This window comes from Astatotilapia calliptera, chromosome 23 (genome assembly GCF_900246225.1).
Source record: "Astatotilapia calliptera chromosome 23, fAstCal1.2, whole genome shotgun sequence".
NCBI classification, from domain to species: Eukaryota; Metazoa; Chordata; class Actinopteri; order Cichliformes; family Cichlidae; genus Astatotilapia; species Astatotilapia calliptera.
Window position 1 is genome coordinate 43,273,224 of NC_039323.1, and position 71,460 is coordinate 43,344,683.

Here is a 71,460-nt window from a genome sequence, read left to right on the forward strand (position 1 = left end):
TCATTACTGCTAAAGGAGGCCGAGGAGTAACTAAACATCTGACACAATCAGCAGGAAAGTGCAGGAGGGACAGGTGAAGTAGCCATGGTGCTAACGAGTCGGCTACGAGCTAAGCTAAGCTAGCGAAACAGTACAGAGACAGAGAGTGAATACTTTGGCTATAAGTTAGGTAGTGAGTACACAGAAAGTGTGCTTCGGATGACGCACGTGAAGATTATACTATGAAAAAAGAAGTTATCTAAAAGTTTTTAATTAAATTGCTAAGCAGATAAGCTACTCAGAAACACCACTGTGTTTGAGCAGGAACAGGAAGTGATACTCTACCGCAGAGAGAGCGAACACCAAGTGACAGTCAACTTAATGCTTTATTGTTCAGGAAAAAAACCTCATACATCAGCTTGAAAACTATAATTCTTATTCAGTAAGTGTGGTGTGTATTAACAACATATAGAAAGTACTGTATAAAGATTTAAAATATCATGTCACATTTGACCTCTTCTCTGGAGTTGAAAGATCTAGGGTCAACGTGATAAAAGTCCTATATAAAGCTATTTAAAGCTGTTTGTCTTTGTTTGTATTGACAACATATAGGCATATAAGGTAGTTTATACATGGAGATTTTGAAGATCAACTTACTTTCTACCACAGCATGCAGAGGTTACCTGCACTGGATCTCCATCTCAGGAGAAGTGCTTTTGTTTTAAATAAATGTAATTTCATACACAGACAAAAAATATCTTATTTATTTATAAACAGAAAGGGTCTCCCAAGGCAAATTGATCCTGGGTGAGGGGCCAGACAAAGAGCAGTTCAGTTGACCCCTAAGGAAAGAATAAAATCAAGGGACCAGTGTATCCTGCCTTGCAAAGCGTTACCAGGGCCCTACCCTGGAGCCAGGCCTTGGGATGGAGCTCAAGGGAGAGGGTCTGGTGGTCAGGTTAGCCCATGGGTCCTGGCTGGGCACAGCCTGAAGAAACATCCTACTGGGAGACTTCAACACTAAACATGGACAGCAACAGTGAAGATGGTGGAGCAGATCTGCCTGATCTGAACCCGAGTGGTTTTCTTACTTTTGTGAATAACAAGGACCATGTTCGAACACAGGGGTGTCCATAAGGGCATGAGACACCAAGATGCCCTAGGTCGCAGGTCGATGTCTGATCTTTGTAATCATATCATTGGATTTGTGCCCACATGTTCTGTACATTTGGGTGAAGTGAGGATCTGAGCTTTCAACTGATTGCCAGGTGGTCAGTTGCATCAGGTTTCAGAGAAGGAAGCTAGACAAAGCTGGTATGCCTAAATATATAGTGAGGGTGCTCTGGTAACACCTGGAAGAGGTGCCAGTCTGCAAGATCTTCAACTCTTTCCTCTGGCAAAACGTTGACAGCATTCTGGGGGAAGTTGGGGACAAATGGACCATGTTCTACACCTCCATCGCTGAAGCAGCTGCAAGGAGCTTTGACAGCAAGGTGGTTGGTGCCTGTCATGGTTGTAATCCCCAAAACCAGATGATGGACACCAGAGCTAAAGAGAGCTGAAGATGGAGTTCTGTTGGGCTTGGTTAGCTTGTGGGATTTCAGAGGTAGCTGATGTACAAGTGCAACATGGCGCAGGTGGGGAAAGCAGTGCTGCCCTTACATGGTTGTGCAGTAGAGGTGGGGTGGTGCTGACTTCAACTGGGGATATAGTTGGGCAGTGGAAGGAATATTTCAAGGACCTCCTCAATCTCACAGACACGCCTTCTGTAGAGGAAGCAGAGTCTAGTGACAAGGGGAAGACCCGCCCATCACTGGGGACGTGATCACTGAGGTAGTTAAACAGCTCCTTGGTAGCTGGGCCCCTAGGTTTGACAAGGTTCCCCCTGAGTTCCCCAAAACCTTTGGATGTTGTAGGGCTGTCTTGGTTGACATGTCTCTGCAACATCACATAGAGATCTGGGGTGGTCATGGTCTTCAGCCAGAAAAGAGTATATAGTGCTCACTTCAGGCCAGGAATGACTTGCTGCCCCAAGTAGAGGAGTTTAACCATCTGAGGTCCAGGGTATACTTGGCTGTTTTAACTACGGGGCGATCGTGGCTCAAGAGTTGGGAGTTCGCCTTGTAATCGGAAGGTTGCCGGTTCGAGCCCCGGCTCGGACAGTCTCGGTCGTTGTGTCCTTGGGCAAGACACTTCACCTGTTGCCTACTGGTGGTGGTCAGAGGGCCCGGTGGCGCCAGTGTCCGGCAGCCTCGCCTCTGTCAGTGCGCCCCAGGGTGGCTGTGGCTACAATGTAGCTGCCATCACCAGTGTGTGAATGGGTGGATGACTGGATATGTAAAGCGCTTTGGGGTCCTTAGGGACTAGTAAAGCGCTATATAAATACAGGCCATTTGCCATTTTACTTTGATTTTACCTCTATATTTCACCTTTAAAAACTATTTATCTTGCCTTGTTTGGTATCAACACAACCTCACATGTCTGAATTTACAGCAATTTTTTCAATTTTGACAAATTTTATTAACACAGTTGATCTAAAATCAGACATAAAACATAAAATCAGTGTAAAAAATGTATATATTTTATTGTAAAAACCACAAACATGTTTAATGAATTATTTTTTGTTAAAAATGAAAATAGAAATTGTACATTTTAAAAACCTATGCACAAGTTTTGCAGACAACAAAGTTATATGCAACTATTTTCCTAAAAATGCAACCAAGACATCAGGCATTATTTTTTTTTTGTAACCATTTAAAACAATTTACAGAACAATCAGGTGTTTTGTATCAAATAAGATGCTGCACAAATTATTTGTGCCACTCCAAAAAAATCATTTCTGTCCACCATAAGACAGAGGAGCACATAACCAGCCTGATACCTGCAGGCCTGGAAGCAGGAGGTATTTTGACACACAAAACAAAACAGACAACTACACTAAATACTAACTACACAAGACAACAGACTAACTTCACACTCCAAACACACTAAACGTCACAAACCTCTCACATTTCAAAACTTGCTATCTCGCTCTTTCCTTTGCTCTTATGCTCTTCTTCCTGCAGTAAACATTACGATAGTATTCAGGAAAAAACATTTATTTTTATCATAACTCTGGTTTTACCTGGTCTATCAACACAATTTAAAAACTGGTATATAGTTTGAAGTCCACATTTCCAACACAAGTTGAAATGGAGACTCAGGGTGGCTGCAACTTATTGCTCTGTCATCTTAAATTGGTCATGTGATTTGGATGCGCTGGCGCATCCGTGGACCCCAAAGGGTTAAATATCTTAGGGTCTTGTTCATGAGTGAGGGGAGAGGGAAACAAGAGACTGACAGAGCGATTGGGGCTATACCAGTTTGTCATAGTGTAGAAGGCTAAGCTGTCGCTTTGCTGGTCGATCTACATCCTTATCCACACCTATGGTCACAAGCTCTGGATGGTGACTGAAAGAAAAACAAGAACGCAGAAACAAGTGCCAGAAATTATTTTTTTCCAAAGGGTAGCTGGCCTCTCCCTTAGAGAGAGTGTGAGGAGTTCAGTCTTTTGAAAGGGACATGCTGGGCATGTCCCAGCAGAAGGAGGCCCCAAGAAGACCCAGGACATGCTGGGGGAGATTACATCTCTCAGCTGGCCTGGGAAAGCTTGGTGTTCCCCTGGATAAGTTGAAGGAGGTGGCTGGGAAGTGGGAGGTCTTGGAGTCTCTGCTTAGAATGCTGTCCACGTGACCCATGCCCAGATAAACAGAAGATGATGGATGGATGGATATTTATGGACATAGAACTTACATGAACTGTACAAATTGTACTCATGTTTAAATTTGGTCTACTGACAAAATGAACTTTGAAGATTTCCACTTGGGTAACTTCTGAAGTTGAAAGCAAACAAAAAGAAACAAATCAAGATTTCATGGGCAAATTTTATAGCAAAATAATTCAGCATGTATGCATTAAAGAGTAGAGAGAAGTGACCTGAAGAAAGGATTCTTGAGATCCAGGATGTTCCCAGATCTGAAGCCTGATTGGTCCACTGTAGCTGTGATGTGGATGTCATAGCTTTGTCTGGAGTGAGAAAGATAAGGGTTGGTACAAGTTGAAATCTGTAACCTGGGAAAAACTTGTTGTTGAACCTTTATTGATCCCCAACCCCACTGACCTGTCTGCGATAAGTGCCTTTATTTGCCCACAAAGGTACATAAAAAGTGATTAGGAAGGCAACTGACAGATAATTAACTGGCAAATATTGTATCATTCATATTTGTAAGTAACGAGACAGTCTGAATTAGCTGATTATGTATTTTTCTGTGAGTTTCTCTCTTTTCTTGTGAAAACGTGTCCAACTGGCAACTCGAGCACTTTAAGCACCTGTGGAACTAAAGCAGGGTATTAAAGCTCCTTTGCTTTTCCCTCTTTGCCCTATTGATAATGCAGTCCTATGGACAGCACAGCTGTACCTGTTGTTAGCAGCCAGTTGGACTGTCCCAGACAAAGTCTGTCCAAGCTTGGCAAAGAGCGGCGTCTGAAGTAGACATCTGACCTGGAACCAGCGGGTCAGAGGCTCTGTGGGAGCAGTGGAGAACCATACTGTGGCCCTACAAAGAGAGTGAGAGAGATCACCTCCATACTGAACGGCTTCAGGTGAATATACCTATTGAGGGGGACATGGCTTAATATTTTGTTTGTCAGATCAAAATTTTCTGTGTGCTTGAATAATCAAAGTTTTTCTGTTGCTATAACATATTTTCGTTCCATGCATCCCTCCATTTGGTCTGCATTGAAAATCCTTCATTAAATCTTAGAAAGAAAGCATTGGATTACTTACTTGGATCCCAGGTAGGCCACATCAAACCAGAAGGCAAGTCCATGGATCAGACCAGACTGGAGCAGAGTAAACACAAAGGGAATCTCTATTCTGTAAACACAGATTTTGTTTTTCAATTTTCATCAAATAGTTAAAAACATTATAAGAAAAGTGTTGCACACAAAGGTTTTGGCATCCAGTGTTCGTTAATATGTCATTAACTTGTGTTTTTCTCAAACTGTTTGGACTATCTAGCATCACCTTACTTTCCAACCAGAAAAAGTAAAACATTAAGTAGTAACATATGTAAAGTATAATAAAGTATTAAATCATAAAGTAAGTCAATAATTCAACTTTGAACATTAAAAAAATGAAATGGCAAAGCTATCATTTATAGCACACTATAACAAAACCAACAGGAATTCTTAGAGTTAACTGATGTACGCTGTGTTTTTACTCAGGTGTGACTCGTTTATTTATATAACCACTCATCTGTTTTCTGCCTATAAGTACATTCCAGTCACATCTTAAATCATCAATAATGTGACATAATCACTGCATAGATGAGGTGTAGATACAATGTTTCTGATCAGGCAACAAATATGATTCAGTGTATAACCTGAGTAAATCCTCTTCTTTAGCTTCCATGAAATTGATGCAGTGCTTGACAGACCTGGCCATCAGGATATGAACATCAAATGTGTCCTGGAACAAACGTTTAAATTTATTACAAGCTTTTGATAAGAGTATAAAATTTAGGAGGAAAAAGAAACTGCGAAAGCAACAATGCCAATTATCACACAGAGTGATGACAAATTAAAAGAGCACACATTAAAAAATGTCACAGTAAGTGTTCGTCCACAGCGGCTCCAGGGCTCCTTTGCACTGATTCTCTGTCCCTTTAGGCTGGAACTTGAACTTCTGGCTCTGTGGACGCATTCGTCCAAAAGACATTTCCTTGTTTTCCTGTTTTGATGTCATGCACAGAGAGTGCTCAGTTGTGTTGAGGAACATATTATTCATGGTCCTGGGTGAGTTCACGCAGCATTTTGCATCACTTTGATGTTTTTGTTTTAAATAGAAAAGCTTATTGTGGTTGCTGCTTTGTGTAATGTTTATAATAACTTCAGGAAGTCCTTAGTGTATTTAGTTCTCAGTTCCTAGTTTCCTTAGCTTTATTCCTTGTTTTGTGTCCTTCCTTCTGGTGACAGTTCTCTTGTATTAAGTTTATGAATATGTGTTTTCCCTCTTCAGTTTTCACTCCTCCTGCTTTATTTTGTGTTTGTTTTGTGTACCTTGCCTTCAGCTCCCTTTGTCAGACCGCCAGTTTACCTTCCCCTCATGCAATGTTGCCTCTAATGTTTCACGTGTCTGAACGAACACACAAACTCCCTGAGCGTCTCTTGGACCGCTGTGAGCAACAGCAGACGTGTGCACTGTGGTCACGCCAGCATCCGATCCATCCAAGTCACATGTTTATTAAAGTAATCAAATTACAGCATTTATGTTAGACGACTTCTAATTAACTGCTTTATCCCACTTACAATGAAAATTTAAAAGAATCTTGTTCATGACCTGTAGCATGTTAACACTGTTGGAAGTAAAAATAACTTGAACTCCAATTTTGAAAACACAACTTTCTTTTTTAAATAAAGCTCTGACTGTATTATGAGTCTGTGGTCTGGGAGAGAGTCTGTAACTCTGTCTGCAAATACAGTAAATAATGACCAATGTTGGGTAATTAACTATATAGTTACTTCTTCAAAAAAGTAACTGAGTTTTGCAAACAACAAAGTTTTGCAGCTGTTTACCTAAAAATGCAGCCAAGGTGTTTTTAAACAAACATTTCAAACTATTTACAGAACAATCAGCTGTTCTGCATCAAATCTGATGCCACACAAATTATTTGTTTCACTCCAAAAATAATTTGTGTCCACTATGAGATGAAGGAGAACAACAGCCTGATACCTGCAGGCCTGACAGCAGCAGATGTGTCACTGCTGTAACACCTGTAACACTCAGCAGGCGCCTCATTGTTCTGACACACACAACAACACTATTGACTACACTATTGACTACACTACACACTAACTACACACTAACTACACAAGATTTGTGCTAAACGTCGCAAATCTCTCACATCTCAAAACACGCCGTCACTCCTAAAACTTCCCCCTCCCTAAACAACTAAAGGCCATGTTGCCATATAATTTTTTGATTGGTCCACATGGTACATTTTTCCACCAATAGGAAAGGCTGGGAGTTTTGTTTTTGCTCACAGGCTTTCGAGCGTTTTCCTTATAAAACGCCGTTTTTACCGTTTCTTCCTGCAGTAAATATAAACAACGACAGTATTCAGGAAGAAAAACAAACATTGCAGATATTTTATCATAACTCTGGTTTTACGTGGCCGATCAACACAATTTACAAACTGGTATAAAGTCCACACTTTTCCCGTCAGTTGTTCGTCTGTCCTGCTCACATCTCCAATGGTTGTACACGTTGTCATTAACGTGGCTTCACTCCACATCAGCCGCTTTGCTAAAACACCGGTGTCGCACATAAGGACGCTGTCACAGCCTGTCAGCGACGTTGATTAGCTGCATATATACGAATGTGAATCACATCATTGGCTGGACTGTGGGATAAGGTGGCATCGTTCTGATCCCATACGGGAGCAGCCAGTCACTGACTAACACTGCAGAACTGAATTGTTAAAGTATTTATTTTAATTTCAATTCAGGTTAGATTTTTCATCTGTGTGCAGAGACCGTGCCTGCAATTGTGCTGGACTCCACAATTCTGACAATATTATGTACATCATTTTGATCAAAACCATCCAATGAGCCCTCAATAAAACAGCTTTATCTTTTGTTTTTATCATAACATGATGAGGAAGACAATCAAAACAACTGGGAACTGTTCTGCAGTCAATTGAAAAAACTAATCACATGTTCCCGGTCATGCTGACCACATTATTCCCTGCCTGGTTTAGACTGTTCAGTAAAACTCATGATGGTCTCTGGGTTCAAGCCAATGACCCATCTGTGAGAACAATTTTCATTGCTAAAAGTGGAGTCAGTTTAACACAGAATTTGGCATTGATGACCATACAACCCTGAGCATGATTGACCTTGTCCAAACTCAAATGCTAAATACGATCAGGCCTGGTTAGTACTCGAATCGAAAAGTACTTTGATGCCATGATCCAACCGCCATAGGCAGAATCTGGACTCAGTGCTCATGGACTGTCTCTGACACCTCCCATTATATGAAACTTCACCTTCAATTTAGAGATGGTACTAGGCCTCACTTGAAACAATGCTGCTACTTGATTTTGCAGAAGACCAAATTGTAGTTGCCAGATCAGCCAAATGTGTCATGCTTGGATAAGATATCTATTGACTGTTGAAACGGGGTCCATGCTAACAGGTCCTGATAATCAGGCACCAGTCAGCCACCTGATCATCAGCTCTACCAGAAGCTCAAAACAAGAGTCAATCATACAACAAGCTGACTGGAAATGGTAGCGCAGATTTGGCACGTTTTTCATGGGTGCAACCCACTAATACATTTTCCTTACAAATGTGGCACCATCTAAGATCACAAATATCCTTAGTTTTTGTGCTGAGTTTAATGTTCATTACACATTTTCTATTCATCTACGTGTATGTTTTGTATCATACAGTGCACCATACCACTATAGGCTGCCTGAATAACTCTTCCACCGCAGCATTGTGAAGAGCACTCAGGTTCACGCCATAGAAGCTCCTCTGCTGCCTGAAGGGAAACATGTAAAGAGCAGAGATCAAGTTATTTGCAGTCGACCGATTGGCACAACTGGTGGTTAACACCGTACCTGTAATTTTACCCCTCAGTTTCTAAATGCGCTCAGATTGCAACTTAATTAGTCTGAGCAAAATATTTAACAATAGCTTATATATACTGTGGTGTGAAAAAATGTTTGCCCTCTTCCTTTTTTCCCATTTAGATAAAACATAACAAAAGTAAACACAACATGCAGTTTGTGAATGAAGGTGTAAAACAATCTGCATCTACAACCTACAAAAGTAATTACCCCCCCTAAACCTAACGAGTGGTTGGGCCACGCTTAGCACCAACAACAGTAGTCAGATGTTTGTCATAACTGGCAATGAGTGTTTTAGAGTGGAATTTAGACCCACTCATCTTTGCAGAATTGATGTAATTCAGCCACGCTGCAGGGTATTTTTAAGGTCGTGCCACAGCATGTCAGTCGGATTCAGGTCAGGATTTTGGATGGATGAAGAAAAACAAAATGAAGACTTTGGAGGGGTCTAATCAGAGGTGGACTTGCTGATGTGTTTGGATCATTATCCTGCTGTAGAGCTCAGGGTGACGAGCAGATGGTCGGACATTCTCCTTCAGGATGTTCTGGTAGACATTCATGGTTCCGTTTACCACGGCCAGTCTTCCAGGTCTCGCGGCAGCAAAACCTCCCCAGACCAGACCCCCAGGGCCATGAAGGTTTTGATTTTTTTTCCCCTTAATAATAAACGCCTTCATTTTGTGTTCACTTGTGTTAACTTTGTCTAATATTTAAGTTTGTTGGATCAGAAATGTGTATGAGAAATACACAACCCCCACCCCCCAAAAAACAGGAAATCATGCAGAACTTCAGAGAATAATTAATGTTATTGTAAATGTGATTACAAAGATTAAAATTGTCAAATGTCTTTCTTCTACTGCTGAAAAGTGAGGGAAGTAGAAACTGATGGAAAACGTTTACAGTTTACATTCATTCCTCAGTACTGACGGAGCCTGACCTGCACATAGTGGTAAAGCAGTGAGGGGAAGAGAGCATAGCAGCACTCACATACACACACATGGTGGCATGCATGCATGCACATGCAAACTCCAAAACAGAGGTGGTATTGTTTGCAGGCTGAACACGTCAAAGGCATGGAAGCGATCATCACCAGAGCTGTATTTTAAACGAAGTCAGAAGTCTTAAAAACATGTTCTGTGAACTGGCCAAAGCATGCTGGCACATACGAGCGGTGATCAGGCCTGAGAGCCCAGTAATTAGGGCTGTATCCACATGAGTCAGGTGCTCAGAGTCCCCTGTATGACCTCTGGTCTAGTATGCATGCCGTTTTCCACTTTGTCCAACGTCACATCAAACAAATGAATGACAAATGTTATAAAAACAAGAAAGGCATGCTGTCTCATCATAAAAGTTCTTTCTGTTCCTTTTTTGTTGTGTTTCTTCAAAGTATATTTCTCCCTGTGTTAACATGAAATGATGGGTCCAGGTGATCAGAAATATTCCTGCCTTAGCTTAAAAATCAGAAGGTCAAGACTAGGGTCCAGTTGTGTTTCAGAGAATAAGGTTTAAATACTATTTTGAGAAAACGATTCTATTTGGGAATTTGTGCTAATATGCAGATTACAGTTGTTGTTTCAAGATAAACTGCCATGGATACTACACCCTCACGCCTTATGTAGATGATTAGCCGTCTTGTGATAGAACATACGTCCTTTATTGCACGAGGGTGGAACCGTTGATAACCTTGCATCTGTGCATCACCAGCCATTTCAATTTGTACAAATCCACTCGTCCTATTTGTGAGGTTGACCAAATGGAGCTTTTTGCACCATCTGATTAACCACACTGTGTCTCTGTGCAAAAAGATCATTTCCTTCCTTGCTACTAAAACCGATTTCACTCACTCAGAGGGTACAGCAATATTACTTTCTATGTGTTATTTAGATTTTTTTTGTGTGCCTTGCATTTGGTTTTACTTCCCCTTCTGTCTCGTTGGTCCGGTTCAGTTCACCAGTGCATTGTTTTCCCAGCTGAGTTGCTTCTCTCTAATCACCTCCTGTGCATATTTAAGCCCTCAGTTTGACATGTTTTTCCCTCGTTTGCACCCTACTATATGTCCCGTACCTCTTCAGCTTCTGACTTTTTCCTGCTTTCTTTATGGACTTCGACTGATACAAAAAAACCCAAATCCATTTTGGTTTGTATGAGTCAGGACTGGACTAAATGTTTCACAGCCTGACTGTCAAACGTGCGAGATATAAAAAGGAGCCAGTGTGTTCGTGTCCCCGGGAATAGAGTTATGTCTGTGCATCTGTGCGTGAGTGACAGACCAGAAATTGGCCCGTGCGTAGTGCTCAAAGTACAGCTGGTCATCACTGAAAGGAGCCACGTGAATGTCTCCATAGGAGGGAAACATCACACCTGGAAATTGAGAGAAGTGGATAATAATAGAAAGGCAGAGAAAATGAATAAGTGAAAGACAAAAACGCTAACAGAGGAAGATATAGTCGCTCCTGTTCCACTGCAGAATGTGGGGGCAGGCTCAAGGTGCAGTTTCATAAAACTGCTTCAGCCAATGAGCTGCTGTCACCATAAAATCGAACCAAACCTCGTCAGCAGAGGAAATCAAGATTTCACTGCATTGCTGTTTATTACTTCCACCAATAGAGTGACAGCAGCAGTTTTCATTTGTTATTCCTCTCACGTAAAGAAAATGCACCGAGCTGAAGAGCTGAACTAATCAGTCCAGCCCTGCTCAGTACTTTTTGAGGTGCCACTTGGAACAAAGTACCTTCTTACTCAGAACAAAGAGAATTCCTGCAGTTGGAACTCAATTAAAGGTGTTCTTTTTCTCAGTGTTTTTAATCACATCCATAGTGGCTTATACAAATGATGCCTCGTTACATTAAAACATAGTTTAACCTCAATATCTGGATTCCTACCATTGGGTTTGAGCCATCTCCTGGCAAACAAGAAGTTCTCCATGAGCCTTTCGTTAACTAACATATAACCCATGGGCTCAGAGATGATGACATCCACCATGTCAGGAAGATTGACCTGCTCCATCTCCCCCTCAAAGACCCTGATGTGCTCAGAGAGACGGTTATCCTCCACCAGGATCTGAACAGGAGACAGAAAATATCTCCTGCGTTAAACAACTCACTGTAAGACTGCACGACTATTAAAGAATATTAACTTCACTCCATAGCACCAGGACACTGTACCACATACTATACTGTACTGTGCAACACTCTGGAAACATGTTAGCAGACGTTCCTATTTTGTCTTATGTTTGTATCCCAGTCATTATCAATCTGTTTCATAATAAGTAATCATTTTAGCCATTGTGAACCCCACTTTTTAGAGAAGTTTGTCTCCAAATAAACTTTCATGTTTATGAGAAATAGTTTTCTCAAGTTTTTAACAGGACTTTAGCTAGGGTTTATTAAACTCATTTGACTCAGGAATGGACTTTTGTAGTCTAAAGCCTGCAGTACTAAAGTACTTTAGCCTACAAGCTACAGTTGCTTGTGTGGCAAGATCTGAAAACTGCTGTTCACAAACGCTGCCCATCTAATCTGACTGAGCTGGAGCTGTTCTGCAAAGAAGAATGAGCAAAGATTTCAGTCTGTAGATGTGCAAAGCTGGTAGAGACAGACCCTAAAAGACTGGCAGCTGGAACTGCAGCAAAAGCTGGTTCTACAAAGTATTGACTCAGGGGGCTGAATAATTACACACACCCCACTTTGCAGTTATTTATTTGTAAAAAATGTTTGGAGTCATGTCTGATGTTCGTTCCACTTCTCACGTGTGCACCACTTTGTGTTGGTCTTTCACCTGGAATTACAATAAAACTGATTCATGTTTGTGGCTGTAATGTGACAAAATGTGGGAAAGTTCAAGGGGCCGAATACTTTTGCAAACCACTGTACATGCCAATATGTAATTACCAGTCCACCTAACACGAATGTCTTCTAACTGTGGTAGGATGGCAGAATATTTGGAGCAAATCCATGCAGACACAAAGGAAGAATGCACACACAGAAAGTCTCCTGTTGTTAAAGTTTGCATTACTTATTTAACCCAAAGAGTTTTTACAAATAGCTGTTCCTGTCTGTGTTTAAAAAGCACTTTTGCATGACAGTAGTATTGTTTCAGTTACGAATGTATCATTTCCAGCACTGGTGTAAGTCTGTACTGTGTGCTTCAGCTTTCTGCAGCCCCTATCCTACTAAACTCTTGGCCACATGTTGAAGCAATCCATTAACTCCTGAGAATGCCACGCTCTGCATCTCATGTATGTGCCCTATGTGCTTGCACGCATGACTCTGGTCTCACTTAAGACTTTATCAAAGCCAAAATGCATGTAGACTGTAATCCAGGCCCTTCATGTCTTTAGCTCTTACACACCAAAACTTCAAATTATGCTTGTAGGTTAGTTAGAGAATGCTAAACAATGGCTTCATTATTGCAAGAAAGGTTTTCAAATATAAACAAAGAGTTAAACCTGCACAGTTAAGGAAAACAATATAAACGGTAAAAGAATGAACCACGCTGACCTGTGTATACTTGGCCATAGGGCTGGACTCAACAGCATACACTCTGGCAGCCCCTGCCTGCACTGCAAAAAAAGACAGAATACCAGAACCACAGCCCACATCCAGAACCACCTACAGAGACAAGAAAGCATGCAGACGCCAAGTCAAACTTCCCATAGAATAAAGACAAAGTGAAAACCTCAGACCAAAAGTGAAAAGGAAAAGAACTGAAAGTGTCACAAAGCAAAAACTGTAGATAGCTTTTCAGCAAGAGCACAAGCTTTTATATGGAAAACAATAAGAAACCAGGAAATGGGAAAACACGTTTCACAGCAGTGAAATAGGTAAACTGTACAGACCTTATAGACATAATTAAGGAACGTGCTATAACACTATCCATTCATAGAAGTGCACCTTGTCTCTGAAGTCAGCCTCATTGACTAAAATGGCTTTCTGATAGGTGGCGTTCCTCAAGTAGTCCTGAAGCAGGCTCTGCTGCTGGGTCAGACAGCTGTGGAACTGCAAACACGCAGAAGCATTAAACCATGTTCGAGTGTCAAATTTAAGGTTCGAATTCTTGGTTCGCTTACCTGGTAGCACTGTGCAGGGTTCTTTTCAATCCTTCTGTTAAACATTGTTGGTCCTCTCTCTGCATCCTTATTGCCTCCCTGATGTACTTCAATCCAACCTTTCCCCTTCTCTTCATTTTCCTCGGTCTTCAGTAATCTCTGGAAGTTCTGCATATCTAAAGAGTCAAAGACAAGTTTCTTTCAGCAGTCTACAAATCAGAACTTCTCATGGTAGGAATTATTATAGAATATACTCTACAAACCAGCTGGAGTTTTGAATTGCAGCAGAAGACTGAAGTTGTTGTTGTTGGTGACTAAGAAGGACTGACCTCCGACCTGGCAGCAGTCCATCTCCTCGGAAACAGTGAACTGGAAAACCAATGCTTCGTTGGCTGTAAACACGTTCCACACATAAAGAGGACACTTAAAAACAGTAAGATTTGTATCCACAGAGTTTTTAAGTGCCAAACGTCACCGAGATCAGCAGCTGTGAGTCATTTAAAGAACTCGTCATAGCAACTGCATTGACACCAGACATGGTGCAGTATTCAGCTTCTTCAGATCATGACACCTCCCCTCTGGGACTGTACAGAAGCAGGGGCGACCTCGTGAATCAGTACCAGAGGGGAGGATGGAAGTCAACTGACTAATGTGTGGCGCAAGGTTTTGCTGGCCATTCACTGTACAAGGTCTGTGCTGGTCTTGCCTTTTCACTTGTTCACCATGAAGGCTGCTGTAAGGGCTTCTAGGTGACTCGGGATTAGGAAGAATGATTCATTAGATGAAAGCCGGAGTATGATCAACACTGGCTGGGCCACCTACGTGAGCTTGAAAGACCCCAAAACCCATAAAGACCTCAGAAACATCACTGAGGAAAACTAAATACAAGACAGAGCGACGTATTTCCATGAAAACTTTACTTAAACAAAAAACATAAACTGCTAATGCTACCCACTCACATGCAAAGTGTTACAGCCAACGTGTGACCCACTGGGACACAAACTTCCATACAAGAGCAGTAAAGTTAGGTCAGAACTAACCACCTTCTATTGCCAGATGATATTCACTATAAATACATATATACATACTTTCAATTACTAACTGGCTTTCTGTTATTACTGCCGCTAACCACTGGTCTAAGCAAACATAGTGTGTTTGTATAGTTGTGTATGTGTTTTGCTTTTCCTTGCGTACTTACCATCCTGCACAGTTACCTGCTGAGCTTCCTGTCCTGTGGTGAGATGAAGAGTGAGTTCTTGGTCGTTTCTCTGTCCGCACACATTCATATGCTGGCCTCTGCTCACCTCTCCTTGAACCTGCTCCTCCTTCAGAAGCCAACCACAGCAAAGTGTTCAGCTCTGTCTTCCAAATCTTAAGTTTGCCTACAAGCGAACTGCATTATGTATAACTGCATTATTAGTTATGGAGCAGAATTTGCTAACTGCAGAGAAAAAACAATACCTATCTTGCACGGACAAAACTATATAAAGTTTTTGCTTTTGTTCACTGGATAAATTCTCAACACAGCAATTTCAGTGATGGGAAATGTCATGGTGGGAATTTCCACTTTCAAATTGAAGGCTGAGCTGGTCGTTCTGATGCTACTGACTTGGCCAATGCAATCCCTACAGTGAAGCATGGTGGTGCGGCATCATACTGTGGGAATGTTTGTTTTTGCTGCAAAAACAGGGAAGACTCGTCAGTGAGTGGTCCAGCCAGAACCCAGGCTTCAGTCAAATGTTCATGTGATGCCAGAGCTACAGGGACACGCCCAAAAAGTACTGCAGTCCTTTGCCCTCCAGCCATCCTTTGAACAGTTTTGGGTTTAACTTGACCAAAATTCCAGATAGCTGCTGTGCTATGCACTAATTGGGCGATCGTGGCTCAAGAGTTGGGAGTTCGTCTTGTAATCGGAAGGTTGCCGGTTCGAGCCCCGACAGTCTCGGTCGTTGTGTCCTTGGGCAAGACACTTCACCCGTTGCCTACTGGTGGTGGTCAGAGGGCCCGGTGGCGCCAGTGTCCGGCAGCCTCGCCTCTGTCAGTGCGCCCCAGGGTGGCTGTGGCTACAATGTAGCTTCATCACCAGTGTGCGAATGGGTGGATGACTGGATATGTAAAGCGCTTTGGGGTCCTTAGGGACTAGTAAAGCGCTATATAAATACAGGCCATTTAATCAGCCTTTATTGATAGCTATCAGAATGGCGTCGATCATGGCACTAACATGTGAACACGCCTCTCCTAACCCGGCCTTACAGCCCATATTGCACCAACCCCTGCTTCTCCACAGTAACACAGGCTGCCAGGCTCATTTAAACTGTAGGAATGATTTACCTGACACCGGGAAAAATACTCTGTCAACCTTACTGTTATAAAGCGACATTAATATGACAAATTAACACTACTGGAATTTTCAGGCCCTATACTGTAAATGTTCAAGTCAACAGGATGTAAGACTTATGTGCATCTGTTAGTTTAACCTTGCTTTAACAATGAACAGTTTCTTCTTCTTCAGCCTAACTGCAAAAAGGTGACAAAGCCTCTGCTGACTTTTACAGATGACTGTAGACACACATACTTCGACGACTCTCCAGACCTCCTTTGTACATACTGATGAGGGTTTGAACCAAAACTTTCACTGATTTTCATTTCAGTTCTTGTGTAATTGTTCTTCTTAACAGCTCAATAATAAATGAAAAGGCATGTTTTTTAGAATTATACACAGCTGATCCTACGTTCTCAACAGCAGCAGCCTGTTTGCTTTCACTTCCACAGCAACAGCATTCATGCAGAATTACAGCTACAGTAGCCAATGCCAGTGCATGCAAAACACTTTATTGGAGGTGAAAGAGTGCACCTCTGTCACCTCCAATATCACCTCTTTATGTGTATCCACGCATGCTTCAGCTCTCACCTTTTCCTGCAGAGTGAAGACCCTGACAGAGAAAGCCAGTGAATGATCACTTCTCGTCTCCATTTTTCAGTGTAAAAGGAAGCTGCTCTTTGGAAAGAGAGAAAAAGGGAGGAGGAGGCACAGAAGGAATGGAAGAAAGAGGGAGGAGGGATGAATGCAGGGAGTCCAGCAGGGAAAATAAATTACGTAGAAATCCAGAACTAACCAACTAACATAACATCGGAGCAGTAGCCTCGCTGGCTCAGTTGTACATTGTGGTATAGCTCCCAAAGAAAAAACGAAAGTCTGCATTTAGTATTCCAGAAGTAACTTACTGGAATACTGGAATACTGCATTCAGTATTCCAGTATCAATCGTGTATTGTAACGTCGAGGTGTTAGATCAGCGTTTCAGTCTCAGTACAGCTACACCCTGCAGCTGAGCTGGAGCACAAACAGTGTTTCAAAGAGAAGAATTGTTTTCTCACACTGGTGTTAACATTAGGTCAGTGGAACTTTACATTATCGACAGGTTCAGAAGTGGATTATTTGCTGTTTGTTCTTGTATTTGGATCGATACTTGATACGTTTAAGATTTGGACAAACGCGCCCTGAAAGTGTATTTGTGCTCTGCTCTTTAAAATTCTGTTGACATGAATCATTACTGTTGCATCTTTATAAAACAAACAAATATGATTTATGGTGACTTGACAATAGTGAAAATAGTCTTCTTACATTTTTAAATTAATCAAATAAACTGTCAAAACTCTTTATTAGTATGATTAAAATTATTATGTTGATGTGTTTGTGACATTTTCATTGACTAATCACAGTGTAAGTAAATCCTGGTCTTCTCACTCAGAGTACAAATGTTGGTGTAAAACTACTCTCTGGGACCTGATAGTTTTATAATTTATCGTGAGCAGATGTAGTTTTTTTTTACAGTGCTTGCAAAGAATAAACTATTTAATTAATTAGCCCAGTGTCATTTGGGGACGATATAAACCATTAAAATCTTGATACTTGCACAATATCAACAATATCCAAAGACCTTACTCTGAAACACCAAAGGTTTTGTACACAAGTTACTCAGACATGTTCAATTCACTTCAATTCAATTTACACAGTGCCAAATCACAACAACAGTCACCTCAAGGCGCTTTATATTGTAAGGTAGATCCTACATTAATAGATACAGAGAAAAACCCAACGATCATATGACCCCCTGTGAGCAGCACTTTGGTGACAGTGGGAAGGAAAAACTCCCTTTTAACAGGAAGAAACCTCCAGCAGAACCAGGCTCAGGGAGGGGCGGGGCCATCTGCTGTGATTGGTTGGGGTGAGAGAAGGAAGACAGGATAAAGACATGCTGTGGAAGAGAGACAGAGGTTAATAACAGATATGATTCAATGCAGAGAGGTCTGTTAATACATAGTGAGTGAGAAAGGTGACTGGAAAGGAAAAACTCAATGCATCATGGGAATCCCCGGCAGCCTACGTCTATTGCAGCATAACTAAGGGAGGATTCGGGGTCACCTGGTCCAGCCCTAACTATATGCTTTAGCAAAAAGGAAAGTTTGAAGCCTAATCTTGAAAGTAGAGATAGTGTCTGTCTCCTGAATCCAAACTGGAAGCTGGTTCCACAGAAGAGGGGCCTGGAAACTGAAGGCTCTGCCTCCCATTCTACTTTTAAATACTCTAGGAACAACAAGTAGGCCTGCAGTGTGAGAGCGAAGTGCTCTAATAGGGTGATGTGGTACATGTGATTTCACATATTTGACAGATATTTTCCAGAAGCGTTTTGAATTCATCTATACAGCCTCTCTGGATTTCCGGTTCGTGAACAGACTACACCCTCTCAAACTAGGCCACACACTGTGTTGCCATCAGGTGTTCGATTTTAATCTGAATATAACTGATGCCTGCTTATCAGACAGCTTCCCTGTCATTTGTATGCACTGCTCCATGTTTCCTGTACCTAACACTGAATTGGACACATTACGCTGATCAGGTTGTATTAATTCCTCTACTGCTAAGAATTTTGGTGAGGCCTTTGAAAGCACCTGCCTCCAGCTCCCTCGCCTTATCAACTTATTTAGCACCACTTGCGCCACAGTTATCGAAACCATTGCGCCGTATAAACTGAGTAAACCCAGGCCTAAAAAGTCACCCTGGATCAGTGACACTGCTGGAGCTCTCAGGACAGATTGTATAAAACCAGAGAGACAGTGAAGGAGGAGCAAGTTTCAAGCTCTGTTTTTAATTTTGTAAAATAACCCAGAAGAAATCTGTAAATCTGCTGTTGTAAATATTTCTTTTACAAAATCACAAAAACCTCCAATAATCCCATTATGAGGATTTTGTTCTCCACCACCAACTCTGTTATCTCCTCCAGTGCCTTTTTAGGATGCCTCTGCTAGTAAAGTTCAGAATATTAGGAGTAGTATTACTACCTCCCCTCACATTTTAACTGATTCTTTCTTCTGATCTGTTTTCAAACCACACTATCCCATCCTTCTTTCATTAAATCCACAACCCATCCACTAGACGCTGGTCCAAGCATTCTCTCAATCATCAACAGTTCTGTCTTTCAGTACTGGTTCAGCTCTCTTCAAGCAGGCAGTTGGACCTCTGATGAAGAACAATAACCTAGAACCCACCTTACCAAAAAACTACTGACCAACCTACAAACTTCCAATCCTCTCAAAAGTCTCAAAAGGTGAGTTTCGGATAGTGACGGCCAAATGACACTTTCTGAAGCACTGAAGCTTGTATTGAAAAAGGTTCATTGATCAAAGCTTTTCAATACAGTCTTTGGTGACAACTGGTGGCCAGAAATATGAAGAGCAGCTTGAATCTACAAATTAAAAGGAACTGCTTCATTATGATTGCCCACTCTACCAAGTTTCTGCCCACCAGCTTCAGTTTAACATCATGTGACATATCCATGCTGTGTTCTTCCTTTTCTTGTCACTTCTTTTTATGACACATGAAGCTTCAACTTCAAACAGACCATCATTAGTATCAAGGCAACCTGCAGCATAGAATAGAAACCACAACGGTCTTGTACAACGCCTGCACTTCAGTGCTGGTGTCAGCGGCACAGCACTACACTGGCTCACCTCATACCTCAACAACAGATTCGTCTCTGTCAGCAGTGCAAACTATTCTTCTTCGATAGCGGCACTGCCACCGTCACACTGCCACCACCATATTTTAATGTTGTTGTTGTTGGTGCTCAGTCTCTTTCTCATGAACTGTGATGGCCAAACCCGTGGCCACACTCTAAAGTCGGTAACTTTTGTATTTTCATTCTTCATTTTGAACATAGTAATACATTTTAGTTTCCAATAACTTTATTGATTGGTTTGGATACATTTGTTCTATTTGTAAGCGCGCACATTTAGTTTACTTATGTATTCATACTACTTCATTTCTTTGCTTTCTGACTAACCTTTGTCTTTTTATTTTCTTACCTGCCATCATCACTGGGAGTTGCTGGACAAAAGATGATAGCCAGGGTTTGAAACCATTAAATACAAGGGAAGATAATTGGACCACACCACCACTTCCTGCTGAAGGGGGGGAATGTGTGTTTTCTTTACTTTAAAAACAAAGTATTTGTATTTAATTAAATATTTGAGTTTAGGGTTTAATGGGGTTTTTGATTTTCTTCTTTAGTGTTTAGTTTATTAACAAACTAGATTGTACTGCATCGTTTGTGATTTATGATGGTGTTTTGTTTGTTACCCCTCATGTGTCACAATGGTCTGATCAGCCATTATATATACCCTTGTATGTCATTTCATGTTTAGGTCAATTATGTACGTTTGGGGCAGTCATTTGGTTTGTTAAGGTTGCAGTCTTTGCCTGAGTTCAGTTTTGTTTCTTTGACCTCTTTTATGAGCTCAACATTTATTAGTCTTGTAAATATAATTTTTGGGGGTTAAATAAATGGAAATTATATTTTTCTAATAATTCCTGGGCTCCTCCTGTTTTTCAACTCGGTCCATCTCATGAACACTGACCTTAATTGGCACAGATGAGGCCTGCGGTTCTTGGGATGTTGTTCTGGGGTCTTTTGTGACCTCTTGGAGGACTCGTCACTGCGGTCTTGGGGTAATTAGTCGGCCTGCCACTCCTGAGAAGGTTCACTAGTTCATGAATTACACGACTGTAATTCATTATTATCAGGAAGTCCTACAAACTCCCTGAAAGCCTTCAGCTGATCCAAAATGCTGCAGCAAGAGTCCTGACAGGGACTAGAACGAGAGAGCAGATTTCTCCTGTTTTGGCTTCCTGTTAAATCCAGAATTCAAAATCCTGCTCCTCACATACAAGGTCTTAAATAATCAGGCCCCATCTTATCTTAATGACCTTGTAGTACCATATCATCCTATTAGAGCACTTCGCTCTCGCTCTGCAGGCCTACTTGTTGTTCCTACAGTATTTAAAAGTAGAATGGGAGGCAGAGCCTTCAGTTTCCAGGCCCCCCTTCTGTGGAACCAGCTTCCAGCTAAGATTCAGGCTCAATCAGGTGACGCTGAATCCCTGAGGCTGTTGGGGATTCCCATGATGCACTGGGTGTTTCTTCTTCACTCACGATGTGTTAATAGACCTCTCTGAATTGAATCATACCTGTTATTAACCTCTGTCTCTCTTCCACAGCATGTCTTTATCCTGTCTTCCTTCTCTCACACCAGCCAATCACAGCAGATGGCCCCGCCCCTCCCTGAGCCTGGTTCTGCTGGAGGTTTCTTCCTGTTAAAAGGGAGTTTTTCCTTCCCACTGTCACCAAAGTGCTGCTCATAGGGGGTCATATGATTGTTGGGTTTTTCTCTGTATGTATTATTGTAGGGTCGACCTTACAGTATAAAGCACCTTGAGGCGACTGTTGTTGTGATTTGGCATTTTATAAATAAAATTGAATTGAAAAGAACCAAATAGGGGCTGTGGCCCCCCCACACTCCCTAGCAGATCGTTACATGGAGAAACCTTTGGAATACAAGCGCGCTGATCCACACAGGTATGCACACGGGTGTTCACTGCTCGTAGACCCAAATTACACCTTTCTTGGCTGCTACTTCGAAGCACATCTGTCCTGCGTGCTGCACAACAACATTGAATATTTAGTATTTACTGCTGTTTACACTTAGCTAGATTAATGCGATGGTGTTGTGTTTAGTATGTTGCTTTGTTTTTTTTTTTGGTCTTTTTTTGCTTGTTTTCTATTCTTCTCTCAACAGGTGATCCAGGAGATTTTTATTTTTTTTCTCCCCCCCTTTCTCACTGTCCCTCTCCCCTTCTGTTTTTCCTTTCCTTCCTCTTTCTTTCTCCCTTTCCTATCTCTCACTCATGTCTGTCCCGTCTGTAACATCTGAAAATAAAATATAATAAACAATAAAAACAAAGATCGACCAAATGGAACAATACGGCAATGCCAGATGATCCATTTGGCAAAGTAAATCCATTGGGTATCCTTGTTGGTCTTCAGACAACAATTCTGATGGCTAAAGAACATTCACACACATTCATACTCTGATGTATGAATTGGGATTAGTATCTCGCACAAGGATATTTGAGATGCAGAATGGAGCATCCACAGATCGAAGCAATGACCTGCATTTGGTGAACTTTTGTCTGTTTTGTTTTAAATGCCTTTGTATTTTTGTGCGAAGACCTTTGTGATGTTTGTCTTGAAAGGTGCTATATAAATAAAATTTTAGTAATGTTACTGATCTACCACCTGAGCTAAAAAAGCCAAAGAGTTGATTCTGTTCATGTGGAAGTTTTCAGTGGGAGAAACGTTTCGTCACTCATCCAAGTGACGTCTTCAGTCTGAAGAAGTAAATAAGGGGAGACAGCTGGATCAAAGAAAGGCCTTTTAAAGGAATGGTTTAATAACGTCGAACGCATGCGGTGTCTGTTAGTAAAGAAAGCATTAATCAAAGCTAAAATGTCTTTGAGAAGTGTTGAACGAATGGAGTCTAGAAGGCTCATTAATGGTTTAGAGGAAGAGATCACTGAAGTTAACACAACAGAGTGAGGACACTTCTTTTTGTGATTCTAGTCTGTGGAAGGCTTTCGAACTGTGTTTATTTACACTGTCAAAACGTCCAGCCCACTGTGACCAAAATATTACAAAATTCACATACAGGAAAAACACAAACCTCATTCAAATGACTTCAACCAGGAGTCCTTAAAACAGTTCAGAAATATACTCAAACTTATGTGTGTAATACAGACATATACTCTTATATAGGACAATGACACAGATGGAATTAGATGGTGAAATATTTATTCACGGTAACTTATTACTTATTTCAAAAATAATAAAATTCTAGTAAAAAAGTAGCCAAACCACCACACTGTCCAATTGTGTCTAAATGAAAGGGAAACAAAATACCCGGACTAAAGGTGCAGTTACAGCCCGTTAAGATGCTCGACTGGCAAAGACAGACACGTTTTCATTTTTAGATTCTTTCAGTATCACAAAGTGTCACGTGGCCCTAAAGTTCCATTTACAGGTTGAAACAAACAAATGTGTTGTGATTCCATTTATACAGAGTTAAACTGGGATATATAGCATCAGTCCAGTTCTGAAATGTTCATGTAGAGGTGACAGTCCTGTGTTATGCATTAGCTACACAGATTTGAGACACAGCGTTCGAACATCTGCAGCTGAGCACTATATAGCAGAAAAAGCTAAGCTAGTCTTATAAAAACTTCAGAAAAGCAGACATATTAAAGATAGCCAGTGCTGCACCTCAGCCTCATAGTAGATACACTTATGGTATCAATGTGAAACAAGCCATCTTCGTTCAGTCAGTCAATACTTCGTTGTCCCCAACGTCTGCCAGCCCATACTGGCAGGGTGACAATGACGCCGCGTTCACGGCTGCAACATTTTGGAAATCAAACAACAATTAGTTGGAAATTGCTGTAATCCTACTGATGCAACAGCAACACAGCAGTTAGTACATCTTTGAAAGCACACAGTCAAACATGCACACAACAGGGCCCTGTACTACGAAGCAAGTCCAGTATATCCCATCCTTTATTCTCTTACTGGAATATCTGAAATCAGGATAAAACCTCCCATCGCTGGTCAACCCGGGATTTCTCTGCACTATCACATGAAAGGGATGGTGTTGCCTGGTCAAACATGGTACGTAAACAGCCAGCAGAGCAGCAGATTTTACAGTGCTACCCCTCAGCCTCCTATGGTATTAATTTCAAAAACCTATGTCGCCTCATTCTTGAGTTATCGCTTCACAAACTTGGGCCTGTCGGCAGGGTGACCACAGTCCCCATCAGTCTGATACGGCTGAGAGTTAAGAAGGAAGATAAAAATATGAGAAGTTAAACACATGCAGTAACAGAGGTGCTGTACACTGCTTTAGTATTAAAATTATATGAAGTTTAGCCGATTTGAAACCAGGAAGGAAAGCTGCCAAAACTGCTGACTGTGTAACTTATCAAACTTCTCAATATCACAGCTCTATCATTAAGACATCAGAGGATCTGATGGACTATAATGTAATGAAATGTCTGTTCGAAAGAGTTTTTATTGTATCAGCTGCAACTTGACAGTGAATGAATACAAGAGCAGAATTCATTTGATACAAACTGAGCGAGTACAACAAGGAGCTCTGTTTTGGGACCATACACTAATCCTCACAGAACTGAAACGGTTTAATTGCAGCGAACATGTAGACTTCACACACTAAAAATAATTTAGACCCTCCCAGTATCCACACACAGAGGTCTGAGGGACCACACAGACTGGTACGTAGGTGGTGATCTGCGATCTCTATCATAACCTCTTTTTATAAGAGGTTAGTTACCATGGGTACATGAGTGATATATACCACGTCTTACTGCACCATCTAAGTAAAGAAAATCCAGGGTTAACCCTGAGATGACCTGGATAAGACCATTTTTATCTTGACCATCCTGCTTCATAGTAGAAGCCATAGGACATGAGCTGGATGTGCCACAAGTACAAAACAGGCCCCAAAATAACCGGCAGCGTGTTTGGGGCTTGAGTCACTGGTTGAACAGCAGCGCTCGCACACATTGGCAGAAAGACATTTTTCAGAACACTATTTAACCCCCACATGGCAGAAAGTGTCATCTGTTTTTTTAAAGCACGGCATGGTCAGGGACACGAACAGGTAAGTGTGGCGTTCTAAAGTAACAGATAAACATTGGTTGGACTTTAAGCCAAAGAGTAAACGGCCGTCCACGCAGGATGTGATCACGGTGTATCGCTGTGTTGTTGAGAGTCAGCGGCCTGCAGACATTCAGGTTCTCGAGGGTTAACTCCAAACTTCATGCCACCAGCAGCCATCTTGATAGTTGTTGCCTGAAGGTCTCCGTCACTACAAATCACTTCCTATGTGGGTGCCTTTAATAACAGCTGTTTGCTATGAGACAACCAAAACACACACAGAATGCAGCAAACTTCAAACACTACTTTGAAGAGAATTCCAGGAAAACTGCTTTTTTTGGGAAACTGAGTCGCAGCAAAGACAGCAGGAGGCCAGCTTTGTTTAGGCCAAGCAGATACATCAGACAACAGTGCAGAGCAATGGACACTGTCATGACTTCATGCTAGTGAGCACACAAGCCACTAAAATGTGAAAAAGCTGAAGCGGGTTGCTTCACACCTTAATAACAGACAAATGGAGCACCAGAGCAGATATCAACAGTCGTACACAGTAAGTCAATTTAAACCCTTTCCCGCTTCGGTCTGTCGAACACGACACAAATGCAGCATGCAATTCTAGTCATTTGCTTCAGCTGGATATTGCAGCACCCACAGACGCCTTCTCACAGTTTTATCCAAATCTCTGCGAGCGTGTTCAGCTGCTGATCGACGCTGACACAGTACAGATTCCCCTGTCAGCACCGCTCACTGCTCAACTCTAGGTGTGTAGTCAGGCCGTCGAGTCTGAATGATCTTTGGTCGTGGTGGGCGGGGCTTGTCATCCTGGTCGCTGTCATCGGGTGCGGAGCTGTCACCGCGTTCGTCGTCGCACACATGGACGACCACGCTGGGAGTGGTTGGTGTTGCTGTGTGAAGCTCGTACTTCCCCCCTAAGAATAAAACAAAAAAAGGTCAAATTGGAGGACGTTTCCCACAGGGCGTGCTACAATGTACCAAGTCACTGTGCAGCGATGAGGTTTCCCTCTTCAGCGATAGAGATAATGCAAAATGGAGAACAAAGCTGTCACGATCCTGACGACCTGATGATCTCAGTTTTAGATGTCAATGAGGTCTGACATCAGCTGGCAATTTCAAATGTATCAAAGAAACTATTTTAATCATTCAATTTTAGGAAACATTGCTTTTATACATCTGGAGGCAGAATCTAGATGCTTTAGCCACATCAGCCGACACCAACTCCTAACCCATACTACCTTTACTTCTTCTAACTTTGACATTGGTGGTGTGAACATAGCATCAGCATGTGGAGCTGCAACAGGTCTAAATAGTTTTAACAGTCAAATAGTCAAATTTAAAGTAATAGGGAACAGCTTTACTAAGTGACAAACGTGTTTCAGGGTGTGGCCTTCATCGGGGTCATTGAAGGCCACACGCCAAAGCGTGTTGGTCACTTAGTAAAGCCGCCCCTATCCAGTCTTTAAGTCTGACGTCATTAGCCGTTCCCGGGCCTAAACTCTGCTGCAGGTCCCAAAGTCACATGATCACTGCGGCATTACTGAGAGTTAAAAACTGTCTAAATTCTTTCATCTGTAATAAAATGATCAGCGTTGCTGCTTTACCAGGTGTAACAATTAAGTTTAACATCCAGGCATCCATGAAAACAGGATTTATTACATTTAACAGAGTTAGAAGTTAGCAGGAAGTTAGCTCGCTAGCTTCCACCTAAACATGATGTAACATGTTCTGACTGAGAGATTTCTGAAAAATTCAAACGTACAGCTCTGCTACCACTTCCAACATAAATCAAGACAAAACTAAACAGCAGTGACGTTTGTAGGGTTACTGAAGTTGGGCTAGCTGCTATATAATGATGTGCTACGTGATCACTAGCGACACAGCTATGTTAGCATAGCATAAACACGGTGAAGCTGGAGGATGAACGCTAACTTTTTTGCTACTTGATAAAAGTTAACGTGAGGGTTCCTGATGGTTAGAGACAAATGCAGTCACATAGCAGGATGCTGTAAACGGACCAAGCTTCAGTCAGGAGAACAACTGAGATAATCCATCCACAATACCAGGTTAGTCACTAATATACTGCTGCATGCGCTGGGCTGTAGTTACATCGTAAGGTTTTAAAAACAGAGCTTTAACATGATTAGCGGTAATAAAAACCGAGAGGCCGACAGTGATCACTGACTGTTTGTAAGGGCTTGTAGATTACATAGAACAAGACACAAAGCATTAAAACAAGTTAAAAACACAACAGCCTTAGTGAACACAGCAGTTTGGAAGCAGGATTCGTCACGTCATCACTTAAAGACCGGATTACTTTAAGTGTTGCTGGAGTCTTCGGGTCATCAGATCTTTGTCTTCTCCATGCACCTTGGAAGAAGGTGAAGTTGTGCCAGAAACATTTGTTGGTTTCTAATCCTCACTGCTTTTAAATGTGCTGTGTGTCTATGCTAGCAGATGTGCATGAAGTGTGGGTTTCCCATCACTTCCCTGAGCTCAGTGTCACCCATGTCTCTCGAGGAGCCATTCGCCTGTACGGCTATACAAAGCTGTGTTGCCAGACTTTCACCAACACATCATCATCATCATAACAATAACAACAACAACAACAATAATGGATTGTGTGACATGCACAAGACTTGCAAGCATTAATTTATAGAACCTCCCCCACATTTCATGAAAGTTTGACCTTGAAGAAGAGGTCAGAGGTCAAAAGTAACGTGATATTTAGAATCCCTATATGTATTCAATAGAAACAAGAGCAGTAAGAAACATAATAAAGTTGTATAGTGCCATTTAAAACTGACTTTTACCTTCAGATCTTTCTATTGCCCATGAAAAAGAGGTCAGTGGTCAAATGTGACATATTTTAAATCTTTTAAATCTTATCTGCAATACCTTCTATATGTTCACAATACACTGTTTGTAATAATGATAGTTTCTAAGCCTTTTAGTCAATTATTGACCAATTATCATGAAACTGACCTTGAAGATCTCAGTGTGAATGGTTTGTATCATAATTCAGGGCTCAGCTTCCTGAGTATCTGGAATCTAGTATGCACTGTTGCTCTATTTACGTGATGTCATCTCGATCCCGGCCTGGGACATCTTTTCTCTAAGGAGATTGTTTTGTTGTACATGGTCCCTGTTAAATAAAGTGGAAATGAAAATGAAACACTGCAATGAGCACCTACCATAGCGCAGCTCCTTAAGTGCAATAGATGGTTCTTTTGTCCTTTTTAAATCTCATTTTATAGTTTTTCTCTTTATTATTTCTGTTCTTTTCAGTGCAGCAGGGACAGCACTTAATTTTGTTGTACTTGTTTCCGTGACAGCAACGACGCTCTGATCGCGGTGTTGGGTTTTCCCTCTAACCACCACACCTGTCTGCAGTTCTGCTGGCAGTCATTGCTACCTGGCTCCTGACTTTGAGTTGTAGGCGTTGATGTCAATATCAGTGTGGAGACAAGCTCACACACTTTGCACTTGTAATCAGTTGTGATGAATTTATCGAGAATTAAATGAAGGAAGACAAAAAGATTAAAAGAAGAGGAACAGCGTTTTAAATCATGTACCACTCAGCTTCGTTCCAAGCCTGTAAAGAGCCTTCAGTTTGCATTTGAGGCTGCAGGAAGTGTCGATTGTGTTTTACAAACCTGTCACACATTCACACACGGATGGAAAACACAAATCATAATGTGTTGTATACCTGGCCCCAGTTTAGAGATGGCACAAAGCAGGTCATAGTTGATGACCGGTGTGGCGTCCTGAGACTGTTCCCAGCCGACTGGAGGGGAAGCAGGAGGCGAGATCAGGAACTGCTTCTCTGGCTTGGGAGGCTCCAGCCGAGGACTCCCTATGTGCACAGACTACACAGTGCAAAGGCAGGGCAGCACTTTATAATAACCAGCAATATATCACAGGTTTACTGAGACTGTAGCATCATATAGAAAGAAATGGATTGATGATTATGTTTCTGTCACCTACCTACCCAGCTAACTAATGCACTGATATTTATACAGTGCTTCTATAGTCGTACCACTGAAGCCACACAGTCACATTAAACTGTAGATTCAGTGATTTATTGGATATTTTTTCCTGTGTATTTCACCAACTTTAACTACAGTGAGAAAATTATTTATTCAATCCTCCTCTGACTTTGTAAGTTTGCTTAAAAACAAATGAACAGTTTCTCATTTTTAGGGTAGTTTCATTCTAGTAGAAGAAGAAAAAACGTTGCAAAGGTTCTACGTTGATTTGCATGTAACTGTCATCGTCCCACTGCTCCAGTGAGAGTACCACCCAAAGTCCCCACAGCAAACATGGAGGTGGAAATCCTATGCTTCTGGGATCCGCCCTACTGTGAAGTGGAACGTCTAATCACTGCCCACTGCGTCATTCACCACAGGGCATTGTGCACCGGTCGCAGCAGATGGCCCCGCCCCTCCCTGAGCCTGGTTCTGCTGGAGGTTTCTTCCTGTTAAAAGGGAGTTTTTCCTTCCCACTGTCGCCAAAGTGCTGCTCATAGGGGGTCATATGATTGTTGGGTTTTTCTCTGCATGTGTTATTGTAGGGTCGACCTTACAGTATAAAGCACCTTGAGGCGACTGTTGTTGTGATTTGGCGCTGTGTACATAAAACTGAACTGAAATGTTTATTATTTTGTAGCATTAGAAAGGATGAATTAATCAGCTAGCTGACATAAAGCAAGCTAACAACATTGTTTAGGTAGACAGAATGTAACACTTATAAACTACACTAAGTTATTCTATTCTTATATACATATACAGAGCAGCAGCTCCATTCATATTAAACTGAAGCTAACATGTCAAATTTAGTCTGGAGGATGCTGACCGGTGTCACAATAAGTGAAAGTATGCACATCTCTATAAGAGAAGAACGAACACTGCTATAACACACAAGCTAATGTTCTTCCACAATGTACAAGCTGTTTTTTAGTTATTATTTCAATTTTCATTTATTATTCCAAACTCTGGGACAACCATAGATGACATTCAGAAAGTGAATCAAGAGCTCCGCCTGGTTTAGCGCGTTGAAGGTCTGAACAAGTTACATTCATGTGTCTGATAGATCTCAGCCTACAGATATTACCTGAGCGAAGTAAAGTCTCATTTCTTTGCCGTTGAAGTCCGTCTTATGTAGTCGGAGTCTCGCCTCCGCTGCAGCCAGAGCATCTCTGAAACTGATCCTGATCCGCCGAAACGACTTGAAGTACTGGAACTGCACCTCCGAGTCGAATGAACGGAACAAGGCCTCAAAGCCAGCCTGGAAACACAGAGGAAGCAGACAGTAGGAGGAGACTGAAGTAATGACTGAGATCTCTGAACCATCTTACAGACTTCAACTCCGTTCAGCCCATTTAGCACTTTCTTCACTAAAAATATTGAGCAAGAGCCAGTTTGAAGATTCTATGAATAAAAGGCACAGACATCTGGATCATGCAGACACACTGAAATGATCGATATTACCTAAACGCCTACAGATTAGCACACATTAGTGCAGATGTAGGATTCATCTTTTTCTTAACACTGTTTTATTATCGAGTTGCACCAACAGCATAAGGAAACTATGTTAAAAAGCACGGCCATGCTGCAAAATCCTCATTACTGTGTTTTACAGTCAGTCTTGGCTGTCATTACACCATCTAACAGTCGAGTTGCTGCATTACTACTGAAAGACCGTTTTTAGAGGGTAGTTGAGCTGGATGCTTGGGTTGATTCAGCTGTAAAATCACGTTTAAGCAGACCTCTCAATAGCTACATTACATGATGAACTGCACATAAAACCTATATACAGTCAACACAAAATGCAGTTGGAAGCTGCTGGTCGAGCCTGGAAGCCAGTAAAGATGTCTCAGGATGCACACAGGGTCAGCTGCAGTCAAATTCCAGGAAATCCTTTAGTGACACCGTACTGTTACCTGCACCTCAGAGTGGTGGAATAATTCCCGGCTGGTCACCGAGGCCACCAGGCAGAACCGGTTACATTTAGTGGTCTTAATGTGCATGACAGGCGACCCGCCGATCCGCAACCTTTTCCACCTGATAACTGAGTTCAGGGTGCGATGCAATGCTGTAACAGTCAATGAAGTTGAGGAAGAGGAGGGACGAGGTTGGAGGACTGTTGCTTTCCCCAGGGTGACGGACGAGCAGAGACAACGGGATGTTCCAAACAGGACCGTGGTCGGGTTCTTCCCCAGCACTGGCTTCACATGCGCAGCAGCAGTTTTTCTCCTTCGGTGCCCACAGTACATCAAGTCCACAACGTTAGAGAGGCAGTGCGGCACATTCCAAGATTATGAAACGAGAATCTAAAGTTAGAAATTGAAAACAACATCTAACATTTGCTAATCTGCGTTTTCTTCTTCTGCAGCTTGTTCCTGTCTCGCTCAGCAGCAGACTGAAAACTCAAGGAATTTTCCAGAGATTTGGGTGTGGAGAGCTGAAAATGTCACTCACACTTTAATCTCTCTCTCTCTCCCAGATCCAAAGCCACTTAAATGAGGCCCTGCCAGCCTATGACGCATTAGCCACAGTCCCCTCCTCTCTTTTTCCTGGTCTCATTCACTGCAGGCCAATCATCGGTGGAAGGAGGAGGGAAATCTATTTTCTTCTCTCTTCCTATTCCTCCACTGACAGATACAACACTGACTAATCATACATACATAATGAAGGGCAGTGACTGCGTCTGTGCGAGAGAGTGGGAGACAGAGCTGACATCACTGCCTCCTGATGCTGTTTCTTAGTGGAAACTATGACAGGGAGCCTCACTTTGGATTCCACACGCAGAACAAAAACATACATTCATATCTTTTCTTTGTATATATGACTGAAAGACAGAGAAATGACACAGGTAGCTGGGAGACTGACGCCCAAAGTAAAAAATAAAAGGGGTGAAGGAAGAGTAGAAAGACAGGACGAGTGAGAAGCATGAAGGGATCCAGAGGCAGGTTGATAACATGCTTCTGTGAGGCATTAATAGCAGAGAGCTTAAAGCTTCACACAATGACAGACAACACTGTGACTGCTCATACAGTCAACATCATCATCTTTATTGATAAAGCACTTTAAAACAACCAAAGTGCCGTACACTGGAACTGAATAATACAGTTACATAAGATATCAATTAAAGCCAAATAAAAGAAAAAGTATAATCTTTAATTAGTTAGATATTAACTAATTTAATTACAAGAAGAACTACGTCTCTCTGAGGCCGAAAGCCAAAGACTAAACATGACGGCTGACATATACAACATACATGACTTTTCATTTCATTGAGGGGGAAAAAAGTCACAATATTTACAAAGATCACCAAGAAGCACTTAGAGTGCAGATGTCTGCTAAATCAAATGACTGACCTTGAAGGAGAGGTCAGAGGTCGATGTTTTGAACAATGACCTTGGAGACTTTGGTAGATCTGAGCCAAATTTGAATGGATTGTTAAGACTCTGAAAAATCAAGTTTACAGACACCATGAAGCTACCAGCAGATTACTCCAACCTGGATGTTCCAAGCTGAGTAAGCACACGTTTCATTTACGCTGTACAAAGCTAGTAACACACTGATAATATTCACGGGGAACTCAGTGGGACTGTAAAAACAACACTGGACGCCAACTGAATGTTCTTGCTGCTGTTAGACCTCAATCCCCTGATCATCACCGACATCTGTCACACATCTGTCACACTTGGGGTGGCTGCAGCTAGGTAGAGCAGGTCATCTACTGATCGGGCGGTTGGTGGTTCAATCCCTGGCTCCTCCAGTCTGCATGCCAAATATCCTTGAGCAAGACACTAACCCCAAGTTGTTCTCCGGTGCATCAGAGTATGAAAGTGTGTCAAGCTTAATTAGGTTACTTGGGTAAGTCTAAATTGCCCATAGGTGTGAACCTGAGTGTGAATGGTTGTCTGTTAGCCCTGCGACAGCCTGGAGACCTGTCCAGGGTGGACCCTGCCTCCTGCCCTATGGTAGCTGGGAAAGGCTCTAGCTGCCCTGCGACCCCGACAGAATGGATGGATGTTGTATAAAGCACTTTGAGAGTAGAAAAGCACTATAAGAATCAGTCCATTTACCATTTAACAGTGGACATGGCTACAAATTTTGCAGTGGAGCAACCATCAGCCAACTACTGTACATGGGTGACAAGCTATAAGCCAGGACACAGACTCACTGATCCACATCACCAGGATGTACAGTGAAGGCATCAGGATGTTATTCAGACTGGATAAGTACAGTCGAATGGCTGCAAAGACAGGCAAGCTCATCCGCACTGAAGGGGTGGAGGAACAACAGCAGATGTAGTACAAAAGCTACACGTACCTGGATATCCCACAGGCCAGTGGGAACATGATGACTATGCACAAAGGTCAGCCACAGTCAGGTACAGCCAGAAGGAAAAGCAGGTGCTGACAAGCCAGCTGAATGGTACGAATAAGCTCCAAGCTGTAAATGCATATGTCCAGTGTAGACGGTCAGAAAACGACTACAAGAAGACAGGACCAACTTCACCCCCGATCAGACCTGCACACTGTTAGACCTCTGCCTCACCACCACATACTTCAAATACAACGAAGGCTTTTACAGACAAAAACATGGCTGTGCCATGGACTCCCCCGTGTCACCTATTGTAGCCAACCTTTACATGGAGGAAGTGGAAAGGAAGGCTCTTGGCTCTTTGAAAGTAAGAGTACCCAGCCACTGGTACAGATATGTGGATGACACCTGGGTCAAAATCAAGACACAAGAAGTGGAATCCTTCACCGCGCACATTAACGCTGTGGATAAAAACATCAAGTTCACCAGGGAAGACACAAAGGACAACTATTTGCCTTTCCTGGACTGCGCCGTGCACATTGAAGAGAACGGCAACCTCAACATCGAAGTTTACCGGAAGCCCACACACACGGACCAGTACCTCCTCTTTGACTCCCATCACCCTCTGGAACACAAACTTGGAGTAATCAGGACCCTACACCACCGGGCAGAACATGTTCCCTCTAAGCCTGAAGGGAAAAAGAAGGAACACACACATGTAAAGGAAGCACTCAAAACGTGTGGTTATCTTAGGGCTGTGCGATATGACCAAAACCTCATATCCCGATATCAGACATCTATCGTCCGATAACGATATAAATCACAGAAATGTAACATTTTTGTAAATTCTGTGAATCTCGAGCAGCTCGACTTGCGTGAAGTGTTTCCTGCTGCGCGTCGTGTAGCTGGAGTAGAGTGTTTTAACTGATGCATGAAACGATACATTTTTAGACATAAGTTGTAACGGCGCCGTTTTCTTTGTGAGTATTTCTTACACGGCGTGCTGCGGGGAGAAGCCTGTTCTAACGTTTGAGTCTAAGCTTTATTTTTTAGCACCTGGCGGCTCTTTTTTACTTCTCATCCGTAAATAATCTGCTCTTTCACGTGATTCAGTTTATTTTGAAAAGTCTCAACAGGATCTTGAGCTTTATTGTGAAAGATTTATGTGGAACATAAACAAGCGGACACGCGATGGTTTTACCGTCGTTGTTGCTAACGACGACGCATAAAAACAGATGCTTGTCCGTCTGTAGTGTGGTTATATTAAATATAAGAGAAAGAGATAACTTTAAGAAATTAATATAGCCCCTACAGTGACCATCAGAACCATGAACAAATATTGCCGTAAACAGTTTATTTTGCGACACCACGAAACAAATGATAGCGTAAAATGAAACGATGGACGTTTTTATATCGTCATCAGATATATACGGTTATATCGAACAGCCCTAGGTTATCCTAACTGGGCGTTCTTAAAGTCAGCAAAGAGGCAGAGAAAAGAAGATCAGACACCAGCGAGGGAGGATAAGAAGGACAGACGCAACAACATTGTCATCCCCTATGTAGCCGGTGTATCAGAGAAACTCAGGAGAGTTTTCTCCAAGCACGACATCCCGGTGCATTTCAGACCCAGCAACATGCTCAGACAAAAACTGGTTCATCACAAAGACAAAACGCCAAAACACAGACTTAACAATGTGGTGTTTGCTGTACAGTGCAGCGAGGAATGCTCAGACCTCTACATTGGAGAGACCAAACAGCCACTTCACAAGCGCATGGCACAACACAGAAGAGCCACCTCCACAGGACAAGACTCAGCAGTCCATCTGCATCTAAAGGTCAAAGGTCACTCTTTGAGGATGCCAATGTTCACATTTTGGACAGAGAGGACAGATGGTTTGAAAGAGGAGTGAAAGAAGCATCTATGTCCACTGTGAGCGACCATCTTTGAACAGAGGCGGGGTTTACGACACCAACTCTCTGCCATCTATAATCCAGTTTTGAGATCCTTCCCAGACGCCTTAACGCCCACTCACATCCTGGGCCATCTGACCTCAGGAAATCACATGATAAGGTGGGGCCAGGTTTCACAATGAGCTCACCCGAAACTCTGGCTGATTGTAACCCACACCCAGTTTCACACCTTGGCTCAGGCGATTAGAGGATCATCAGGGGTCCTTTTCTCCCTCTGTGGGGGGAAACTCCCACTAGGTTTATATCTGGGACTCTCCACCATTTGACCTTAGAACTGAAGAAGCTTCTCGGATGAGAGGTGAAACGTCTTCAAGCAACTTAAAGAAGTCCAGACGCTTTTCTTTGCAAGCTCCTTTGACTACGAGGACCTGGATGACTGAGAACCTTCACCGACACATGTCCTGTAACAATAAGCAGGCACAGAAAGAAACAGGGAAAACCCTCCACCCAAAGTCCATGACCACGACACTCTATGTCCCTATAAAAGAGGGAGGACAAGGATTAGCGAGTGTCAGAGCCACAATCCAGGACCTCAGACCCAAACTATGCAAACCTGCCCCGGAGACTATCCAACACATCGCAGCAGGATGTAAGATGCAAGCTGTGACAGTGTTCACTGAGAGGCACGACCAAGTAGCTTAACTGATGTACAGGATCATCTGTGTGGCACGTGGACAACACAGTCCCAAGTCCTGGTGGGAGCCATCATCAAACGCTGTTGAGAACAATGAGGCTAAGGTCCTGTGGGACTCCAGATAAGCAGCTGTTGGACAACCAACCAGACACAGTGGTGGGCAGAAAACCATAGCTGTGATAGATCCTGTCCTAGCTTAGAACATCAGGAAGAACGAGCACGGGGAAATCGAGAGGTACCAGGGCTGAGGGAACAACTGAAGCAGATGTAGAAAGGTCTCTGAGGAGCTCTGATAATGGCTCTGCGTCAGTGCTCCCCATCCAACCGGTAGGAGCTTCAGAGGTGCTAGAAAGCAGAATGGGAGACACTGTCCAAAAACAGGTGCCAAGCTTTCAGCATCATACTCAGAAAGACCAAAGGCTTCAGCAACGTATTGTGCAAAGGCTGTGAATTCTTATATACATGCTAGAGCAGGGCGATATGACCAAAAATATTTATCACGATATACATTTGAAAATTTACAATAACGATATAACTGACGATATAAGTGACACTACACAAAATACTTTACAACTCCACAACTTTATTAGTGCAAAAAACCCATCAATGTATTTTCACTTTGTCAAGAGATTTTTGTTTTTATATAATTTGATCAGCTTCATGAAATGTGTTTTTCTGTTTTTTAAGCAATCTACATGTCTATGATTTTTCACCTTATAACTTTGTGATGAACTTATTCAGCTACTAAATCACTTCCTGTTTTTAGAGAACAGATGTAGAAAAGGGAAATAACCCGTTGCTTTGGGTCTGTGCAAACAAGCAGCTGTTTTTTATCTGCATTAAAGTTATATAAAAATATATCAGTGCAAATTCTTTGCTGACAGTTTAACCAAAAGGCATTTCCAGTGGAAACTGGCCGACATATCCTCAGCATAACCATGTATAATATCCACACTGTGTGTGTGTGAGAGACAGAAATGTGCAAACACAGTGCTGTAATATTAGTGAGCCTCCTGACAGTCTGCTGATGCTCAGTGTCCATCGAGTGTTGTGTATTGATGTTAAGCAACACTACAGAAACTACAGACATACTTGCACTAATCACCTGCAGGTCTCAGCCTCACCCTGCTGCAGCCACTGTGTGTGCAAGCCCAGCCCTGCATTTTTTCCATCCCACTGTTTTTGTTTCATCTACACATTTGTTTCCATTGCCTCACCAGGCAGACACAAAACAAGCACACATTTTTATGGCACCGTGCTCTCCTTTCTAGCACAGAAATAAAACTTGCACAGCTCAGCAAACATTAGTATTTAAGTTGATACTGGGGTACAGTGATCATGTGGAGACAGGCCTCTACTGCCCTCCTGAGGCCAGTAGGTGCATAGCAAAACTATAACAGAAAATTTGGAAAATCATCATTTTGCTGATAATACTGACAAACCTTCAGGTCTTAGAGAAAAATGAAGTTAGTGTCCAGCTAACTAGGTTAGTAGAACCAAGAAAGTTTAGAAAACTCTAGCAGAACCTGACTGTGTCCACTAGTTAAAAACATTTGTTTGTTAAAAAGAGTTTTCAGTGTTTTGCACACCTTTGCAGGGCTGTGCAATATGACCAAAATCTCCTCAATCAAAATTTATTTATATAGCACATATTAAAACAACAGTGTTGATCATAGTGCTTCACAGTCAATAAAAACATGAGACAGTTAAAACAAACAATAAAAGAGGACAACAATAGGTAACAACGCAACAAGCTAAAAACAGCCAACTAGACAGAATCAAAAGCCAAAGTAAAAAAATAAGTTTTAAGACGTAATTTAAAAGACTGGATAGACTCGGCAGTGCGAATATGAACGGGGAGGTTATTCCAGAGTCTGGGTGCCACGATCTTATCCTGATATAAGACATTTATCGTCCCGACAACGATATATATCACAAAAATTTAACATTTTCAGCTAATTCTGTGAATCTCGGGCAGCTCGACTTGCGTGAAGTGTTTTCAGCTGGGTGTTGTGTACCTGGAGTCCAGTATTAGATAAGTTGAAACAGGCGCATTTTTCTTTGTGAATATTTATTACACAGCATGCTGCGGGGAAAAGCCTGCTCTAAGGTTTATTTTTTAGCACCTGGCGGCTCCTTTTGGCCTCTCATTCATAAACACTCTGCATACTATTTCACATGATTCAGTTTATTTTGAAAAATCTCAACAGGCTCTTCAGCTTTATTGTGAAAGGTTTATGTGGAAATTAAACAAGCGGACGGCGGAGCCAGACGATCGTTGTTGCTAGCGATAACGCATAAAAACAGTCGCTTGTCTGTCCGTAGTGTGGTTATATTAAATATAAGAGAATGAGAGAACTTTAAGCAGTTGTACAGTGACCATCAAAACCATGAAAAATATTGCCGTAAACACTTTCATTTGCGACACCACAAATGGTAAAAATGGTAAATGGCCTGTACTTGTATAGCGCTTTTTCTAGTCCCTAAGGACCCCAAAGCGCTTTACACAATCATCCACACATTCACACACTGGTGATGGCAGCTACATTGCAGCCACAGCCACCCTGGGGCGCACTGACAGAGGCGAGGCTGAAGTGTGAAGTGAAGCGTCTTGCCCAAGGACACAACGACCGAGACTGTCGGAGCCGGGGCTCAAACCGGCAACCTTCCGATTACAAGACAAACTCCCAACTCTTGAGTCACGATCGCCCCACAAAACAAACGATAGATAGCGTAATATGAAACGATAGACGTTTTCATATCGTGAGCTGATATATATCGTTATACCGAACAGCCCTACACCTTTGGCTAAAATATATAAGAGGCTCTATTAAAAAACTGCTTCCTTGGTAAAACCTTCACAAACTCTGTTTGAGCCAATCTGCATTTTTCTGACGTGCATTTTAAAGATATTCAACTTGTTTCCAGTTTTTAAGCTTTTAAAACTCAATCACAGTATGTTATTTCTTCCTGCTGCTTCCTGCATCATTTATTTGTAGGCCAGAACTGCATGCAACTATGCTTTTTGCCATTTTACAAATTTAATAGTGCACTCTTAAAATACTTCCATGAAATACACATTGAACATGACCAACATCAGTATCACTATTAACAGCTGTGACTTATAGGTGAAAGGTTCCATTCATAGCAGCAATTTGGACATGCAAATATGTTTTTAGAAGGTAGAACAATGCAATGAACTTAGAATCTTTGTTTTAGGACTTCTTCAAATCCCAGTTCCAGTGTCAAGTCTTCATGGATCGGATTGTTTGTCCAGCACATCCCACTGATGTTGGACTGAGATCTGGAGAATTTGGAGGAACACTTAACACCTCAAACTCCTTGTTATGCTACTCAAACCATCACTGAACCTTGTTTGGCCCTTTATGGCAGGGAGCATTAACCCACTGAAAGACACTGCAGTCATCAGAGCACACAGTTTCCATGAAATGGTGCACATTTGTCTGCAACCATGCTTAGGTAGGTGTTACGTGTCCAAGTAGCATCAACATGGATGACAGGAACCAAGGTTTCCTAGCAGAACATTGCCCAAATTGTGATTGAATATGAACCTGAGTGCGATTCCATTCTTAATCCATAGTGTTTAATATGAGGTTGGCCCACGCGGTGCAGGTATAACATCTTCAAGTCTAGAACCCGTGGATATCACCAAACGCTGTTCTTCCTCCTTTAAAACGCTCTGCTAGGTCCTTACTGCTGTCAGCGACTCTTCGTTTTTTGGGTGTTTCTGCATTCATTTTTGTATCTAATAGCTGAAACGTGTACTCCATTGGGTTGAGCTTCTTGTCTTTGAAGAATACCCTAATTCTTTAGGTGGGGTGGTAGCGCAGATCACCTACTGATCGGAAAGTTGATGGTTTGACCACTGTGTGCTCAAGTCTGCATGCCAAATATCCTTGGGCAAGATACTAACCCTGAATAGCTACGTGATGCAGTGTGGACGCACATGAATGTTAGATACGAAGCACTTACGGACAAAGCATAGAAAGACATGATTGAGGCAAGTTGTGTAAAGCGCTGTATAAGAACCAGTGCAGAGAAACTTTAGGGCTGCTTTTGCAGTATCTTTTGATCTTCGACATATTTTGTCACATTTCTCTTGTTCCTGGTGAACTCCACAATGGGATTAGGGTGTCGCTCCCCTCCCTGTTCAGCCTGACGCAGTATATACTACAGTAGAAACAAAACTACAAAAGCAGCCTAGGTAGTGTTTGCCCTAGAAACATATTCAAATCCATTTAATGCTTCGTCTCCCCAAAATATGAAATGTACATGCATGCAGTAAGCTGCAGTAACACCAGAGATATGTTTTATTTCAAGGCAAAAGTGTTTAAACAGACGTTATTAACACATTTGCATGTACATACATATTAGCTGCCTAGCTTAATCTTTTCTAAGGAATATGAACCCTAGAATGCTCTTCATACTTGCTCACTACTGACTTCCTGGCTTTAAATATATTATCTCCCCCTGCTGGTAATGCAATTATTGCATGCAGTAATGGAACTTCTGCATGCATGTCTATTTCACGTTTTGGAGAGGCAAAGCATGAAATGTAGAGAATATGAGTTTTGAAAAAGTGAATGACTTCTTTACATTACATTAACAACAGCATGATGGAGAGAGGGCATGACGAGCTGACCAAAGTACAGGCTCAGCAGCACTTTCAGATTAGCATCTATAAGAATGTCTGAATAGAATAAGTTTAATCAGCGCTATATCAAATTTCAGTGCTATATAAAACATATGAAGTCCTATATAAGAAGTCATTTTATTAAAAATGGCTAGAATGCTTAAAACCCCTAAAACCTAACGGTATAAGCTCAGATTAGGGGCCTGTTGGAGGTATTTTCCCGCTTTGTAGTGATCAGTGTTGAGGTCACAACCAAGGCCAAGTGGGACTACCAGGACAAAGTCCACAGGAGTCCACTTACCGCTCTTCTGCGCTCCTCTGACCCCAAGCGATTACGACTACGCTGTATCACTGACTAATAAAAGAAAAACCAGGTCAGTGTTCAGTCCGTCACATCTCTCCCAGACAAGCTAAACACCCTCTATGCTCACTCAAACACAGTTTCATGTCCTCCAGTGGGGAGTGAGGCTGCCACAATGGCCTTCAAAAAGGTCAAGCTATATAAAGCTCCAGGACCAGAAAGCATTCCTGGTCATGTTCTCAGAGCACGTGTGACCAGCTGGCAAAGGTGATTGCCAATATCTTCAACATCTCCCTTCAGGGCGTCCACCACCATTCCCATCGCCAAGAAACAAGTGGTCTGTCTAAATGACTACTGCCCTGTTGCACTAACATCAGTCATCACAAAGCCAGCAGACAGTCAGACTACACATCCAGTCTACCTCCCTTACACGCTGGTCCAATTAGCCTACAGAAGAAACCGAGCCACAGACGTTGCCATTGCATTGGCCACACACACACACTGCCCTGCCCACCTGGAAAAAGGGAACATATATGTGTGAAAGCCCTTAGCTGACTACAGCTCAGCATTCAACATGACAGTGAGAGTTGGAAAACACACTTCCTCCTTGCTCATCACAAACACGGTACAGTACAGATGATATGACCATCACGGGCGACGATGACACAGTCTACAGAGTGGACATGAAGGGACCAAACAACTGGTGCTAGGACAACAACCTCTCTCAACATCAGCGAAACAAAGGAGGCGACAGTGGACTACAGGAAACAACAAAAACGAGTTGACCTTGGTGGCTGTCAGCCAAATCTGATTGGACTGGTAACATAACCCCGCACTACACTACTTCAGTTTTATCAGAATTCATTCAAAACTTTTGAGCTGTCACGTATAAGACAAAAGAAAGAAAGAAAGAAAAAGAAACGGATGTCGTGTGAGGAAATGCCACAAACAAGTCACGTAGGTTCATCTCGAGTTCAGCCACTATCAAACTGAAGCCACCGGTTATTGTTTACGAACCGTTGTTGAAAACGTTATGCTTAAGCTAGTTACCGTGAGGATGTCTCATTACTGAAATCACAATAGCAACTAATTAGATGAGCATCAAACATCAAAAGAGAAGTTTTTGATGTTTGTGTTGTTACTCAACTGAGTCTCTCACCAGCTGCTGCACATTGCTGCACCCAGCATCCACAGGAGAAACTGCTCCAAAGGTGAAAGTGACGTAACTGCACAAATTATTAGTATCACACAGTCCTGGCTTCACCGGCACAAATCTGTTTTTCCACACAGCACATGTCCACTGGGACTGAATACTCCCTGCCTGCCTCAGAATGATTCTGCTGGTTTTATTTTCATCAAATATTAATGCAGTGACATTTCTGATTTACAGGATGGGGAGTCCACGAAAATGCTCACCGATTTGGGATTCGCCTTGGTGACAGAACCACCTGTTAACCTGCTCACCTCCTTCCCCCAAGAAGCTGCAGGAGATGTAGGAGACCATCCATTATGCATTTCATTTCAGCCATGTTCCCCTGTGTGACATCAACGAACACCCTGACTATTCGGTTTAATCCAGGAGCATTTTGGGTCTGAACCCAACTGGACCTTCTTTTCTGATTAAAGCTAGCAAACAGACTCCAAACCAGAGGAAAGTCGAACCTCAGGAATGAACTAAAGAAATTCCAAAGTCCCAGAGACGGTTTCCAGCAGAATCAGTTTGGGGCGTGACTATAGCTACTACTATACTAGTCTTTAATGGAGCTAATTCATTGATTTTCATGGATGGATGCCAGTAATCCCCCTGCCACCAGATGGAGCGATGAAACCACATAAACCTGTGGCTCTCCTGCACACACATCTTTCTCATTTAAGGCTACTGTGCTCCATAGATACACGTTTATTCCTGTCATACTATCAGATAATTTCATATTTTGGTTTAAAAACAAAGAACAGTCTCTAATGAACTACACAAAAGCGCCAAAGCTATTGGTTCATGTTTCACGTTCATATGTAAGCACTGTTTAGCTGCGCCGCACACAGGCCAGTGCCTGACAGCTTACCTTAAGCCTTTCCTCGTTGAATAAATCCTCCGCCACTTTGCAGGCCACCAGGGCGTCCGGTAAATCCGTGAACTGAACATCTACCGGGGCCGCCTCCTCCTCGCCGCCATTATCCGCCTGCTGCATCACCCAAATATCTGGAAACATCGACAGCCTTCCGTCAGCACCGACACATACTGCTTACTGCCTGACTCTACACCTACCAACACCTTTGATATGCCGCGTACCAAAACCAGGACATGAAGCTATTTTTGTGGATAAACATATTATTATGACAAAGGCGTCGCTGCGCTGTTTACCCGCCGGTGTTAGCAGCGATGTCCTTTCTGTGTGTGCCTTCAGGCGGCCGCTGGCTCCTCACTGTGCTCTCAAACCCGAGCTACTGTCTGACATCAGCTGCACTTACAGCTACCTGTAGCTACACGGAACAGCGGAAGCACTTCCGGGTTTTCTTCTTCGCCGGGCCTTCGCGGCAGTTTACATCCGTTCACGGTGCGTTACTGCCGTCTCACGTTCCTCAGCGGTCCGATGACTTACCTCCACACAGGGGCTGTATCCCAGTTCAGGGTCTGCAGCCTTTTTTTTAAACTTTATTTATCACATTTTAGACATACAGTTAACTCATTCACTGCCAGCCATTGGCAGTGAATGAGTTAAACCCATTGACTCATTCACTGCAATTGACGGCTATAGCAGTGAATGAGTTAAGTAAAACAGGAATCACATAAAAGATGACATTGTGGTGTTACAGTGAGGAACAACGAGAGTGACAGGGACAGTGAAACAAAAGTGAGTAGAAAAATAAAATAAATTAAGGGGAACGTAAATAAACAAAAGTTTGCAAGAGCCAAAATCAAGTTAGTTGTTTCAAACGGTTACAGATGTTAACAGTCTTGAGAGCCTTAGTGTTTTTTGATGAGGAAATTGTCCTATATATTGAGTTCCATTTTTAATACAAGAAGTTCAGGCTTTCTGCCGAGGACTTTGCTTTTGTGTATGTGAAATTTTCCCAAAATTAAAGCCATATTTATAAAGAAGAAAGCATCACTGTCCTTGTCTTTAAAATTATAATAGCCAAAGACAACATCCTTGTAGTATAGTTGAAAAGTAGGTAGAACAGAGTCAGTAATAAACTTGTGGAAGTCCTTCCAGAATTTACATGTAAATTTACATGACCAAAACAAATGAGTAACTGTTTCAGGTTGGGGTCTGCAGCCTTAAAGGCCGCATTTTAAGGCCGATTACGTCACAGCGACGTGACGAAGGCTGTCCCATTTCAAAGGCTTCTCAAAATGCGGCCCTCAAATGCGCCCTTCATTTCCCTGAATTTTAAGGACGTGGTGGTGTAGACTGCATAGCCCAACATATCCCAGAATGCATAGCGCGGCGGTGCGTGTGGACAATTTTGCCGAAAAAACGGTGGACGGCTGAAGTGGGGCAACCGAAGAGTAAACTTTTAAAAGTAAGTTAGTGATGTTGCCACAACCATACATGCCAACCCTCCCGATTTTTCCGGGAGAATACCGAATTTCAGTGCCCCTCCCGAAAATCTCCCGGAGCCACCATTCTCCCGAATTTCTCCCGATTTTCCACCCAGACAACAAAATTGAAAAACCATATCGCAGAATTCATAGCGCGGCCCAGACAATTCCAGTCTCCAACAATGACGGGTCCTCAGGTGGAAGCAGCCTCTGAATTTGGACACCCCGCTGTTTCCGGGCTGGCCAATAATAACAGTGACATTTAACGTATTTTATCCAATAAATAAACACTGTAAAATGTATTTAAACCACCCCCAAGACAGCCCTTTTGAACGTCTCCCTAGTATGGCCACAACACCTCACTCTTGGAGCACTTTTTTGCCACATGTATCGCAAACCACGTCTCAGCTGTTTGTGGAGGTAATATACGTCCGCACATGACTCCGATTACGCTCAGCCATTGTTGTGAGTGCGCACGCCAAAGGGCTGCGAGACATTTATACAGCCGTATTTCATACATGACTATGAAAGGCGGAAGAGGAAGTAGTTCCTTTGAATGTAGACAATCCGAATGTTATAGTTTCTTTCCACTGTGTTCCTGTTAATGATAAACTACAAATTGACTCTAAATTACTAAAATATCGATATTTTAATGTGAGAATCGATTCTAGAACATAAATGACTGGTATCGGAGGAATCGATATTTCAGGATCGATCCGCACATCACTAGTAAAATTGTTGGGCTTCATTTCTGTACTGAACAGTCATTTAAGATTAGTTACTTAGTTGTAGCTACTTAGTTGTAATATTACTCTTTCTGGGTCACAAAATAAACTTTTATACAGAGCCCCGCAAGGGACATGGGAGGAAAAAAAATTAAGATGAACTTTTGCGAGATCTCGCAAAACAAACTCGGGATCTTGCAAAACTTTTGCAAGATCTCGCAAAGGTAACTCAGGATCTCACAAAAGTTGAATTCAAACAATGGCGGCAGCTACTCAGTTGTAATATTAATCTTTCTGGGTCACAAAATACACTTTTAAGATATTTTGAGGCGTGAATGTAGCTGTGTAAACGTCAAATATCTGCTCGGTTTACAAGATATCACATATTTGCAAAAGTGCTCCGACGTTTTCGTAGATCTGACACCCACCATCTCGAAGCTAACAGGAGGTCCTACTACAGCCAGGAGGAACACCGCTCTCCCGGCACAGAGATCTCGCAAAAGTTCATTGTAATTTTTTTTCCTCCCATGTCCCTTGCGGGGCTCCGTAATAATCAGACCATGTCATAACTGCTGTAAGTCATACAGAATAGATATCAGAGCCTCAAACAGGCTGACTTCTGCTAAATGGGTCAAACTGGGCAGAAAGTCTACAAACACATAACATCCTTATAGAATATGATGTAACACTATAGATCAACTTAGCTCAGAATATATAAAGCATATAAACAATTACAGCAATATGGTGCAACAAACACAGCAGCTACTGATCCAAAATACTCAAAGCTTCATAGAACTGAAACCAACATTTAGTTTCTGAACATTGAACTTGTTGCTGCCTTTCATAGTGTGTAACTTGAAGGCCCTGAGTACTCTGAGTACTTTCTCCCACACTGGAAACACTGGGATGATCACATTATTTGAACATTACCTATTAAGACTGATTCAGCACAGACAGTTATCTTAAACTTTCCTAGCAGTCCTTCACAAACAGGGAACAGTCTGTCTATTCTCTCCATCTGTCAGCTGCTGCTGGCTCTTCCTCCTCCTCTTCCTCACACACTGCTGAGTTTGTCCTGGTGGATCATCAGCGGTGCAAAGCCTCACAGATGATGTGCAGCAGTGGGTCCCTCAGTCTGTCCTCACTCTGGACACTTGCAGTCGTCACACATGGAAATCAAATGTGTGATAAGCTGCAGGATTCAAACACAAGTGTAACTTATAAACACATGTTCATACTTTTATTCCACAATCAGAGAGAAAGAAACAGAGAGTGCAGGACAGACAGACAGGTGGCAGTCTCAGGTGTACACACTGCTACACAACAGCACAGAGAAGCAGGATTTAGTGTTTGTGTTATTACGAGTGTAAACAAGAAGAGTTCCAGATGGTGCAGTGGACACATGTGTGACTGCTGTGATTAAAGCATCTTTCTTTCAGCTTAACGAGTGAACCGTCAGCTCGTTCACACACATGTTAAAGTGCGTTTGGCTCGACACCACCGAACAGAGGCAGCAATATAACATAGCTAACATTAACAGTGCAGTGGATCCTGCTTGTGCCGTGATGTTCAGGACTGCAAACCGAGCAGCATCACTGACTTTCAGCTTGTTGTGTTTGTGGATATATGACTGACTTTAATTATCCACAAAATCATCACAATCTCTGTAAGATTAAGGTCGACTATTGAACGGCGTATATTTGAAAGTAAAGGCTTTAAAACCAAGTTAGTACAAACATCACTGATGTCACATAACTTTGCCGACAGCCACAGGCTGATTGCCTCAATGCCACGGCGCATTGAAGCAGCGATTAAGGCAAAGTGTTTCCCAACCAAGTATTGAAGATTGACGTATCATTCTGAAAGTACCACATTTTGATTGATTTGTTGTAATCCTAATTTCTTTCTTTTTTCCTGCAAAAACTGAGAACTAAACAGTGATGTCTTGACCAGGGGCGGAGCGTGGGGGTGGCTTACTGGGCTTAAGCCCGGGTTGTTTTGTCAGAGGCCCGGGGTCTTTTGGGGTGTTATTTTTTCATAGTTAGATGCCTGGCTGACAACTGTATAAAACAAAAAGTACACACAATAGTCGAAGCACATAGTGCACACTGTGGGAATTTACGACTGTGCGTGAATCCCCCCTGATATTGGTATGATCCGAGCTCAGGCACTAAACGACTGAGCGAGGGGGCGGGGCAGCTGCTGCCTGTGAGTGCGCTGTTGGAGAAACGGAGCCAGCCATACTAAGGAGAGCTTAAGTTTGACCAGGTACCAAAGAAAATCATTCGCACCGTACAAATAATGTAAATATGACGGTGCATCACGAAAGATATCAAACTGATCACTTGACCAATATTACGTTATTGCTCTTCAAGTGAATCAACAAATGGCGAAATGAAAAGCCGAACAACAACAGTGCTGTTTCTTTAGAGAGTCTTAGCTTACATGTGTGTTTATTTCATATTTTCAGTTGTTTCCCTCCACAGCTAAATAAATCGGTTTCAGTAATGCACTGATATACAAGAATGGACATAAGGGGCTTCTTTCAAAGAAAAAACTCTGGTAGTATTTTATATATTATGCTTTGTATGTTGTTCAGTATATTCCTATGCAAAACAAGAGGAACTTCAATACACAGCAGTATATTCACAGTTGAAACCAGATATTTACACTTTATGGAAAACACAAGAACATTTTTTTTACTGTACAACATCAATTTAGAGTAAACTTTTGTTTTAGATAAATATTGAAATATCTTTTGAATTAGTTAAATGTCAGAATAAAGAGAGACAGAGCTTCCTATTTTTTATCACTTTCATCAAATGTAGGAGTACATGTACACTAAGTTTATTGTTAATTAATAAGAAACTCCAGACGATTCCATTCTGAGCTGAAGAAGCTTCTGATTGGTTCGTAGAGTCCATGTGAGTAAACTGGTGGCACAGCTGTGGATGCATATAAGGCAAAACACAGAGCCTGTTTCTGTGACATGGGAACATCAAGAGATGTCAACCAAAACACCATGAACAGAACTGTGGAGCTCCATAAGTGTGGCTCAGTTTGAATACAATTTGGTGCCATTTACAATTAAGAAATACAGATAGTTTCTCTCTTTACTCTGAAAGTTAACAAATATGTTATTGATAAGTAATAGTCAAAGGAGCTTGCAAAGAAAAGCAGACTTAACAATGTGGTGTATGCTGTACAGTGCAGCGAGGAATGCCCAGACCTCTACATCGGAGAGACCAAACAGCCACTTCACAAGCGCATGGCACAACACAGAAGAGCCACCTCCACAGGACAAGACTCAGCTGTCCATCTGCATCTTAAGGTCAAAGGTCACTCTTTGAGGATGCCAACGTTCACATTTTGGACAGAGAGGACAGATGGTTTGAAAGAGGAGTGAAAGAACCCATACAGAAAAGAAATAGTAAAAACTTATATGTGATTATTCATGAAAGTGGCCACTCTCACATTACTTTCATACATTGTTTTAGTAAGTATCCAAAACATACAAGTTTCATTATATAATTTTTCAAGGGATCTTATATCTGTTTTCACTCTTATATGCTTTTCATACAAGTTTCACACAAGACAGATACAAACTTTATAAGATTTATATATATCTTTTCCATATGGGAAGCCATCTATGTCCACTGTGAGCGACCATCTTTGAACAGAGGCGGGGTTTACGACACCAACTCTCTGCCATCTATAATCCAGTTTTGAGATCCCTCCCCAGACGCCTTAACGCCCACTCACATCCTGGGCCATCTGACCTCAGGAAATCGCATGATAGGGTGGGGCCAGGTTTCACAATGAGCTCACCTGAAACTCTGGCTGATTGGGACCCACACCCAGTTTCACACCTTGGCTCAGGCGATTAGAGGATCATCAGGGGGTCCTTTTGTCCCTCTGTGGGGGGAAACTCCCACTAGCTTTATATCTGGGACTCTCCACCATTTGACCTTAGAACTGAAGAAACTTCTCGGATGAGAGGTGAAACGTCTTCAAGCAACTTAAAGAAGTCCAGACGCTTTTCTTTGCAAGCTCCTTTGACTACGATGACCTGGATGACTGAAAACCTTCACAGACACATTGATAAATAATTTATTTATCAATCTAAAAAAAAAAATAAGCATTTAGTCTGATTTGATGTTACAATTATAAAAGTGTTTGTGTTTTGATCTGAAGAGTGTGTAAATATCTGGTTTCAACTGTATATTTGATGATTGTCAGCACAGAGAGAGAGAGGAACAGAGAGGGAGAGAGAATGAGGACAGAACAGATGAACAAGAGCAGGTGAGACACACATGTTAGTCAAATGGTTGTTTACCAAAAGTATCACCGTATCACAGGTCCTCATGTATCTCGTGTTTCTTTTTAGGTTTGCTATTTTTCAAATTCTATATTTATTAAGTTCTGCAGGCTTGTTTGCACAACAAGGATAAATAATTATATAAACTTTTCTCAATCTAAACAGAGTTCTTTGGTAGAATTTAAAAAATAAGTGTAGTGCAGGTCTATGATGATTTTTAGTGCTACTATCATCTAGCTTTCTGGTTCTGTCTTGGTTAAGTCCTCAGTAGTCCTGATTTTGAACTGTTGTAGTCCTGTTTTAATTCCGGATCAGTTCTGGGTCTGGTTGAATTGGGGATTAGTCCTCGTGTCTTGATACAGCCCTGACTTTGTTCTGCCTCGCTGCTTAATTAAAAAACTAGTTTAAGGTGTCCTGCATATGATATATATTTTTCCCTCTATGAAGTCATTCTTTTTTGAACAAAACTCAAAACAGAGCCAATTAATCTTTCAGTCATTTCTTACCCCCCCCCCCCCCAAAAAAAAAAAAAAAAAAAAAAAATCCCACATGCATACTACCCTTTAGGGCTAAGCCCCGGGTGTTTCAAATGTCTGGCTCCGCCTCTGGTCTTGACAGTATTCTCATTTTTTGAAATCCTGTTTTTGAGTTTTTTATGAGCTGGAAGCCCAAATTATGTAATTAAATAAACATCTAAGTACTTGAAACCCTGAATCTATAATATATGAAAGTTTAACGTTTTGAATGGAATTAAGGAAATAAATGAACTTTTCCATGATATTCATATTTTTTGGAAAGGGTCTGTATATCTTTAGGCTCTTCCTTCTCTAACCTTCTTACTCAAAAACAACACACTTTTTCTTTTATTGGTTTCAGCTGAATTAAAACAAAAACATTTTTCTGTTTCACGTGTCTGTGAAGCTTCTCAGTCATCCAGGTCGTCGTAGTCTAAGGAGCTTGGAAAGAAAAGCATCTGGACTTATTCAAGTTTCTTTCATATCTTAATATCATCTATTAAAGATACTAAATGACTGATAGTATGACAAAATGAAGACAGCATTTAAACACGTTCATGTAGTAAACTGGGCTGAGAGTGCTTCAATAAAATAGTTCTGGTGAACCTGCACTGTACAAATAAAACTGAAGTTCACTAGATGTTGTATATATGGCTTTGTCTATCTACTGGAGGGTAGGTTTCGTAGATGTAGCTGTGATGTGTGGTTGAATGTGTTAAGAAACTCCAGATCAAATGGTGCTGGCCTCTGGGTGGCAGAGTTTAAGCTTGTGATCATGTGGGATCAGCCTTGGTTTAATCCCTTAGTGAGAGAGAGAGAGAGAGAAGAAAGCGAGGAGGCGAAACGTACTTATTGACGTGGAGCGGTGCCTGAGGCACAGTACTGATGAGAGAGCCCCATAACCATCTTACAGGGGAAATCTGGATTTTTCTTCTTGCTTTACTTTGGAACTTTGGAACCTCGTGTCACTCCTAGAGCTGTTACAGATGTCAAACTTTGGTAACCATCCATCTTTACTTTTTAGAATCTGGACTCGTCAGAAATCCTGTGAGACTGTATTCATTTGTTTTCTATCAGCGCTTTGATTTCCTCTGGGATTCAAGCTTAAAACTGGGAGTGTAAGTTTTACTCTTCATACCCATCTTTGAACTCTTCTAGAACGCCGGATCATTTTCACTAATTTTACATGTTATAAAGCTGCACATTCATCCTGCAAACTTGGACACTATCATTTCTTTCTAAATAAGTTGTGTTATTTTCCTAATGGCTCAATTAAGTTGTAGCCAAAGTCCAGACCTGCCAAATGGAGCCGTTGCCCACAGCCCACAAGGTATGTTTTCAGACCTGGATACCCACAGAATCAAAGACGACGCCGAGGAAGAAGAAGAAGATGATGATGATGATGAGGTGGAACTGGCAGAGGAGGTTGGGGAAGATGTTTTGATGGTTGCTGAAGCAGAACAAACTGAAGATGAAAGTAAAGAAGACAATGATTGGCAGAAAGGAGAGATTACACATGTGACCCTGTTATCAGATGGAGAAATAGGAGAGGGGGAGGATGAATGTGAAGTACTGGAAGAAGAGGTGAATGGAGAAATGGGAGCGGGAGATGGACATCAAGAAATAACCACCACACTGACAACAGACAAAGAATCTGAAGATACAAAGATGGCTGAAAGTCTCTCTCTTTCCCCTCTATTGGTTGTGGTTGAACCAGGGAAACGGCAAATATTAAACAGCAATGGAGATGATGAAAAAGAGGAGGAAAGTGAAGAAAACAAACAAGGGGGAGAAACAGCAAGCGCAGGAACAGATGTAAGGCAGGAAAACATGGACGAAGGCACCGACGATCACGTGTCCTGTCTTCAGGACGGAGGTACTTCTGTGTGGGAGTCAAGAATCGGTTCCAACACATGTACTGGTGACCGAGGCGAAACAGAAACTGCTACTTTGCCCACTGCTGGCAACATAACAGAGGTTAATCTGAACATAGAAGTGGCTCCTTTTTCTTCTGGAATAAATGAACAGGCCAGCATCCAAGCTTCAGCTCTGGGCACTGATCACACACCAGTCGATAGAAGTGTTACAGCTGAAGAGGTGGCCAATCAAACCTACCAATTAGATAATGAGAGTCAAAATGAAATAAAAAACAATGATGGAGAAGATCCCTCAGAATCCATAAAACAGGAGGTTGTTATTGATAATCTTACATGGCAATGCCAGGGAGTCCAGGAGTGTGTAAATCATGGCTCTGAGATCCCCGTGAGAGCAGGAACCAATCAAACGGCACAAGAACCAGAGCTGACGGCCCTAACCTCTGAAGAACAGCCACAGTCAGATGGAGACACTAAAGCTAAAAGGACTGAAGACATCACCCAGAAGGAGCAAGCAGAAGAGCAAGTTAACAACTTGGCAGAGATGGACGGGGGAGGAAAGAGTTCAGAAATGGAGGAAACGATAGCCAATAATGTTGCTGGAGAGTTAATGGGCCAAGAAGAGCACAGAGCAAGAAATGATCTAGAAATGCAAGAAGAAAAAGCTGCTAAGCTTGGAATACAAGCTATAACAGTTCCTCCAGAACCAGTGGGCCAGACTGGAGAAGAGGTACATACAGACACAAAGGACCAGGTGGAGGAAGCTTCTCTATCTGAGAAAGGCATCGAGGTGAAGCTCGACGGGACAGAAGGAGAGGACAAATCTGAGAAAAATGAATCCACAACAGAAGGAAGTGCTTTACAAGAGCATCCTTTGCAGCTCCTGAAAGAAGCAGACACAATTTGGAGAAACAACACAAAAGAACATCCACAGACAGAGATGCTTGTAGAATTTGAGACTGGAGGAGGAGCAGTAGAAGAGTCAATGGAAGGAGAAGTGGAGATGGCAGAAGAGCCAGTCACCGTTCTTGATGATGAGACTGAAACGATGGAGGAGAAGCCCAGTGAAAAATCAGAAGAAGTTCATCCTTTCACCATTATGAGCGGTTCTGATGATGCCACAGACAAGATAAAAGATGAAGATCACCAAGTGCTGCCAGGAGACGAGGCCATACTGGGTAAAGAGGACATGGAGACACAGGACATAAAGCTAAAAGTGCACAACAGTGAGGCAGAGGCAGATCTAAATGAGAGCATTAAAACACTGAAGCAAACAATGGAGAATGGGTTCTTGTGTCCTGAGCCACAAGGTCTTAGGAAAGACGAACTGGGGAAAGTAAAAGTGCTGTCACCCAGGAGAAAAGATAGAGACTGGATTAAAACAGATCAGCCAGAAGAAGAGACGACTGCTGCTGAAAGGAAGGACTGGAGTAAAGAGCTGAGGCACATCAAAAAAGAGTTCTGGGAGAATGAGTGGGGAAGGAAAGAATGGGTGGATAAAGAAACGTCAGCAGAAAAGATCAGTTCACCGAGGAAGGCGGATTGGATAAATGAGCTGAAGTCAGTTATCAAAGATGAATCGCTGCCCAAAAAGAAAGACGAGCAGGTGAAGAAAAAGAGAGTGGTGCTGCTGGAACATGGTTGCTCATATGTCCCTCAGCGGGAGGCGATGACTGCAGAGACGAGGGAAGAGATCAAGGTGACCTCCGACAGGAGAGCGGACAGTCCTGTGGTGGACAGTAAAACACTGGAGAACCAACCCTATGAAATCTCCCTGTATGTCAAGGTAATCAACTCTTCCATGGTTCCTTTGGCCTGTGATGAATGCCAGACGGATAGTTATTACTATTCTCATAGTGGGAATTTACAAAGAGCATTTTGTCATAATGAATAATGAATTAGTCTCTATGGAGAAGCTCATGATACAGCAAAGTGAAAGTGCACAGAAAATAAGCAGAGAAATATAAAGTTCTTGTGAGAACAGGGAGGACATTAGTACAAGAGAAAATCTGAAAATGAAAGGAAATATGATATGAATACACAAAAGAATTAGGAACAAGAAACACAGATAAAACTAATAAAGACTGATAAAACGTTATGAAATGTTAGCTTCATATATCAAAGACTTTTTCCATCCCACTCGCCATCAGGCCTCCGTCTGTGTTTGAACCTGATACAAACCTGAAGACGACTTCCTGAACATCAAGATCAGAGTATTGGCTCCATAAAATGTGACGAAAAAAACTTCAAGCTGTCCTGACTTAGAAAATAATTTTGATAAATATGAGACCTACGTTATAAAAATAAATTATTTGATTGTTTTTTTTTAATTATTGTAAAATATTCGATGCTTCTAAATACTTGTGCAAAAAAAAGTGAAAAATACCACATTCTTTGTAAGAGTCCCAGAATCTGCGACGGTAAATACCTCAGTCATAAAGAATATGCATTTATCTTCTTATTTGTTCTTATTATGTTTTTGGTAACCAATTTTATAAGATACTAAGCCATCAGTGAAATTAGCACAATTATAGCTTTTAATAATTTTCCATGTTACACCATTGTTAGTGAAAACTTCCTTAATTACACAAAAATATCAGTTAATAACAAATAAATCTACACAGAGACTAAACGACCTTTATTGTTAATATTTCACTGCCACATATGTTATAAATGCATTTGTCGTATTAAGTAGAATTTATGCTTAGATGTGTTTTTACAGTCTTTTTATGTGGTACAAAAAGGATCCTGATTTTTCCATGGCATTCTACTTTAGCATTAAACATACTGATTCACTGTCAGTGTAATTTATTGATATTTCATGTACTTCCAAAAATACAGTCAATTTGTCTACCCCAATCCAAGTTTATTTATAAAGCATTTTAAAATAGCCAGCACACGATCAAAGTGCTGTGCAGTAAATAAGTTAATAACAATAGAATAAAATAAAACACATAATACATAAAGATTTGACTTAAAACAGCCTTATATTTTTTTTAAAAAACCCAACAACATAAAACAACGTAGAATTAACTAAATAAAATAAAATAAAATAAAATAAAATAAAATAAACCAACACTGGATCTGCTACAGCAAAAGCACAATCAGGGGCAGCTGATCAGCTGACCTGAGAGAGCGGGTGGGTGTATAAGGCTGTAGCAGCTCAGAGAGATAGGATGGGGCGAGGCCATGGAGAGCTTTAAAAGCAAATGAAAGAATTTTAGAAATGAATCCTGAAAGAAATGGGCAGCCAGTGAAATGAAGCTAAAATAGAGGAAATGTGCTCAAACTTCAGACGAGCTGCAGCATTTTGCACCCTCGGTAAATGACTTCAGATCACAGTCCACTTTGACCCCCAGGTTTGTGACAGCTGGCTTAACATATTGGGTCAAGGTTTCTAAATACACATTGGGGGTCTCAGTGGGGCTACCAAACACCATCACCTCAGTCTCTTTATCACTGAATTTTAAAAAGTTAAGAGACATCCAAGCCTTAATTGAGACACTGAAGTAATGGCTGTGTGGAACATGAGCCTTTGTTCTGCAGAGGGACATAGATCTGACAGTCAGCACCATAGAAGTGAAACGCAATGCTGTGTTCTCTCATCAAACCAAGAGGAAGCAGATACAAAGAAAAGAGGCTGAGAGCTGAGCACAAACAAACACAACACTGGCAGTGACAGACGGCAGACACACACAATGTATAGAACCGATGTTTGCAGTGCAGCAGAGAGGGTTATAGAGCCCACGAAGGCTGTGACAGCAGCTCAGGTGATACCTGCTCAGTAAAGTGTGTGGAGATGTCACTGGTGTCTATAACTTGTTACCCACATGTAGTGTCACTGGTGCCTGAAACTTTGAGGCTGTAGCAGCTTCATCAGTATGTTAATCAAACTCTGACTTTAAACTGAGACGCTGAGAGTTTCCTGTTCCAGAGCAGCTGAATTAGTTCAATAAGCTCAACTTTGTGTGAGGACGCAAAGAGAGCCATGACCGGTGGAGCTCCACCACATTTCACCATAGGAAGAGCAGTGACTCCACTTTAACACAACATGCTGAATTAAATAAAAACTCTTTGAATAATTATTCAGTAACACTGAGAGAATGTAATTTTTCTATATATAGAATAAGATTATTTCTGGTTGTACTGGATAAAAATCTGTAATAAATATAGAGAAAAGTGCTTAAATGTTTCCCATTTCTAATCTCTTCTAATATTCAGCCTTCACTGACAGACGGTGCGTGTGACTGCTAGTGCTCATAGTTCCCTGAAAACAAATGCAGGGGGACTTTCCAAGTCTTTCGTTTTATCAGTAAATGTGCTGTAAGAAGTGCCTTTTACAGAGGTTAAATATTTCAATATAGTTTTGGGAGGTCGAGCCTGGTCTTGGCCCAGCACATTGCACACACTGTTTCAGTATTCACAGTGTTTGTTCACACAGTTGCCTGTTCAGGCCAGTGTTGCCCATTAGCTCAGCTGTCAGCTACCAGCTCATCTCCCTTCTCCTCCACGTCCCAGCATCCATGTTTGCTGTCACACTGGCCCGATCTAGACAGGATGAGCTGGGAAATGACCAGAGCCAAACTGAATCTGGTCTGAATTTGTGACCCATCCATGCCATGCAAGTGGAATCTGATTTAGATGAATTTCAGTGGATTTCCATGTTCAGACTCTGAATTTCAGACACAGAAGCCTTCAAAATGTTCTTTGATATCATGATTTACAACCTCAATCTGTGAACACATTTTAACCCGAGAACCTAGCATCACGAGAGTTAGAAGGATGGAGACTACGTATTCTGAGCTTGCTGCTTCATTGTAGGGTTGTTATCTTACTATATAAAGTGCCTGGAAGCAACTGAACTCAGGGGATGATTAATCCATGACTGCTGATCACTGCACACAAAATAGAAAACTAATATCTAATTGGAATTTTTGTAAAAATGTAAAATGTGAGTTTGGCAGAAATGTATGAATAAGCACAGATGTCTGTCAGCTGGTTCTCTCACACAAACTTGTTAGCTAAGCTTGCTTCCTGGAATAGAGCAATAAACTTAAACGGCTGCCTGTAAGAGTCACTGTTATTATTAATGTGGCAGAACCACAGCCACAGTTGGGTGTCAGACACTGGACAGGAAAAACAAACTGAACAAGAGCTGAGCTCTCTCACAGTGAACATCAACAATCTGCAAAAATGAACAACAAGAGTGACCAAACTGGAGCACCACCCCAGGACCGTGACAGACAAACAGCAAGTGAAAAAGCTAATCTTGATCTGCTTATCTCATCCCATTAAGACAGTGCTGTTCTAATCCATCGCCATGGTAACCCACATTACTTAATGCATGTAATTTTAAATGAGATTTGAAAAAGATTCAAAGTACATGAAGCTTGCACTTCTGTGACCATTGTGTGCTCTGTGCTCTGGTTCAACAGCATCCTGAGAATAACTTTCATTACCTGAGAGATTTAGCACAAATACCCGAGCGTCGGCCGCGTCCACGTAACAAGCTTGTTCAAACAAAGCCTTCCTTTGTCACGGGCCCTGTGGGCAGCACAGATGGAGGTAGATACAAATATTATGTAGAAGTTCAGGTTTCCTTCTCTGTGGTCTAGAAAAGCTGTAAATCCTCACATCTGAGGATTTCTTTAAAACAGCACGATCATGAAAATCTTAAAATAAGCATTTTACTTTCAACTTATGCTGAAACACAGTTTCTGCTTTTGTTTGTAAAAGAGTACAGAATGAAATAGTCTGAATAGTGCTGGTGTGCTATGTTAATCTCAGCAGTCTCGCTGGGTAAGCTGATTATCCTCCTGTTTGTTACTGAGAGCTCAGAGCTGTTGCAGCAACATTCAGTATGAATTCTTTACTCACAGGAAAACTGTTTTACACAACACTCATAGCGCAAAGATGAAGCACGTTGCTTATAAAAGTTATTGATCACGTTACTCTTTACATTACTCCTCTGCGAGATCATTTTTTTAGAATTTCTTTCCAGTATTGGATCTCTAACAGTGACCATACTGAGATATTTATCCCAATTCAGCTAATAATAGGACACAGACACATTTTAGTTGTGTTAGATTCACCTGAACTTCAACAGATAGCTGATGTGCGTGTGTATTCACATGGGAGAGAAACAGGAATTATCATGCAGAGGATATTCTCCTGTACATCTCTGTTAAACACAGAGTCCAGATTTATTCAGTCAAATTAATTATAATATGAGAAAAGAGATGTAAGATCTACACTTACACCGTATCGTTCTTTTGGGGTTTTATTTCTTTATTTCCTTCATCCACCCATTTGTTCTGCTGTTCATAAGTGAAGCACTACAGTTTTTATCCATAGATCACCTGCAGGACACGTGATGACTGGTCTTTGTGTGTGTAGGCAGGAAGTGATGGACAGAGCATCGGAAACTGTCCTTTCTCTCAGAGACTCTTTATGATCCTGTGGCTAAAAGGAGTCATTTTTAATGTCACCACAGTCGACCTCAAGCGGTAACATGGTGCAGACGCATACACGTATTCATACAGTGACTATGATACACATGAGAGTGACCACATGCGCCTGACTTTTGGGTTATCAGGAAGCCGGCTGACCTCCACAACCTTGCTCCAGGAACCAACCCTCCTTTTGTGACCTTTAATGGTGAAGTCAAGGTTGATGTCAACAAGATAGAAGAATTCTTGGAGGAGAAACTGACTCCACCCCGGTATGCAAGCACACATTGAAAGACATGTGTTTGCGATGGGAAGCCGTGTTGAGGTTAATTTCAAATTTCTCCATTTTGTCTCCAGATATCCCAGACTGGCTCCCAAACATCCAGAAGCTAACACAGCTGGCATCGACATCTTTGCCAAATTCTCAGCGTACATCAAAAACTCAAGAAAAGACACAACAGATGGTAAGAAGGGACACAGTTAGGTTGGAAACATGTATTCAAGAAAGTTAGTAAGGTGTGTGTGTGGTTTGTTTGTGACTGCAGCATAAAAAAACGCCTTGGCTGCATTTTTAGGTAAACAGCTGCAAAAAGCTTTGTTTGCATAACTCAGTGACTTTTTTGAAGAAGTAACTATATAATTAACTGCCCAACATTGGTCATTGTTTACTGTATTTTACAGACAGAGTTACAGACTCTCTCCCAGACCACAGACTCAGAATACAAGTCAGAGCTTTATATAAAAAAAAAGAAGAAAGTTGGAGTTGAAGTTATTTTTCCTTCCAACAGTGTTAACATGCTACAGGTCAGGAACAAGATTTTTTTAAGTTTTCATTGTAAGTGGGCTAAAGCAGTTCATTAAAAGTCGTCTAACATAAATGCTGTAATTTGATTACTTTAATAAACATGTGACTTGGATGGACTGGATGCTGGCGTGACCACAGTGCACACGTCTGCTGTTGCTCACAGTGGTCCAAGGGACGCTCAGGGAGTTTGTGTGAGGGAACATTGGTCATGGCCATGCAGTGTTATACAGATGTTAAACTATATTAAACTATAGAAGATGGAATACGCAGACTTTTCCTCGTTTTATATTGGAAAATTGAAACTATTTAAACTAAAGCTGTTTTCCCATGCCGTACCTCTGTGGGGAAACCCTCACCATAACTTACTCTTTTTCTTCTTGAATAATCAGGCTCAATCTCAGGTGACAGAGCTCATGGTATCACCTGAACAGAAAGCTCTCAGATTGTTGACTCACTTGTGCTTCTCAGGATATTTAAGAGTAGAATGGGAGGCAGAGGCTGTTTTGTGGAATCAGCTCCCAGTTTGGATTCAGGAGACAGACGCCCTTTTAAGATGAGCTTAAGACTTAAAACTCTCCTTTGTGATAAAGCATATTGTTGGGAGGGTAGCTCAGGTGACCCTCAAAGACCCTTAAAGTAATCATGTATTTTTTGAAAAACAGTATTCAATATGTTTAAACTATAAATGATTTGCAAAAAAACCCAAACAAACCTGCAAATATTTGCATTTTATTAAAAGTCTTTTGGAAATGGTGAATACTGGTGTGTAAATAAGGAGCTGGTTGTTGTGGAAAACATCAGTGTTTGTTCAGATAGTTCATCCTGTCAATCACATCAGCGTGTGATTGACAGGATGTCATGTCATCCTCATCCCCATGTCATCCTCAGACCTGACATGGGCTGCCCACATTCAGGTCCAGACCAAAAAGGCTAGGCAGCGCCTGTATCACCTACGACAACTGAGGAAGTTCAGGGTCTCTCCAAAGATCCTCAGGATTTTCTATACAGGCGCTGTGGAGAGCATCCTCACACAGAACATGACATCGTGGTTTGGGAACAGCTGTGTGAAGGACCAAAAAGCTCTCCAGAGAGTGATCCGTACAGCAGAACGCTGCTGCAGGATTGCTCTCCCCCCGCTTCAGGACACCTACACCAGGAGATGCCGGACTAGAGCAGATACTGAAGGACCCGTCCCATCCTGGCAACAAACTGTTCCAACTTCTGCAATCTGGTAGAAGGTTCCGCATCTTCCGGGCAAGGACAGAGAGACTCAAGAGGAGCTTCTATCCCCAAGCCATCCGTGCCCTAAACACACACACCCGCCCTCTCACATCATCTATAATTGACTGAGACAGGACTCTTCCAGACACTAAACCAAGGCACAATGTACATTTCAATTCCTTTAATTTTAAATATGTTTATATTGTCTATCCTGTAAAATAGTCAGATGTCTATTCATATTAATGTACAGAATTCACCTGCTTGCTGCTACTACTGCACATTCACCCAATGTACATACTATATGTAGATATATATAATGTTTTTCCTCTACACCCCCCCCCCCCCCCCAATTTTTTTGCACATGTCGAGGAGCGTGTCAGGCTACATTTCACTGTGTGTTATACTTGTATAACTATGCATGTGACAAATAAAGAACCTTGAACTTGAACTTGAACTTGAACTTCTCTCCCTCTGACTTTGTAGCCTTACAGAAAGCTTTGTTGAAGTCTCTTCAGCGCCTTGATGACTTCCTAAGGACTCCCCTGTCTGCAGAGATTGATGCTGATGTCTTAGGAGATGTGCCAGAGTCAACTAGGAGCTTCCTAGATGGGCCAGAGCTCACCTTGGCTGACTGCAACCTGCTGCCCAAACTCCACATTCTAAAGGTCTGCAGCTTATTCAGGTTGCTAGAACGTTTACATGAGCTCGATCAGAAGGACCCATTGTTGGTTATTTTCTATGCCTTTTTTCTCAGGTTGTAGCAAAGAAATATCGTGGCTTTGAGATTCCTCGGGAGATGACCTGCGTGTGGCGGTATTTGAACCGTGCCTACCAGAGAGAGGAGTTCACCGGCACCTGTCCTGCTGAGAGGGAGATTGAGTTTGCCTATTTGCATGTTGCAAAATGAATTAAACAAAATGTAGGGCAGCGTATAAATCAAGGAAATCAAGAAATATGTAAAGAACATAAGGAAAACTAGTAAAGAGGAAAGCACTAACACACGGGTCTGTGTGTGTGTGTGTGTGTGTGTGTGTGTGTGTGTGTGTGTGTGTGTGTGTGTGTGTGTGTCATCTCTATCTTGACCATTTTAAAAATGATGACAACACAACTACTTCACTTTTCAGATAATGGCAGGACCGTGTCACTGCAACACTGACTCTGACCGTTGTATACACACACACACACACACACACACACACACACACACACACGGACACACACACACACAGCGAGAGAGTGAGAGACGCAGTCTCAAAGACAACAATTATCGCAGCCTTGACTTTGTGATCAATAACAACACTCAGTTTATAGGAAATCAAAATGATTTTTTCATCTTTTATTCTATTTAAAGTGAAAATGTTAATGATGTTCATTTCACACACCATTAAAATCCCAACATGGAAAGATCTTATTTTTCCAGTGTGATGTGTTTACTCCTTAGCTAGTGATTCAGTTCTATCACTGCTGATTTATAATCACTGCTCATGATCTACTTCGTGATAATAGAAAATGAAAACATAAAGCATTTGTTAGGTAGTAAAGAGCACAGTGTGTCTCAACAAAACAGATCAATAACACACTGATGTGTGCTCATGCAGTGGGACTGTTTAGTGTAATAATCTTGGAAATACTTTGAATCTTACGCTTGTCACTAGCTGTGTGTGGCCGTGCTTTGATTCTGGATTTGTCTACTGTAAATGTGTTTTTGATGGATGCAGATCACAGTTCACTCTGATTCAGCCGTGCTTGTCCCAGTATTAGAATCACTTTGTTCTTCATGTACATGCTCAGTGCTAGAATTAAACTGATTGGATCACTTTGTGGACTTTCTTTGCCTTTGCTGTCTGTGTTGCAGCCCTTCTATGTAAGGTATACATGAATGTAATTAAAGTGAAAACATTTCCTGAAGGCAGATCTGACGGTGCATTGTTAGAATGGTGAGGAGACTAAAAGCAGTCAGCATTCAGAATAGTATTATGGTCTGTACAAGGGCAGAATCTCCAGGGGGGTCAGGGGGGTTATGACCCCCCCCCCCCCCCCCCCCCAATAATCAGACCCAACCAATATAACCCCCCCAATAAAATTATGAATATTCTTGCATAAATAGGCTGTTGCTTTTCTTTATTCATTTCAGGTATTACCAGCAAAATAGTCCCATGTTTACCATCTGGGAATTTACCCAGATTTATTTATTTATTTAAACGGAGATCCAGAGACCCCCTAACCTCCTAACCCCTAACCCCCCAATGTTCAGCACAAAGTTACTCTAAAGTTATCTTTCTAGTAGTATGTCGATTTTTGTTGTATTATGACATCCAGAAAGTATCGCAAATAATTTTATTTTATGACATCAAACTGTATGCCAAGAGTGAACAAGACATCAGTGCACTGATCTACACCACCAAGATCTACTGCAATAACACTGGAATGCTATTCGGACTAGAGAAATGTAGTCGGATAACAACAAAGGACAGCTCGAGGAAATCCAAGACAGGAACTTGGGAACAACAGGCAAATAGAAACCATGAAGAGACTGCTGGGAAAGCTGCAAGCTGCAGAGGGTCAGGCAAGTCCTGTGGAGTCAGATGAACGGTGGGATGTCACGGTTCTGGGTCAGTTCTGACGCAGCATTTTGAGTTGTCATTGTTTATTTTTTTGCATTATGGATTATTTTCTTATTCTCTGGTGCTTTATTATTATAAATATATATGTCTTATTCTTGGTGAGGGATTAGTTCTTCGGTTGTGTCATATGTTTAGTATAGTTTGAGTTCCATGTCTTATATTCTTTCTGTCTGCCTCTCAGTGTCAAGTCTGCGTTTTTGTGATTTGTGTGTTGTTTCCTGTTTTATTTTGAAGGATTGTGTCTTATGTCAGTGTGTCCAGCTTCGCTCCCCCTGTCTCGTTAGTCTAATTTCTCCCAGCTGTGTCTCCCTCCTGTTGCCCATTCCCTGATTACCGCCTTGTGTATATAAGCCCTGTGTTTTCCTGTGCTTTCCTCTGTTCTCTGTTGCATTGTACCCTCAGAGCCTGCCTGTGTGTTCCAGTTTGTGTTTTCACGGTTTGGTTTCTTTTTTTGTTTGGTGCCAGCAATAAAACTGAGGTTCTCAGTTACATTTATGTCTCCAAGTCCTGCATTTGGATGCTCATCTCCGCCTGCCCGCACACAGAGCCCTGACAGAACGACGAGACCAGGATGGATCCAGCGGACTCACTTTTAGCTTCAGTGGGGGAGTATCACCGGCGTGGAAACCAAAAATAGAGAGGGCATAGCCTAATGAAACAGGAAAAGACTGCCGTGTAATGCCTTTATTTCAACAAAGTAACTGTATTCTGAATACCACCTTTTTAAACGGTAACTGTAACGGAATAGTTACTCATATTTTGTATTTTAAATGCGTAACGGCGGTACGTGTACTCCGTTACTCCCCAACACTGCATATATACAGTTTAGTGCCCAGCAACATGGTTCATAAAATAAATCACGTTTGTAGTTGCTGTCCTGTGAGGACCACTTATCTCTGAAAAACTAGTGAGCTCAGAAATACAGGCCTTCATTTAGATTTTTTAAAGCACATTAAGTAAGTTAATAATTAAAAAAATCAGCTGAATTAAAGGCTTGAGCAAACGCTTTAACTGTAAATATCTACAGGGGATTAAAAATATGAATGAAAATGAATTTGGAGCTGCTGGTTAAAGACAGTACATTCAGATAATCTCATAGATGTTAATAAGTACTGCTGAGCCTGCATTTTATTAGATCAGATATGATTAGAGCTGCCATCCCCTCTCTATCGTAATCAGAGCTTTCCTTGTTAATGTACTAAAATTTATTAACGGCTTTTTTATTCTCCATCTTCTCTTCATCCCACATGTTAGCCAAAGTAGGTACAAAGAGGAGACTCGTATTACGCTGACAAACCACTGAGGCTCTTTTACTTGCTAATGCTAGCTGTATATGAAGCGCAGATAGTAAGTGATCTCAGAACAGTGAAAGGTCAGTCAGTGGTCGCTTGTGCCACATGCTGGTCTCTAATCAGTTTATAGTCAAAGGCCAGTGGTTTATCCACAATGCTTACGCACAAACCATCAGAAAAACCTCCTGGCCTCTCACCTTGCCCACTAAAGTAATTGACTGACACACCTTCAAAACAGCAAGGGTTGCATTCCCTTATGAAATTTAAGCAAGGGCAGCAGACTGTAGCTAACTGTGGCCACAAGAAGGCAGCAGTGTAAAGGCTGGATGCACAAATTATTGCCATGCGAGGATAGACTATTTTTAGATATTTTCCTGCTACATCACTGCTACAGTCCACAACCTAACCACTGTCCATGTCCATCATGTGCTCAAACAGTGGTGTGATGTTTGATATAATAGCCTGCTCTTGGTCCTGTGCTAGACTTTTGACTTTCCAAAGCAGTGTATGCTTGAATCATTGTGGTAAATAAAAATAGACAAAATGATTGTGATTGCAAGGTCAAGCACATTTAACACAGAGACTTGTATATAATCACCAGCTGGATGACAATGACGCTGACTTCTGCAGAAACCCTTTGAATGAAGTGACCCAGAATTTACATACCCGGACACCAAATACTCACAGTCCAGTTTCCCCAGAAACGCCCGGTTGAAGAATTCACTGCTGGTCTGGACATAGGCTGGTTTGACTACTGAGGCTAGCTGGTGTCACTCATCAAATACTATTAACTCTGATGATGATTTAGTGTCAGATTGCAACATACTGCTGCTGAAGCTGTATCTAAATAAAGTACTGTATTTGATCTCAGCTCAACAACCAGTGTTACAAAATCCTTTAAATACAAACTGTGTAATCAAAGAAAAACCACAAAGTGAAGTTACTGTTTCAGATCTCTGACTGTAGGAAATAAAATGGCAGCCTTTGTCATCACAGTCAGTATTTGCTATGCAAATGATAAACTTTATTTAAAATATGGCACACACATTGAAAAACTGACGCGTGTCTGTCTTATAAAGGAGCGTAAGGGTTAACAAGTGTGTGTGTCTTGACCAAGGGTGCACAAGGTTTGTTTTGACTGGTCTGTCTTGTTAGTTGATGCATGAATGAAAAGGTCCAAGGCTGGCGCCGGCCTGGTTCGGCACGAAGATCTTTCTGTTGTCATAGCCACAGTTTCTTAGCACTCAAAAGTCAGGCAGGAGATACAGAAGAGGATGGAGGCTGAATAAAAAATGGAGACGCATACTTGGGTAGATGGAAGGATGAGCGAAAGGAAGAAGATGAGACACAAAAGTGAGCCGCGGCTGGAAAGCTGTCATTTCTGAGAGCAATACTTCCAGAAACACACTGTGGAAGAAGCAAAGAAGGAACACGTGGTTATAAATCAGTCTGAAGACATGCTGGTGAAAAAGCTGTGACAACACCTCAAAGAGCAATGATAAATTCATGCACACTAAAAATTGCACACGTAATTATGCACTCCAGTCCCCAAGAACTGCCGCTCTGCAAATGTGCTGCATTAATCAAAGCTGAATGAGAGCAGCTTGGCTTAATACATAAATAGGTTTGACCTGTTTATTATTATGGTCTGTCAACCAAATACACCACCTGTCAGAAGATATATACTAACTTTGCTCACCTCTTTTGTTGGTCTTCTTGGTCTGTGGTGGGAAGGACTTCCTAAAGTTTCGACCAGTCAGGCTTGGGATGACGTCTGCACTGGCTTTGGATGCAGTGCTGTCAAGTAACACTGGGCACGCAGTGGTGGGATTCACCGCTCCTTCAGCAGCAGTGAGCTTCCATCACAACGGTAACAAAAAGATTAAACTGGCTGTCAGCAATCAAAGCACGAGTCATCAACGAGATACTTTCCTTCTCCCCCCTTTTAAGAATGCAACCACACAAACATCATTGGCTGTTTTACACTCCTATACGTGGAAATTGTTACATAGTGGCTTTGCTTGGATTTCAAGACATCCTCGTTTCTGCACCCTGTCACACTCTGGTTCATTTAATCCTTTGGTCAAAGTTCTTTATTGCTGGATTTAAGAAGTCATGTTCAAAATGCAACCAGCACTTCATTAGAACTGCCCACCTTTGGGACAAAGACCAGTGTTTTGAATAAAACTAAACAACAAGCCAGTTTTCTCTTCAGATAGACTATTAACCTGCAAGCAACCAAAGACTACTCAAGCAAGTGAATAATGCAGGGAGCACAAAATTCTCATTTCTTGTCAGCCAATTCACGTATCTGTTTTCTTTATGTCTAATTTGAATGCAGTTATTTTGCATGTTTCTAATCTGACTGACCACTTGAACCGCTTCAGACTGCGGGCCCTACTAAGTGACATTTGTTCATACATTCATGCAGCACTCAGATCTTTAGACTTTGGGTCTAACTTACCACTTTCTCTTTCCCCCCGGCATTTCTGCTGCTTACTGAAATGAAAAACAAAACAAAAATGTCAGGAAAGCAGAGGTCACTTCTTGGTTTAGGCCAAGCCTGTAAATACTGTGCAGTCCTGTGTCTCTCCAGACATTACCTAAGGAGCTGCATGTTTGAGTTAGTCTGATGTTAAATAGTCTTTAATGCAGCGACTCGTAAGTACAAAGTGTTTTGAAATGAACTAATATTTTTCTAGTCTAGTCAGAGTACTCAAAGAACTTTAAAAAACATATTCACAAAGGCATATTCATTCATTCTGGTGGAGACATCGAGGTACATGGGGAGGGGCAGGTGATTGACTGATGCTCTGATTATCTGATCTCCTCCTTCGTGCTGTGATAAAGGCCAATGGTAGAAAATATCCCAGATACAGTGTCTTAATGTGGGAGAGATATTCTTTATGTTGAGACCTTTCTCTTGGCGTTTTCTTTCTGCTAATGCTGGAACCTTAAAGAGTAATACATTTTATAATACAATGAAGAAGGAAATGCATAAAAAAGTTAAAAGAAGAGTGGTATTACCTCGTGGCATGATGGTAAGCTGTGAGCTCCGGGTTCTGTTAAATGCCCGGTGAAATTCCTCCAGGGCTGAGATCATCTTCTGCAGCTTGGCTTGTGTACCAGGACCAGCTGTGTTGCTGTTGACCACTGGTTGCTTGGACTTGGTGTCTGCAATAGTTCTTGTGGCAGTTCGGTCAGTGGTTTGTGCTGTACCATCATGTTGAGCTGCTGTGCTTTTGAGGAGCCAGTGCTTCAGGTATTGGTTTGAATTGAATGCTAAGGTCTTCTGTGGAACAGCTGAGACATGAAAAAGACTACGAAGGGAACGTGGTTGTTTCACAAAGCCTACAAAACAAATAACAATAAAGCGATTAGGCTGGCTTTTCCATGAAGAGCGTGCACAGAAAGACAAGAAGCTGCTATTCGGTTCCAGCCATCATACACCTTCTTTTGAAACGATTGATGCAAAGACCGAGGCTGAAGACTGAATGACTTTTTTAAAAACTGTGACATGCTTTAAATGAAAGCACAGTTTTTTTAAACACAAACAAACCTTTAACCAGTAACTCTTCAAGAATAAGGAAATGCCGGCTATGAGAATTAGGCGGTCTTGTATTATTAACATTTTTTTACCTCTTTCATCAGCTGCTGCTTCCACTTGCATCCCTAGAATCATCAGAACGTGCAGGATGAACGCCATCCCCATCAAAGCTGTTGCTCTGTTTAGCATTGTGGCTTTAGTTGAAAAAGAAGAAAAGATGATGCTCAGGCCTGAAGTCTATATGAATTTACTTTTTCTGAAAGTTTCAAACTTGGACTAAGAATCTTTTTCCCACAGTGTTTTTGTTCTACAAGTTCTCAGTCTGTATTGTTTCTCCTGATGCTCAAATTATCCATCCAAAAAATGAGCTCTGGAGATTTTCTGGGTTCTTTTAGTGACTTGTCTATGGAGAGTCTGTCGTTTCCAGTTTACTCAAAGAGATAATCAGCGTTATCTTCAGGTGTGATACTACACCTAAATTGGTATTTGTCAATTAAATCTCTGCAGCTTCTCTAAAAAACCTACAGTTCAGCATCAGTTTCATCTGTGAAACAGAGAAAGTCTTTCTTTTCATAATCCATGGATGCACCTCTCAAAGAAGGCTTGTCAAGAGTGTGTTGCTTTTTCGGACACAGTCAGCGTACCTCGCTTTTATAATCCTTGGTTTGTCCCAGAGCGTCAGACTGATTTCTCAGCATCAACCAATGAGACCTGAAAGGCCACGTAGCCCAGCCCTTCCTCCTCGATGGGTCGGTGACATTTGGAGAGTGTGGCGGCAAGCTTTGTGTGTTTGGTGTCAGCTGTATTGTTTTGTGAATCTGGTGTCTGTGTGTGTGTGCTTAGGCTTGTGTTTAATATGTGTGTCTTGTGTATGTGGACATGGCTGTATAAGCAGTGATAAGGTAGTTCTTAATATGTTTGCTCAGGGGCCACAGAAAAAGAAAAGCATTCTGACGCATGAGGGCTTGGAGCCTCCGACTGCACACACACACACACACACACACACACACACACACACACACACACACACACACACACACACACACACACACATGAATACACTAGAAACTCACATACACATACAAATGAACTTGGAAGAATAGTGAAAACCACACACAGACTCTGAAAACAAGCGGGATGCACATCAAAGTGCACATGAAGGCTGGGAATTCATGTCCAAAAAGGGCTTTTCAGTTGTTGCTCATTGGAATGACTAAACCTTCAGACAGAAAGCTGACACCTTAGTGATAGCTACAAATATACACCCGTGAACCACATTAATCCGTGTGATGGTGGAAGGACACGATGGGGGGAAATATTGAACTTTGCAAAGAGATAGAATATAAGAAGGGTGAGAGAGACCAGGAGAGTTGCTGGGTGAAAAGAATTTAGTTTAAAAACATTCCCTCATTGTCTCAATCTTTCTGACTAGCTTTGACGTTAACACGCTGTGTGTGTCCACGGAGACAAAAAGTGACTGAGTTTGAAAGTTTAAGGGAAATACAAACGGAATGTTTTCTTCTTCCAGTTTCTGTAGAAGCCTTTAGCTTCTCCTCTTATAGACACTTACAGGATGTGTGTTTGCACATTTCTTTCATTCATTTCATTCTTTAAAAATCAAAACAAAAACAGGAATATCAGAATCTGACTAGATTATTTTCTAGTAAGTTTTCATGCAGTTTTTCAGCTGGTGAAAGTCTCTGTCTATTAATAACCATGACATAGTTGAAGATAGTAGCAGCTTGATTTTTTCCCTTTTGTGTCTTTCTCTCTTGCTGTCGCTGTTTTGCGATTTCAGGTACTCTGAGACAGGCTCACATAGGTGCTATAGATGAGATATAAAAATGGAGCCCTGATGTTAAGATGTGAAAGTCAACACATATGACCCACTGCAATTTGAAGCATCCAATGAAACAAAAATACGTTACACTGGATAGGTAGAGGTGAGATTCAAACCTACTACTAATGATGACTAGTTACTGATACCCAGGATGCTACCAAAACTCAACCAATAGGCTTCAGTGTAATTTTGATACCCGGTTTTGAATAGTATACAACATCCAGTGTGTGAATGTGTGCGTGACTGGGTGGATGACTGGATATGTAAAGTGCTTTGGGGTCCTTAGGGACTAGTAAAGCGTTATATAAATACAGACCATTTACCATTTATCCAACTGTGCAGAGAAACCACCCACCCTTTCTCCATTTACAGTGGGGCAAAAAAGTATTTAGTCAGCCACCGATTGTGCAAGTTCCCCCACCTAAAATGATGACAGAGGTCAGTAATTTGCACCAGAGATACACTTCAACTGTGAGAGACAGAATGTGAAAAAAAAAATCCATGAATCCACATGGTAGGATTTGTAAAGAATTTATTTGTAAATCAGGGTGGAAAATAAGTATTTGGTCAATAACAAAAATACAACTCAATACTTTGTAACATAACCTTTGTTGGCAATAACACAGGTCAAACGTTTACTATAGGTCTTTACCAGGTTTGCACACACAGTAGCTGGTATTTTGGCCCATTCCTCCATGCAGATCTTCTCGAGAGCAGTGATGTTTTGGGGCTGTCGCCGAGCAACACGGACTTTCAACTCCCGCCACAGATTTTCTATGGGGTTGAGGTCTGGAGACTGGCTAGGCCACTCCAGGACTTTCAAATGCTTCTTACGGAGCCACTCCTTTGTTGCCCGGGCGGTGTGTTTTGGATCATTGTCATGTTGGAAGACCCAGCCTCGTTTCATCTTCAAAGTTCTCACTGATGGAAGGAGGTTTTGGCTCAAAATCTCACGATACATGGCCCCATTCATTCTGTCCTTAACACGGATCAGTCGTCCTGTCCCCTTGGCAGAAAAACAGCCCCATAGCATGATGTTTCCACCCCCATGCTTCACAGTAGGTATGGTGTTCTTGGGATGCAACTCAGTATTCGTCTTCCTCCAAACACGACGAGTTGAGTTTATACCAAAAAGTTCTACTTTGGTTTCATCTGACCACATGACATTCTCCCAATCCTCTGCTGTATCATCCATGTGCTCTCTGGCAAACTTCAGACGGGCCTGGACATGCACTGGCTTCAGCAGCGGAACACGTCTGGCACTGCGGGATTTGATTCCCTGCCGTTGTAGTGTGTTACTGATGGTGACCTTTGTTACTTTGGTCCCAGCTCTCTGCAGGTCATTCACCAGGTCCCCCCGTGTGGTTCTGGGATCTTTGCTCACCGTTCTCATGATCATTTTGACCCCACGGGATGAGATCTTGCGTGGAGCCCCAGATCGAGGGAGATTATCAGTGGTCTTGTATGTCTTCCATTTTTTGATGATTGCTCCCACAGTTGATTTTTTCACACCAAGCTGCTTGCCTATTGCCATCGAATTTCCCAGAGGAACCCACCCGAGGGATTAATAAAGTTCTATCTAATCTAATCTATTGTAGATTCACTCTTCCCAGTCTGGTGCAGGTCTACAATACTTTTCCGTAAGGTGTGAGTGTGCGAGTGAATGTGAGTGTGAATGGTTGTCTGTCCCTCTGTGTGTTGGCCCTGCGACAGACTGGCGACCTGTCCAGGGTGTACCCTGCCTCTCGCCCAATGACAGCTGAGATAGGCTCCAGCGCCCCCCGCGACCCTGAAAAGGATAAGCGGAAGCGAATGGATGGATGGAACTTGCACAATCGGTGGCTGACTAAATACTTTTTTGCCCCACTGTAAAGAGAAGGAGAGAGAGAAAAAATGCGTGGTGAGATGCTCCCTGAGTCTGATTATGTGTGTGCATATTTACTAATATGAGTAGGCTTGGCTTAAGTATGAGGGGCCGTACAAGCCAAAATTCATACTTTGACTCTCACATACATATATTCTTCTTTCATGCACA

The 71,460-nt window shown here is 41.9% G+C and overlaps 4 protein-coding genes across 5 annotated transcripts; 1 reads left to right on the forward strand and 3 right to left on the reverse strand.

Moving 5' to 3' along the window:
* Positions 1-3,456: 3,456 nt before the first annotated feature.
* LOC113015871 (histone-arginine methyltransferase CARM1-like) lies at positions 3,457-20,087 on the reverse strand. Its single transcript, XM_026158228.1, has 15 exons — positions 20,064-20,087; positions 16,610-16,696; positions 14,897-15,023; positions 13,962-14,090; positions 13,720-13,874; positions 13,544-13,648; positions 13,151-13,261; positions 11,534-11,711; positions 10,922-11,012; positions 8,482-8,563; positions 5,403-5,488; positions 4,805-4,894; positions 4,437-4,574; positions 3,955-4,044; positions 3,457-3,851 (listed from the first exon to the last, which is right to left on the reverse strand). Exons 2-15 carry the CDS (start codon positions 16,670-16,672, stop codon positions 3,809-3,811), a joined length of 1,488 nt encoding a protein of 495 aa, XP_026014013.1. The 5' UTR covers positions 16,673-16,696; positions 20,064-20,087; the 3' UTR covers positions 3,457-3,808.
* A 2,579-nt stretch (positions 20,088-22,666) lies between these two features.
* Positions 22,667-43,246, reverse strand: rcan1b (regulator of calcineurin 1b). Of its 2 annotated transcripts, XM_026158242.1 has the most exons (5): positions 43,034-43,246; positions 42,735-42,871; positions 29,888-30,061; positions 28,485-28,644; positions 22,667-25,689 (listed from the first exon to the last, which is right to left on the reverse strand). In XM_026158242.1, the coding sequence occupies exons 2-5, from the start codon at positions 42,858-42,860 to the stop codon at positions 25,505-25,507; spliced, it is 645 nt and encodes a 214-aa protein (XP_026014027.1). In that variant the 5' UTR covers positions 42,861-42,871; positions 43,034-43,246; the 3' UTR covers positions 22,667-25,504. The 2 variants fall into 2 exon arrangements, with proteins under 2 accessions (XP_026014027.1, XP_026014026.1); XM_026158241.1 differs by lacking the exons at positions 42,735-42,871; positions 43,034-43,246 and adding an exon at positions 30,717-31,447.
* A 7,394-nt stretch (positions 43,247-50,640) lies between these two features.
* On the forward strand, positions 50,641-61,175 carry LOC113015864 (uncharacterized). Its single transcript, XM_026158221.1, has 6 exons — positions 50,641-53,433; positions 58,044-58,153; positions 58,243-58,368; positions 58,454-58,560; positions 60,606-60,787; positions 60,877-61,175. Exons 1-6 carry the CDS (start codon positions 51,037-51,039, stop codon positions 61,027-61,029), a joined length of 3,075 nt encoding a protein of 1,024 aa, XP_026014006.1. The 5' UTR covers positions 50,641-51,036; the 3' UTR covers positions 61,030-61,175.
* Positions 61,176-65,110: 3,935 nt separating this feature from the next.
* On the reverse strand, positions 65,111-68,078 carry urp2 (urotensin II-related peptide). The gene is made up of 5 exons (XM_026158255.1): positions 67,678-68,078; positions 67,066-67,389; positions 66,503-66,537; positions 65,738-65,894; positions 65,111-65,445 (listed from the first exon to the last, which is right to left on the reverse strand). Exons 1-5 carry the CDS (start codon positions 67,772-67,774, stop codon positions 65,414-65,416), a joined length of 645 nt encoding a protein of 214 aa, XP_026014040.1. The 5' UTR covers positions 67,775-68,078; the 3' UTR covers positions 65,111-65,413.
* Between the last annotated feature and the right edge of the window lie 3,382 nt (positions 68,079-71,460).

What these genes read in the sequence shown, in the direction of transcription:
- urp2 (XM_026158255.1), bottom strand. Translation starts at nt 67,774, where the DNA reads ATGCTAAACAGAGCAACAGCTTTGATGGGGATGGCGTTCATCCTGCAC. An exon ending in AGCAGCAGCTGATGAAAGAG is followed by an intron (nt 67,390 to 67,677) that starts GTAAAAAAATGT and finishes TTTGTTTTGTAG; the next exon opens with GCTTTGTGAAACAACCACGT. An exon ending in CCGGGGGGAAAGAGAAAGTG is followed by an intron (nt 65,895 to 66,502) that starts GTAAGTTAGACC and finishes TTGTGATGGAAG; the next exon opens with CTCACTGCTGCTGAAGGAGC.
- LOC113015864 (XM_026158221.1), top strand. Translation starts at nt 51,037, where the DNA reads ATGGCTCAATTAAGTTGTAGCCAAAGTCCAGACCTGCCAAATGGAGCC. An exon ending in AAATCTCCCTGTATGTCAAG is followed by an intron (nt 53,434 to 58,043) that starts GTAATCAACTCT and finishes TTGTGTGTGTAG; the next exon opens with GCAGGAAGTGATGGACAGAG. An exon ending in GAGAAACTGACTCCACCCCG is followed by an intron (nt 58,369 to 58,453) that starts GTATGCAAGCAC and finishes TTTTGTCTCCAG; the next exon opens with ATATCCCAGACTGGCTCCCA.
- LOC113015871 (XM_026158228.1), bottom strand. Translation starts at nt 16,672, where the DNA reads ATGGAGACGAGAAGTGATCATTCACTGGCTTTCTCTGTCAGGGTCTTC. An exon ending in ACCCTGCACAGTGCTACCAG is followed by an intron (nt 13,649 to 13,719) that starts GTAAGCGAACCA and finishes GCGTGTTTGCAG; the next exon opens with TTCCACAGCTGTCTGACCCA. An exon ending in CAACTGGCTGCTAACAACAG is followed by an intron (nt 4,045 to 4,436) that starts GTACAGCTGTGC and finishes TTCTCACTCCAG; the next exon opens with ACAAAGCTATGACATCCACA.
- rcan1b (XM_026158241.1), bottom strand. Translation starts at nt 31,049, where the DNA reads ATGTACTGTGGGCACCGAAGGAGAAAAACTGCTGCTGCGCATGTGAAG. An exon ending in TGAGACTTTACTTCGCTCAG is followed by an intron (nt 28,645 to 29,887) that starts GTAATATCTGTA and finishes TGCACTGTGTAG; the next exon opens with TCTGTGCACATAGGGAGTCC. An exon ending in CATCTCTAAACTGGGGCCAG is followed by an intron (nt 25,690 to 28,484) that starts GTATACAACACA and finishes TTTTATTCTTAG; the next exon opens with GGGGGAAGTACGAGCTTCAC.